This window comes from Callionymus lyra, chromosome 4 (genome assembly GCF_982586985.1).
Source record: "Callionymus lyra chromosome 4, fCalLyr1.hap1.1, whole genome shotgun sequence".
Taxonomy (NCBI): Eukaryota; Metazoa; Chordata; class Actinopteri; order Syngnathiformes; family Callionymidae; genus Callionymus; species Callionymus lyra.
In genome coordinates, this window is record NC_141821.1 from 6,516,688 (window position 1) to 6,588,776 (window position 72,089).

The following is a 72,089-nucleotide window of genomic DNA, read 5'->3' on the forward strand; positions in this document are numbered from 1 at the left end:
TGTAAAACGTAAAACGTGTAAAAAAGAAAACAACAGATTTACACCAGTGTTTGAATTCTAATTGATTCTTCAATTGATCACTTTACCCTCATTAAAATTGTTCATCGTTCTTCGTGTTGTATAGTTAAAATTGTATTATACACAATAATAAACTTGTATTTTGGTCATTTGAAACAATACATGCAGGTCTCGTACACGTATACTGAGAGTCGAGCTAAACTCGGAGCAGAGGATTTTAAGAACCATTAGGAGTTGGAAGCGAAGCGATGACAGTCGTCTGTCAGCGGGTGAGTGAAAGCTCACCAAAAACCCACATGACCTTTTCGCACAAAGACTGTTCGCCACTTAAACTGTGAAAGGGGTGAATAAATTGCAAAGGAAAGAAATGTATCTCAATGAAGATTATGAACTCGGTATCAATGGTTGCTGCTCAGACACCTGAGTCTTAATAACATGATTCCTTCAAAGGTATTCAGTGAAATCGCTGCACATTTGCATTTCAAAAGAGGAAAAATTGCTTTTACTTCTCTCACCAATTTCCCTCCGAAAAAAATAAAGGCAACCATTTCGTAGAGTGTGTGTTAAGAGTTTATATCCAAGTATGTCATAAGAGTGGGAGTTCCTGACCGTCACTTGATGTGTTTATCGCTTAAATGGGAGAACATTTAGAGACTTTTCACATGAGAGTTAAAAAATAACTAAAGAAAACATGATTCCTTCATTCAGAGAATTCATCCACGCCAACAACTGTGTGTTCAAAGCTCTCACTAGTGTGTGTGAGAGTCAAGGTGTGTCCGGGTCATTGTCAAGAATCATCACGTGTTTTTAAGGAAGTTGTGCACGTATGTGGGTCAGAGGCTTGGATCAGATTGTGGCAGAATCATGTGACTCAGAGATGAAAAGAGTTCATTTTTCAGGAAGTGTTTCAGTCGCAGAGACATGGAGAAGACGAGAGTTGATCTGTCGTCTTGTTGCATCGTCTGGATCTCCTGAAGCATCGTGTCTCTCTTCCCTGTGGACACAACTACTGTTAGGTCTGTGTTGAAGGTCACTGGCAGGACAAGAACATCTACGAGTGTCCTCAGTGCAGACGGAGCATCAGAGAGAGACCTGTCCTGCAGAAGAACATCATGTTAGCAGAGTTGGTGGAGGAGCTGAAGAAGACTGGAGCAGCTGAGGACCTCTGCTCTGCTGGACCTGAAGATGTGACCTGTGACGTGTGCACTGGAGGAAGATGAAAGCCCTCAAGTCCTGTCTGGTGTGTCTGGTCTCCTACTGTGACCTTCACCTCCACACTCATCTACAAGCTCCGGCTTTTAGGAGACACAAGCTGGTCCAGCCGTCAAAGAAGCTCCAGGAGATGATCTGCTCCGAACACCAGGAGGAGAAGAAGATGTCGTTCTGATCAGCAGCTCTTCTTTTCTCTCTGTGCTGTGGACCAACACAAAGATCATGACATCGTCTCGACCACAGCAGAGAGGAGGGAGAGAGAGAAAGACGTGGATCAGAGTCGAGGACGGATCCAGCAGAAGATCCAGAAGAGAGAGAAGGAAGTGAAGCTGCTCCAGCAGGAGCAGAAGAACATCAGGGTCTCTGCTGATAAAGCAGTGAAGACCAGTCAGGAGACCCTCGACCAGATGTAAATAAACGTTGCAGGCCTGAATCGTCGCTCGGGTGCGTTGAGACCAAAAACGATGAGGAGGCCGCTTCACTCAACAGAGCCAATAAATTAAAAAAAAGGTACCTGAGCGTCAGGTGGATCAACGCGGGTTCCGTGTCGAGGGGACCTGGAAGTGGTGAGTTAGCTTAGCCAGCTAACCGGCTTCAGATGCGGTTGGCGATCAGCTGTGAGACGTCAACAAGTAGTTGCGCGAGTTGCGCAACGCCTTCAAGCTCTTTAACTCCGCTCTGGAGTTGCACATCAGACGCTTGGTCTTTGACTGTCGGACAGAACAATCACCAGTGCTTGATTCGGTTGTTCACACATTCCGATCTCCGTTGTCCTCCATCAAGAAACTCGCTGTGTCACGCTGTAAAACGTTGTTTAAAAAGTCCCAGTCTCCCCCTATTCCCCACCCAGTGTCACTCAAAACGCGGGAACATGATGAGCACAGCTGTCAATCATTTCATCACCAGCTGTCAATCATGCCATCAACGAAAATAAATATTCAATGATAAGTTAAAGGGTTCATCATTTGAATATTATACATTTAAACCAAGCTCAACACAAAGCACATCACTCAGTGTAAACAGAGGGTTACATCTTGTTCATTTAAACAGTGGTAATGATCAGCCTTAAACTATACAAATAACTTGACTTGATGGCTTTCATTATCGTTGCCTTCAAGTCAATGTCCTCCGACTGATACTGTAAAAGAAAAAATAAAGTTGTTTTTCAAATAACATGAGTTCAGCAACACTTAGAATAAAACATGTAATGTCATGAACATAACTGTGTATTAAGTTTAATGTATTATAACCATGGACGTCTGTAGTGAGTGTAACTTTGGGGAACCGTTTGATTGTTTTTAGTTTAACATGACATAACTTATATTTATACATAAATACATAACTTATATCAAACTGACTTTTCTCACCTTGAACTCTTTACAGTGTTTGGTGAAGTGTTTCTTCTGTTAGTTTTAAAACTTCAGAGACACGTTTGCAGGTTTTTAAGGGAAAATATTTCACTCCACATTCAACCTCCTGGAATCTAAAGTATTTCCTAAACGTGACTGCGATTGACAGGTTTATCAATAATACGAGGTGTTTTGTTTTCACTTTAAGTAACAGAAGCCAAGATGTCAGAGGTCGAACGTGCATATACTGCCTTCGTCGATTCTGCCAAGAACACGTGTATTCGGTACTTACGCTACCAAAACAAGCTTGTATCGTTGTTGGGGGGTTTTTTTGTATCAAATTGTTAAAGAAGTATTAGTTTATTTGACAACACTAAAATAGTGAGTAAGAGAGAGAAAGCGAAGCTCATCAAAGTATTACTAAAAGAAAATAAATACAAACAAAATCTTCTCATAAATGCGCCTTATAGTCTGAAATATACAACACGTTAGAACAAGTCTGCCTTAAGTTCTTTCTCCACATGAGAAATTGTTCCTGAAAATAACAAACAAGTACAAAGTTGAAGTTTGGTTTTCAGGACGCTGCTAGGCTAGTAGCCTTAATCTTGCGCACTGACATAAACAAACTTAAAATACAGACTTATTTGAGTTTTTTTAGACCAATTCTTCTCATGTGGAGCTTCAATCCAAGAGGGACGTTACAGACGAGCAGTGTGGAGGTATTTGGAAGTTTTAAGTGTCTTTTCGGACGAAGATGAAGACGAAGACAAATGACCTCCAGTCGCTACATTAAAATGAACAAACATTTTTCTCTATAACTCTAAAAAAGAACAGATTACTCTGAAAATAATCCAAACAGTAGTTGACATGAGGGTGAGTAGAAAATGAGTGAAGTTTGGGTGAACTATCACTTCAAGCTCTCTCCAGGACTCACCATATAAATGTTTAAAACAAAATCCAAAAAGGAAATCCCACCAAAAAGCCATGATGGAGCTCAGCATCCGCCAGCCTCCATGAATGAAGGTGAAGTAGGTGCTAAAACAGACATAAATACATTGTCATGGAGTAATTAATCATCTTAATCATGTGGATGCAACAGTCGCCCCTTTGGTCTCCGTGAGCTGTTCATTAAAGTCACCCATGTAGGTAATAACTTCCTCCGTGCATTCACACCGGTCTTGAATTTGCATTTAGATCGCCACATGATCCCCAGAAAACTCCTCATAATGCCTGCTCATCCTAAAGCCGGCGAGATGTGGAGCTCCCTGCCAAGTGTATTAGCGTGACTTTGTTCGATGAGGTCCAGGTGACCAGTTGTTCTCGCTCACTTTGATGTTCAATTTTCCAGCGGCGAGGGAGAAGAAGAAAAGAAGACGGGATGGATGAGACGAGGCTCAACTGTGACTGCGTTCGTGGCGGCGATGAAATAAATAACATATGCATCATAAAGGGAGGTGAGCAGATGCTCGGTGGGAGCGGTCGATGGGGAAATCACCACTTTTAATTTCATCTCTGCCGGTTAAACGCCCATTCACTCGTTCACATGCTGCCGTTTTTACAGATGTAGCGGCTCGTCTCTGTAGGCCTGAATGTTAAATCAAGCATTTGACTCTTGCAAAATTGCTGCTCAAAAGCTTCATTATTGTAAAGTTAAATATAAAATCCCAATATTTTTGTTGTGATACATCGAGTTGTTTGTCTGAAAAACTTCTTAACATACACAGTCAAGGACTGGAGTTACACCTCTATTGCTGTTGAATGTAATGGCCCGATATTCAAGTCAGACATTTGTGGTCCTTCAGCAGATGTCACGGGGCCCGCAGTCTCTGTTCTCTGTTCTGTTTTTTAATTATAAAAGCTATTGAATGTCTTTAAAAAGCTTTACTTGAAAAGATTATGAGTCGAAAGGAAACCCCACACATTTAAGCTGCTAGTGAAATAATGGTAAATGTCTGTTTGCGAAGAAGTTTTTCTTTGTGTTAAACTGTTGAAGGAGCTTTTAGATAACACATGATATGGTGTCAGTTTTCCCTATTTGGCCTTGACGATTTTCTCTTCATCCAATGCCGTGCTTCACTAGATGTCACTCTCTGCTCTATAATTCATTGCTTTGAATAACTATTCTATTGAAAGCTCACACCGTTTTTAAACCGAGGGCGCCCCCTGCTGACCTCCTTACATACAACACTGCTTCATGAAGCTTCATCAGCACACAGAGATGAAGATGATGAAGATGATGCCAGGTTTCATTGAACTAGTAATTCAGATTCATAGAAGATTCATACAAGATGAAGCAGAGAGTGCTATCTAGTGGTCCTTTAAAATGAAGACACTGTATCATGATACCTCACCAGCTGTTTCATGAAGCTTCATCAGCACATAGAGAGGAAGATGATGCCAGGTTTCATTGAACTAGTAATTCAGACTCATAGAAGATAAAGCAGAGAGTGACATCTAGTGGTCCTTTAAAATGAAGACACTGTATCATGATACCTCACCAGCTGTTTCATGAAGCTTCATCAGCACATAGAGATGAGGATGATGCCAGGTTTCATTGAACTAGTAATTCAGATTCATAGATGATAAAGCAGAGAGTGCCATCTAGTGGTCCTTTAAAATGAAGACACTGTATCATGATGCCTCACCGGCTGTTTCTTGAAGCCACATCAACCCATTACGAATATTTGTAAAATAAATACAAACTCTGAGGTGTATGACCCGGTGAACCGGGAAGTAGAGAATTCCTAATAATGGAAACGAGCAGAATCTGAACCATAAACTCCACAAGTCTCGAGCCGACAGGTGAGACAAAGAAACGCTTCAGAAGAAACTATTGGAAACTGCAATATAGAGAGAAGAGAATATAGCAGAGAATGTGTGGGTGACTCTGAAAACTCATTTTCACGCCCTTTAAAGTCCAGCTTTTAAAACGTCTATTAAAATAATAATAATAATCTGGTCCGTACAGTCATGGCGATCCTCAGCGACACTTCATTTGCATAGGTTAATTTCAAACAGCACCTCAAATTAGGCCTGAAAGGATAATTACTTAATCTCACTACCAATCTTCCCTTTCCCCGCTCATGCACTGCTACTGTACTCTTTTTTTTCTTTTTGAACCGAGGTTATATGAATCACCCGACCATCTAGTTATTCCACAGTCTGTTTTCCAACATTAACCAATTCAGTCTTTTTTCCACTCGTATCGGTCGGCTGATTCTTTAATTTACTCCCACGCTTCTACTTGCAGCAACTTGCCTACACAAGCCGGATCGTTCTCTCAGTGCACCTGAAGCCACGGACCGCACACTGAAGGCTGACGTCGATCTAACGTAGCCTCGACGACATCCAACTGCGTCAGGAATACTTTCTAACCGTTAAGGTATCTGTAATCGATTTCTGACTATTATAACTTTTTCTTGCAGCGTAACACAATGACAGTAGACAATGTTACGATGACAACAAACATTACACTGGTTCATACAGTGGCGACCCTTCGCTGAATTACTCCCTGAATTAAGGCCTGAACAAAAAAAATAGGGACATCGTTTACTGTATTCTTCATGTGCTTAGTGTAGTAAGGGAACATCATTTATCATACGTGAAGGTTCTCATTCATCCAGGTCATGGTTGTCCACGAGGTTCAAACTGCTACTCCTAGAACTCTTGGAACTCTACAGTCCAGTGGACTGGATGTTGAACAGATGCCTGTCTCATCTCCAAGACGGGCATGTCCAGGTACAAGAGGATGTGTGGTCACTTTATATCACACGATTGAGAAACACATGCGGGGGTTCGAACCCACAATCTCTTGATCAATGTCGTCCAATCCGATCGAGCTACACGGTCGTAATTCACAACTTAAAGATGGATGCTTGAGTTTACCGTGAATAAAATGTTCTGTGATGCTTCGATGCATTCGGTGCTAGTTTTTTTTTAAATAGGAAAGTGTTTTTTTAGGCTGAAGGTGAACGTTGGCAGCAGAGGGAAGAAGAGGCTGTGATCTGTTTTCTGTTCATGTCCATAAAAAGGTTCTGAGTAGAGGGTAGCATAGTACAGGCGATGCTCTCTACGGTCCCATCAGTCTTTTCGGTCTCTCCTTCTCTTGCTTGTTGACTGACAAGAACAAGAAAAAGTTTGGGGGGTTTTTGTCCAATGACTGTCCAAGGAGCTGTGGGTCAGGCCATCTGGGTACATTTTTTATTTTATAGCTATAGAATTGTTAAAAAAAAATGTACATTTTTCGGTATACATTCCATTTATTGGACTTCATTGTGAGGTGTTGACTGTGTAGTAAAATATTTATTAAGTTAAAGATAAGACAAACCTGGGGCTGTATTTTTAAAGAAGTAGAAATTCCTAACCAGGGGGTCTAAACTAAGTGATTCCAGAAAACGTTCAGAGGACTCAAGGGAGCGAGGGAACGGACAGAAACTTCTATCTAAGTGAGGAGGTGTGGTTGAGCTCCGTTACTATGTATTGGTCATCATTTTCAAAGAGCTGTGATTGGTTGTTCCTAAGAGTGAGATACAAACTATAATGTGGCAAAGAAGAGCCTCTTAAATAAATCATAGCTTAGTGTTTACTCGTGAAACCTTCTTCACATAAATAACACATCTGTTTATCAAAAAATGATGATATTTTTTTCTCTTCAATCCAAGATGGACGTCACAGTCAAGCAGTACGGAGGTATTTGAATGTTTTTAAGTGTCTTTTGGCACAAAGATGAAGACGCAGACAACCAACCTACAGTCGCTATATTAAAATGAACAAACATTTTCATCTATAGCTCTAGAAAAAACAGATTACTCTGAAAATAATTCAAACTATAAGTCGACATGCCGGTGAGCAGATAATAGGTGAGTTTCAGGTGAACTATCTCTTTAAGAGATTTGTTTGCGTCACTTTTTCCTGCAGTCCACACAGCGTCCCGCACTGACCTTGGCGTCTACATTGAGATTAATTTGACGCGTTCATCGTTCAGGCTCTTAGATAACTGCACTTCAGCCCCTGGTAACCCGTTTACACTCGCAGCCTCAGAGGTGTTCAGTCTGACGCACTTCATGTGCAGTCCATTCATCAACGCCGTGACAACTGGATTTTTCATCATGCATTAGTTAAGATGCATTCATTTTTAAACCTTGTTTTTATTAACCGGCCAAAAGTTGAAGGGGAGGTAGATACGTCGTAATAACCAACTGTTTTTTTTCCCCTAGATTTAAGTCATTATCGAAATGAATAGAACAAAATACATTTTATAAATGGTATAATGTGTCCTCAGTGAAAAATCTAATCAGACTCTATGGTCAAATCCTTGTGACTTGTAAACGTGCATAGAAAAAGTCATCAAAACATCCGAAAACTTCTTCATCAACCGCATCAACGTCCAAAGACACAGCTGAACCATCCATCTTTTTAACCATCTATCCATCCATCCATCCATCAATTCATCCATTAATTCATCCATCCATTCATTCATTTATTTGTTCATTCATTCATTCATTCATTCATCCATCCATCCATTCATCCATCCATTAATCCATCCATCTATCCTACACCCCTATCCCTCTGGAGATCTACTTTGGGAAATTAGGTAAGTTAAGATAAGGGACAGAGATTTTGGATGTTATCAATAAAAACCAATAAGGGTAAAAATGAATTTGATGCTTAAGTTATTGACCAGCTGCGGGAGATCAGGGTTGAGCTTCAAAACTTCTTTTTTTTTTCCTTCAAGGTTTAGTTGTTTTTTGAAGATACAGCTGACCTGCACTAAAATGTACTTAGAATAATAATACACTGTTAAATATATCTGTAGTTGTTTTATTTTTATGTATAATTAGTACTGTCACAATTACAATGTAATTGTACCCCACAAATGTATATATACATGGGTTTTATAAACTGGTTGTGGGAAAACCCATAGTTTATTATGTTAGTTTCTGTAGCCTACATGTTAGTTGAGTTTATTGTATGCAGATAATCAACCAAATTACCTGTGTGTGTGTGTGTGTGTGTGTGTGTGTGTGTGTGTGTGTGTGTGTGTGTGTGTGTGTGTGTGTGTGTGTGTGTGTGTGTGTGTGTGTGTGTGTGGAGACACCAAAAACGTTCATATTTTTCATATTCCAACTTCAATCCATTCACTGTGTTCAGTGTTTCCTGAACAAAACTCAACTTGAAATCGCCGTCGTGTTTATGAAAACAAGGGTATGAAAGATGTTTGACACGAGCTTCTATAGGTCACAATAGACCTGCTGTGATGGCATCCGAAAGAAAGGAAGCTTCAGCCCGGAGACCTTCAACAGCCTCTCTGATATATGGCGCACACTGGGACGACCAGACACGGAGATACAATAGAGCATCCCACTCGCCGAGGATAACTATTGTGTTTTAACCCAGGGACATAAGTCAGCAGTTTAGTGGGCGAACACCATGATGAGCCACCTGCAGCTTCCACACAGCTGACACTATTATTACTGGGCAGATACACACTCCATCTCCTGCCACCCTCACACACACACACACACCATCTGTCCGGACGCACACAAACACACAAGGATGACAGCTCTTTGGCCGACCGTAGCTCCGCATGTCAAAGAGAATTTAATTAGTTTTACCCCAAAAAGTATTCTCAATTTTACCACTTTGAATGCGGGTATACAGGTCCAGACCTCCGGCTAGCGTCACATGCTAAGGTGCCACTTAGGTCCAGCGGGTGTCGCAGGGGGGTATGTTTCCAACCACCTTGCAATCAGAACTGTTTTGTTCAGAGCCTGAGCCCTGGTGGTCCGAGTGAAGCTCTTCATCAGGAGACAAGTTGGAACCCACATTTAGATGGTTTGACTTAAGGATGGATGGGAGGAAAGAAACAGCAAACGTCTTTTGTTTACAAAGACGGTGATTGTTGATTATTATAAATACACCAGTTTTACTTCCCTGAAAAAAATATTTTTTAAATTTAACATAACATCATTTTTTATTTTCCCCACAGTGGAAACATTTGAGAAGTCTGCTGTAAAAACGAATAATAACTGAAATATACATGCATCTTTAAACTAGTGATGTGCTCATGAAGCTTCAATAACAGTGTCATATTAGGTCAGTAGGTGGTGGCAGCGGTTTACGAATGATTATTTATTGAACAATTATTATTTATTATTATTATTGCCATTATTATTTATTATTTAACAAGGATGAGTATTCACAGTCAACTGCGGATTGACAGAAATCACTGCTGTTCAAAAGAGATAGCCACGATTAGCCACCGATTAGCTAAAAAAAAATTATATAAGACAACATACATAAATAACAAAATACACAGTGCAATATGTTGAGTTAACTTAATACTAAATAATAATACATCAATCATAAGTGAGCAATAACCAACTGTGGCGTACCTGTGGATAGACAGCGATAAGCAAGTTCAACGGAGCTATCACAATTAGCCTCCTTGGTCAACAAACCGAACAAAACAACACGCATAAATAACACAATACACAGTGCAATATGTTTCTCCATGTTAAATAACAACAGAGAGTTAACTTAATACTTAATAATATTACAACAAACGTAAGAGACTAATAACCAACTGTGGCGTACCTGTGGATAGACAGCGATAAGCAAGTTCAACGGAGCTAACACAATTAGCCACCGATTAGCTCAACAAACCGAATAAAACAACACACATAAATAACAAAATACACAGTGCAATATGTTTCTCCATGTTAAATAACAACAGAGAGTTAACTTAATACTAAATAATAATACATCAATCATAAGTGAGCAATAACCAACTGTGGCGTACCTGTGGATAGACAGCGATAAGCAAGTTCAACGGAGCTAACACAATTAGCCACCGATTAGCTCAACAAACCGAATAAAACAACACACAAAAATAACAAAATACACAGTGCAATATGTTTCTCCATGTTAAATAACAACAGAGACTTAACTTAATACTTAATAAAAATACATGAAACGTAAGAGAGCAATAACCAACTGTGGCGTACCTGCGGATAGAAAGCGATTAGCAAGTTCAACGGATCTAACACAATTAGCCACGGATTAGCTCAACAAACCGAATAAAACAACACGCATAAATAACAAAATACACAGTGCAATATGTTTCTCCATGTTAAATAACAACAGAGAGTTAACTTAATACTTAACAAAAATACATCAAACGTAAGAGAGCAATAACCAACTGTCGCGTACCTGCGGATAGACGCAATGCGTCATCAGTGAGCGCTGTCGCTTCTACGGGTAGACACACAGGACATGACTTCACTATGAAACTTTTTCATGACACAGTGGCTTCACTATTAAAACTGTTTCATGACACAGTGGCTTCACTATGAAACTGTTTCATGACACAGTGGCTACACTATGAAACTGTTTCATGACACAGTGGCTTCACTATGAAACTGTTTCATGACACAGTGGCTTCACTATGAAACTGTTTCATGACACAGTGACTTCACTATGAAACTGTTTCATGACACAGTGGCTTCACTATGAAACTATTTCATGACACAATGACTTCACTATGAAACTTTTTCATGACACAGTGGCTTCACTATTAAAACTGTTTCATGACACAGTGGCTTCACTATGAAACGGTTTCATGACACAGTGGCTTCACTATGAAACTGTTTCATGACACAGTGACTTCACTATGAAACTGTTTCATGACACAGTGGCTTCACTATGAAACTATTTCATGACACAATGACTTCACTATGAAACTTTTTCATGACACAGTGGCTTCACTATTAAAACTGTTTCATGAGGCCTCATTGACCCTTTCTTGGTAAATACTATCTATATATATTTCCCACCATGTTTAGTCATGCATTTAAATATATACGTTTTTATTTTCCTAGATTAAGTGATGTAGCTGAACTTGCTTGTACAATATACTTTTAATGTTTACAGAGTGACAATTTCATCCATGAGAAAACTCTGTCTCAATGTCTGTCAAACTCAAGGTCAACAATTATTCTAAAGAAGGTTTGGAACATTGAGTGAGTTTTCAAACTAAATCAGATCTTTTGACCAAATAAATTGATTTAAAATGTTAAAAAAAGGGTTAAGGGTTGACTTTATTAGAGTAGATTTATTTTTTTATCTTTAACATTCGTCCATATGTTCATCCATTAATTTATCCATCCATCCATCCATCCATCCATCCATCCATCCATCCATCCGTCCATCCGTCCGTCCGTCCATCCATCCATCCATCATCCATCCATCCAAACATCCAAACACCCAAACATCCATCCCTTCATCCATGCATCCATCCATCCATTCGTCCGTCCATCGATCAATTTATCCATCTATCCATCCATCCATTTCTCCATCCATCCATCAATTAATCCATCAATCCATCCATCCATCCATCCATTCATCTATCCATCCATCCATCCATCCATCCATCCATCCATCCATTCATCTATCCATCAATTTGCCCATCCATCCATCATCCATCCATCCATCCATCCATCCATCCATCCATTCATCTATCCATCAATTTGCCCATCCATCCATCATCCATCCATCATCCATCCATCCATCCATCCATCCATCCATCCATTTTAAAATGTGTCAGATTTATAGAACTATGGTAGTTTTATAACCTGATATCAATCATCACTTCAACAATCATTGCAATACTTCATATTTTCAAACAAAATGTTTTAAATGTGCAATAAAAGACTTGTTGACTGAAATACTGTAGTATCAATACTGTTACACAACACATGCTACTTAATGTTTTTAAGCTTTGGCCAAGTCCTTCATCACCATAATTAGTACTTCTGGGACTTGGCCGCCAGCTTGTTTGTACATGTTGGACATTTTAATACATTCTGCCGCGTCCTCCAGCCTGGAATAGAGCTCTTCACTGGAGCCGTCGATGTTTGTCGATGCTCGCAGAGTCTACAGTGGCATCTGTAAGTCTGGCGAGGTTTACTCACAGGATTAGCCCAAATAAGAAACAAGAAGGTTCTGGGATGTACGTGTTTACTCGGGCTCTGTCAATCAAGGAATAAAATCACCTCAGGTACCTCCCTTTTTTATTTTGAAACCCCAATCTCTACTAAATTTGACTTCCTTGCCAACTTCATCTTATACACTTATTTGTTCTTTTCTCTTTGTCCAATGAGTCCCGACTCTGTCCATTGTGGGAAAAAGTCAGTAGCGATCTGTTTGATATGTGTTAATTTACTGCTGAGATTTTTTACCTGTGGGGTGATTAAAGGTTTATCTTATCTTAACTGTGAGCTCCACAGCTGAGCCTTTACCTCAGCCAACGACGCCAAAAACAAACTGAAAAAAACCTCCATACAGCGAGTAACCTACTTAAATGATGCTTCGGAAGACCTCCCGGGAACTCACACCAAATCTGGTTGAGGTACTGGTACAGAAATCTAACTGTGTACTTGGGGAAATTGTCCGTAGGTATGAGTGTGTGTGTCGGGCTGTCTTTGTGTGTCCTGGGACAGACTGGCCTTCTGTTCAGGGTGTCCCAAGGAAGCCCCCCCCTTGTTTTCTAATCAGTATTGACATGAGTAGGATTCAAAAAAGGAAATTAAATGTACCATAAAAGATGTAGAAAATTGGATGGAAGGAAGTACGTGGTCGACCCCTGGAACAGTGATTGCTGTAAATAAGTTTTAAATAAGTGTCCAGGTTAATACATTGGCAGTCATGCTCATCATGCAGCACTCTGGATGGGGAGAGCATCATCTATACATTTATAAAGGTCAAAGTCAAGTGTAGCAACATGTCAAGTCCTTCAGGCCACCAGGGGGACTGAGCCTAAGACCTCATCTACATAAATTACTTGGATGACGGCGCACCTAAGCAGCCTTGTTAAAATTGTAAATGAATTGAGCGTTGGGAGAGTGGTGGCTGGAATAGAAGATGGGAGGCAAGGTGAGCAACAAAAAAAGATGTGGATCAAGTTGCTGGACTGAGATGCAGGTGTTGGTTGGTTAAGCCGATACACCCACGTGGATGCGTCCAGGGGAAAAGGGATCAGATCCTTCATTTGAGCGGAGCCACGCTACATCAAAGACATTCAAATGAAGTAGTCTTCTGTTGCAAATTAAGCTCCAGGGATGTGCGAGCGAGCGAGTGTGTGTTCACAGCTGTGTGTTTGTGTCGGAGACGTCTGAGAGAGAGAGAGAGAGCGAGAGAGAGAGAGCGGCAAAAAAGAGAAAGATGAAAAGTGGAGGCTGAAGGACAGGTATGTAGGTCTTGCCTTTTGTATCAGTGTTTGAAAGAGGCGTCTGTAGGAAGTTTAATCGCGGACATCTTCCCGATACTGTGTGAAAACAAGCGACGCTCCAGTCGACTCTTTTGTGCTTTTACCATCACCTTTAGGATATTCACCGTCTCCCTGTGAAAACACATTTACTTCTCTAGCATTTATTCGTTGTTTTCTAGCAACAACAAAAAAAAACAAATTCCGGAAAATTCAAAGAGCATATTTTTTATTTAGTGGCTCCTGCTGGTCGACCTGTTTTCCATAGTAAAGGCGAGAATTTCAGGAGTAACTTCTTTAACGTTTAACTGATTTAAAAAAAAGAAAAAGGAAACATAACAATTGTTATTATTTCTGGCTTTAATATTAACCTCTTGCTTACATTTTATTGTTCAGAAGAAGTTCAGTCGTTGAGGTGGAATAAAAAAAAAAAACATCTAACTTTCTCACTGAGTCAGAATTTTTTTCTTTGGGCTAAAAACTCTCGGAGGAACAAGTGATAACAAAGAGTGATGAAGAAGGACTCGACTTCTTATTGTTAGGTTCAAAAAGGACCTTAAGACGACATTTTGTTGATGATGTCACTTCCCGCATTTATATATACATCAATATACATGTACATAAATATATATATATTTAACCCTCGTCCATATAGTTGTAAGGACGTGGACTGGACATGTATTGTTTTATGAAGGAGCAGATATAGATTTTAAAAAAGCTGGAAAGATATTTCTCGTCATTATTAACGTGTAGAGAATGAAACCATCAATAATTGAAAGCGCTGGAAAGGTGGTTAGAGCTGCAAACCTTAGACAAGGTTAGGAGCAAACCTTGGTCTTTTCTGTGTGGACCTTCTACCTGCACATTACTTGCCTGAGGTTTCCCTGCTGCACTCCTGTTTCATCCCACGCTCTCCATCAACATATACACACTCTAGGTAATACATCATTATTGTATGTGATACTAATGAGAGAGTTTTTATTTTTTAACACATTATGAACATATTAACTACGTTGATTTGGCTTAATGAAACACTGTCTTTATTTTGAAAGGTCACTAGATGGCGCTCTAAGTTTAAAAATAATGCTTAAAGAGCACCTAATGTGCTGATTCAAGTGTCTCCTAAATTGTCCTAGGACCTCTATTATACTCATCAGTATGTATATTTTTGCACAAAACTCTCATTTTATAGAGATATTTACATTAGAAAATACGCTTAAGCCCAGCCCACTTAAAAAACGTTTCAGCTGAGACTAATGCTGTGTCTCAAATCGCATACTACTCTTAGTATACTAGAAGTTAGTATGCATCAGGATAGTGTACGTACTAACTAGTACGCAAATTCCCCACAGATAGTATGTCTCAAATCAAACTCTGCTGCTACGCGCTAACAGGAAATCACATGACAGCTTCTTCTTCTTCTACTTCTATTTAACAATGTTTCAAGCAGCTGTTTGAACACTATCACCGCCACCTGCTGGCAGCACGTTTTGCAAGTTTGGAAAAATAAATAAAGAAAAAATATGAGAATCGAAATATTTGCGAGATATTTAAGCTGGTATCAGCACCGAAGACGTGTCATCCTTCTACTGCTGCTGAAAATGCACCTGTAAGTACTGTATATATATATATATATATATATATGCATTTATATATGACGTAACTTCCGTTTAAAACGTCATTAAGATGGCGGCTGTTTAGGGTGGTTAGTGTCCATCGAACCATGCTCAGTTTTATGGGTGTGTTAGTACGCCAATTTAGTGTGCATGGCGCACTAAATTTCGCATACTAACAATTGAGATGCACTAACGCACTAAAAATACTACTTTTTAGTACGCTAGTATGCGATTTGAGACACAGCATAAATCTCGTCCGAGCAACCGCGCCCACTCTGCTCTGATTGGTCACAAAAACACGAGTTGCATTCAAGGACTCTCATAAATTTCAACTCATCCCTGAAACTACCGTTTTGTAAATCAAAAAATGAATAATAAAAATAAGGTTTGCTGCTTAATGTACACATTACAAAAACACCTAAAGGCAGAAGTAACTCTCACCTTGTTTACATAAATATTTATTTTATTACATAATTAATATGTAGGTACTTTACTGATTTAGTGCTTCTAGGGGAGGATACCTGCACCAGTGTGATGTCATAATGTTTATATAAACTGTAATCTCGTTTGGCGAGATTTCAGACAAGAACTTTATTAAGTAATAGCTTCAAAACGGAGCAACGTCACGATGAATGATCTACTGCATTTTGAAGAGGACGACTTTAACATTTACAACATGTGAATAAGTCAGGAGAGTTGGCTTTTCACATTAGGTGCCCTTTAAATAGTAGATCACAGGCAAATATTTTAAAACAGAGTGACATCTTGTGGTCTTTCAAAACAAAGACACTGTATCATGATACCTCATCAGCTGTTTCATGAAGCCTCATCAACACGTCACTAATTTACTCATATCGTCTTTGGATTGCTTATGTGTGAGTGCAGTGTTGTGTATCTTTTTGTCTTCACCCAACAGTAATACAATTTGCCAGGCTTCTCAAGTAAGGAACCAAAATTCACAGGTTGCAGGAGTCTATCCCAGCTACTTCGGGCGAGAGGCGGAGGATGCAGAGAGCAGAGAGACACACAACTATTCACACACAAAGTCACACTGACAGACAATAAAGATTTTTCAATCTACCTCTGTATGTTTTTAGACTGTGGCAGGAAACCGGAGTGCCAGGAGTAAACCCACGCAACTACAGAGAAGATACAAACTACACACAGAAATGCTGCAATTCTTCCTCAAACTGGAAGCGAACCTGCAGCACCACCGGTAGAAGGAAGGAAGGAGGTAAATTGTCGGGTCAGGCCAGCGATTGGAAAGTGATTGAAATGACTCAGAATTTACGAGTTGTTTTCTCGTCATTCCTTCATGCTTTCACTGCATTTTAAATGTAGCCATGACCGCCATGTCCCCCCCCAGAGGACCACTTCAAACTCCCCGTTGAGATTGGAGTTTGATTGAACAGTCGCACTGAGGCCGATAAAAACACATATAAAGATGAATGTTTATAGAAGAGGTCCAGGGCTGATGACTCACAAGATTAAAGGTCTTTTTTTTTTTCCGGCCCCTTCTTTCTTGCTGGACGTGAACATAGGAGGAGTCGCAGCCGTTTAACTTTTAGGTTGATGCAGAATCTTTACTTCTGTTTAGCCTATTCGGCAAGAAGGGCGTGATAAGTGCCTGAGCCCAGCAAATTTCATTATTAAGCACATTGTTAAATGGTCTGTTAGAATATACGTCATGAGATCCATAGGGAGCCTTAAGTAGCGGCTAATCCGCTCACATGCTCCAACATTTGCGCTGTCTGTGCATATTTAATTTGTCATTTAAAGCAAATCATCCGCTAAATAGGTCGGCGTCGAGGAGTCCTGCGCGGCCACTTGACAGACGTAAAACGCTTAAACGTGTTTGAGTTAAATATCTACTGCCAAAATTCAAACTCTACAATTTTTTGACTGCCACCAGTTTCTAATACGACCACAAAAGCGTGTGCGCTTTTCAGCAGGTGTGTCAACGTCACGAGGAAGTATTTACGTATTAAAACATATTCGTTGTATCTGCAGCAGGTAACACCGTTCCTGCCGCGGCTTAACGCTCGTCACTATCTTGTTTCGACAGAGACAATCACGGGATTTGCAGACACTGCCGGGACATTTACAGTACAAACACATATACACACAAATCCCCTCTAAAAATGAGCGACGGCAAGTTTGAGAGGAATTTTAAGTGCTCGATGAATCCACCTCTGCGGTTTGGACCTGCAGATAAATCAGTGATCAAACTAATCTCCTCGAAATTTACACAAAACCTTTTTTTTTTTTTCTCTTTTAAAGCAAGCATCTCCAGGCACGATTAGAATAGGATTTATTAGAGATTCACCGAGCTAGGAATTAATATTTAAGTCCCCTCGGAAGCAGCCTTGTGCCATTTCACAGCTGATAAATGTGCACGAGGTTTCTTCCCGACTTGCTGGTGGCGCAGCGGATCTTCCTCTGAGTCTTGTTAAGTCATGTGAATTTATTGTGGTTTTCAGGACTTTAATGAAAAACTCAATTTCTGAAAGCTACCATTAAAACAGAGCATCTTCTCGCCCTCATTAGCAGGCTGGAGTGATTCAGCGTCCTCCGAGAGCGTCTGACATTCATATCCATTCTTAATAAACTAACTGTTATGAGTTCTCAGGATAACATATTCAAGTCATAACTACCCAGTGGCAGCTCCAGGAACTCATTATGCGAGAGCGTGCTCCGGTCTCACCCTCATCTGTTGACAGGCCCGGACGAAATGGAGGCAAATGTGTCTTCATGAAATCCACATGTTTTGGTTTTTTGAAGATGCAACTGTAATAATGTATCAGTGCCATGCAATATGATGTTGAAGTTTTAGTGTCCGGTCACCAGGGATGTCATTGTGAATCATACAAGGGGCAAAAAATATAACATCAGTCGAGGTCGCCTCGAATGATGGCCGAATGACGCCAAACAAAATGTAAATGTATCGGTAGTTATAATGGGTTGGTGAAGCCTCATGACAAATCTGATGAGGTATCAGGTACATACATATATATACAGTTTGAAAATTTGTAGATCAAAGATTAAAGATTATAAAACAGAGGGGCTTTTATTTTGTACCGTCGTTTCCTGGGTTTCCTGTGTATCGCTGCTCTCTTGACAGTCGGTGAGTGCGACTGTCGACTATCAGGACATTTAGCTGCGCCGCGTAAAGAGTCTGCTCGTGGCCTGAGTCGATGTCAGCACGTTTACCCCGGACAATAAAGCTCTAAGCTCTTGGACCCTAACCTCCCGACTGTTTTTTTTCCTGTCAGCACTTTGTGTTTCCTTTGGTGAGTTCTGGGTTCAGTTTTTACCTTGTGTTTTGTAGTGGATTTTGCGCCTTGCAGACACCCTTGCCTCGTTTTCTTGGACTTCTGGTTTTTAATTGGACTTGTAAAGACTGAGATTTGGACTCTGTGAATGCCATCTTGTGGAGGTTTTGTGTATTACATCGTGTTTTATATGATTATTAAACTGTCTTTTGTGAACCTCCCACCTGGTGAATTATTATTCTCCTGGGTCGTCTTGTTAGCTAAACCGTTACAGAGAGTTTCATTTACTTTCGTTTTCAAATTGAAGACACTGTATCATGATACCTCATCAGCCGTTTCATGAAGCCTCATCAACACGACAACAATATCAAGTCAAAGCTATGTATTTTGGTTTGCACAGTGAGGGACAAGAGAGCCAACAGCCTTTCTCAAATCAGACCAACGGTCGAGCTAGAAGGCTTGGTTGCATTACCCTTTTTATTGCAAACATGAAAATAGTCAATCATCAAGCAATGAAACCCAGCCGTGCTGTCGGGTCTCCGATGTGCGGTGGGTTCTGTGCAGTACTGGCACCATCTCCAGGTGTAGAACCTCCTTTAAAAGTTGAGCAAGAAAACCAATGGGGTGGATGTATCAAGATGCCTCATCAGGTGTTTCACAACCTCATTAACCCATCACTAATGCTGTGTCTCAAATCGCATACTACTCTTAGTATACTAGAAGTTAGTATGCATCAGTTTAGTGTACGTACTAACTAGTACGCAAATTCTCCACAGATAGTATGTCTCAAATCAAACACTGCTGCTATACACTAACCGGAAATCACATGACAGCTTCTTCTTCTACTTCTATTTAATGATGTTTCAATCTGCTGTTTGAAAGCTATCGCCACCTGCTGGCAGCACGTTTTGCAAGTTTGGAAAAAGAAATAAAGAAAAAATATGAGAATCGAAATAATCGCGAGATATTTAAGCTGGTATCAGCAGCGAAGACGTGTCATCCTTCTACTGCAGCTGAAAATGCACCTGTAAGCATATATATATATATATATATATATATATATATATATATATATATATATATATATATATATATGCATTTATATATGACGTAACTTCCGTTTAAAACGTCACTAAGATGGGGGCTGTTTAGTGTGGTTAGTGTCCATCGAACCATGCTCAGTTTTGTGGGCGTGTTAGTACGCCAATTTAGTGTGCATGGCGCACTAAAAATACTAACTTTTAGTACGCTAGTATGCGATTTGAGACACAGCATAACTGTGAATACCATAGCTTTCCTACTGACCATTGGCAGTCAATAAAGAAAATCAAATTGCTGCTGTGTTGAACAAAAAGAAAAGTGTCTGATGGAGACATTCAGGATAGAATCTGAGAGCAACATATGCTCATCTACCAAATTTATGTGGCTTAAAAGTTATTACAATTTCTTTTCATTTTGGCAAGATTATAAAGCATACTGTAGATCTTTAAAAATAAGGTAGGTAGGTAGAACTGTATTGATCCCTAAGGACACTCTCACATGATCAACAGATCAATAACCGGAAGTAAGAGTCTGGGTTTGTTTTTGCCTAAATTTCCTCCATGTTTGTCCTTCTTTGTCAATATAACTGTGCTGTCTTCCTTCTGCTCCTATCAACACAACGACTATGAAGGCATTTGTAGTTCCACAGGTTTATTGTGAAGTGTACAACTAAAGAAAATACAAATAAATATAAGTAAACGTCACCCACAATGATAACCCAATTCTAGCGCACTAGTGAAGGAAATCAACTATGAACACAAACGATGAATAAAGTTGACACATACCCACGACGCTGTCTCTTAGGCGTTAAACAAAGATCGGGCTCCGTTACTCATCATCTTCCTTTAAGACGGACTGCACCTAAGGGTATTAACATGACATTAACTCTTATTTGAAGTCTTTGTATAATTGTTAATATCCAGAAAATCTTATCTTAAAAACTGACATTAACTGCAAAAAACACAAAAACTGTTTTCTTCAACCATTTTTTAAACTCAGGAAAATGATGTCACAACACACTCTGGAGCTTATAATCCATGTCTTTGTGTCTTCTCGTTTAAACTATTGTAACTGTTTATTTTTGTGTCTAAACAACAAGGATCTGTCTCGCCTGCAGTTGATACAAAACTCTGCAGCCAGAATTATGAGCTTCTCTAGTAGAAGAACTCACATTTAACATTAATATTAACATAAGAACTCTTTCCATCAGTGATCTCTGCAGGTCTGCTTTGAGACCACGGACTGGAGCATCTTCAGTGAGTCCCACAAGGAGGATATTGACGGACTAACTTCATGTGTCACGGACTACATAAACTTCTGTGTGGAGAGCATTGTACCAACCAGAACTGTACGATGCTTCTCCAACAACAAACCCTGGATTAATCCTGACATAAAGGCTCTCCTAAAGGAGAAGAAGAGAGTCTTTAGGTCAGGAAACAAAGAGGATCTGATGGCAGTCCAGAAGGAGCTGAGAAGAAAGATCAGGGAGGGAAAGGGGAGGTACAGGAGGAGGATGGAAGAGAGTCTGGCCAACAACAACACCAGAGATGTCTGGAGAGGCTTGAAATCCATATCCGGACATCAGACCAGGCTCTCTGTAGCAGCGGGGGATAAAAATTGGGCCGACAACTTAAACAGTTATTTTTCAAGGTTTGAGGTGTCGGCTCCCCCCCCTGCTCAACCATTCTCACCTCTACACTTACCTTCTCCTCTCCCCCGAGCTTGTATTGTTTCAGCCCCCCCGCTGACTCCACAGGGGACAATGCCCCCCCCACCCCAGCCTGTCCCTCACACCTCTCCAGGTGAGAAATCAGCTTAGGAGAACCAAGACAACAAAGGCCCCTGGACCAGACGGCATCGGTGGCAAAGTACTCAGGACGTGCTCTGACCAGTTAAGTGAAATTGTTGGACTTCTGTTCAACATGAGCTTGACCCTGGGAAGAGTTCCACTACTGTGGAAGACGTCCTGTGTGGTACCGGTGCCGAAGACTCAGCACCCTAAGGATCCCAGCTGCTACAGACCTGTGGCCTTGACATCCCACCTTATGAAGGCTCTGGAGCGGCTGGTCCTTAGTTACCTGAGTCCTCTGGTGCGCTCCTCCATGGATCCGTTGCAGTTTGCCTACCAACCTGACATCGGCGTGGAGGACGCCATCATCTTCCTTCTCCACCGAGCACTTTCTCACCTGGAGTCGCCTGGAAGCACTGTGAGGATCCTTTTCCTGGATCTAAGCAGTGCTTTCAATACCATCAGGTCAAACATCCTGAGGGACAAGCTGGAGCTGTCTGGAGCGGACACTCACCTCACGGACTGGATTGTGGACTACCTCACCAACCGTCCACAGTTCGTGAGGACCCGGGATGGTGTTTCGAGGACTGTACTGTGCAGTGTAGGGGTCCCCCAGGGAACAGTGTTAGCACCGTTCCTCTTTTCACTGTACACTGCAGACTTCCAACACCTGTCTCCCACCAGTCACCTGCAGAAGTTCTCGGACGACTCCGCCATCGTCGGCCTCATTAGGGACGGGGATGACGGGTCGTACCGGGGACTTGTCCAGGACTTTGTTGACTGGTGCCTGGAAAACCACCTTCAGATCAACTCCAGCAAAACTAAGGAGTTGATTGTGGATTTCCGGCGGTGTCCCTCCATCTCCCCCTCACCACTGAACATCCAGGGACAGGACATTGAGATTGTCACGACTTACAAGTTCCTGGGTGTTCACCTCAACAACCGCCTGGACTGGGTGGATAACACTGCTGCTCTTTATAAAAAAGGGCGGAGTAGAATCTACCTGCTCCGGAGGTTGAGGTCGTTTGGTGTCCGGGGGTCACTCCTGAAGTCATTCTATGACTCAGTAGTGGCCTCTGCCATCTTCAACGGTGTGGTCTGCTGGGGGAGCAGCATGACAGCAAAGGATAGGGCTAAACTGGACAGCCTTATTAAGAAGGCCGGTTACGTCCTAGGGCGCCCCCTGGATCCTGTGGAGGAAGTGACTGGAGGGAGGATGCGGAGCAAGCTGGGCTCCATGAGGAGGAACTTGTCTCACCCTCTCCAGCACACACTGAGGGCATTGAGGAGCTCCATCAGTGATAGGATGCTCCATCCCCGGTGTGTGAGGGAGAGGTACTGCAGGTCTTTCCTCCCTGCTGCCATCAGACTCCACAACAAGAACACACCAAGATAACTATTTAACTGCACCTCTTGTTATTTATGTAAATATGATTGTGTATATATTATATAGCGCAGATTTATCTTTTATTCCATTTAGATTTTCTTTCTCGTTTTTATTTCTGGGTGTTTTTATTTCTCTTGCTGTTGTTAAACCGAATTTCCCCTCGCGGGACTAATAAAGGTTTTCTGATTCTGATTCTGATTCTGATCTGATCCAGACTTACACCCCAGCTCGGGCTCTGAGGTCTGTGGATCAGAATCTACTGATGGTTCCTGAACACGGTTCAGGACCAGAGGAGAGAAATCCTTCCAGACTGTTGCTCCTAAGCTTTGGAACCATCTCTGTGTTTGATGATCTACTGACTCCTTCAAGAAACATCTGAATTACTGGGTCTCCTGTGTCTGTTTGATGTGTCTTGCTGTTTTAAGTTTATATGTTTAACTGTCTGTTGTTTGTAATTGTTAAAGCACTTTGGGACCCTGGTCTAAAAAGGCACTATAGAAATACCTATTACTTACTTACTTACTATTTCTCTGATCCTTAAAACTCTTCACTGGCTGCCGGTTTCTTTCAGGATCAATTAAAAAATTCCATTTACTTTCAGATCTATTCATGGTCAGACCTTTACTTAATTTAAAGGCTTAACTTACTTAACATGAATCTTGATTTCAAACCAAACATCCGGCGTGTCACTGACTCCGCTGTCCAGATGTTCGAATTCAATGAAGCGCCATTTTTGTTTTCCACATCACACCGTTGAATTATTGATGAATCCTCAGGTGACTTGGACGACTTAAATGGTCGAGTGCTAATCTGACTCGTGGTGACGCCCTTTTAAATAATAAGGACGATTGAAGTGGCTATTACAGTCAGTGTCACCTCATGTTAACGTTTACATTTGAGAACGTGGCGTGTGCATTTGTGCATCTTAAACTTAAGAGAGCAGCGGTGAGGCAGATTCGTTCGCCAACATTTCTTAATCAAACCCATATCCCTCCTGTTTAAATAAACATCAAACAAATACAGTAAATTATTATTATTGACGCCAATGAACATTCAATTTATCTAAGAAATAAATAATCATCCAAAGACTTTCTTCACATTTGATTTCCTCTGAATATTCTAGTTCACCTAATAACACAAACACAAACACAAACAACTGAAATAGTTTTGTTTTTTTACTTGGCACAAAAATGAGATTTTTATTCCAGCCATGTTGCCAGAGAGTCCATTAAAAAGAAGGGAAGCGGTCAAATAAAATGTATAAAAGAAAACTCAGAGGGTGCTTCGGCGAACTTTATTGATTCATTTTCCTTACATGCTTTTTTGATCTGTTTTGGCTGAAGTAGACAATGTTCTCCATTTTAAGGTTGATTTTTACCGCTGTCCACAGATTGACCATGACCTCTGACAAAAACATCACAGATTGAAGTAAACAAAAACATTCACTATGAGCCGGGGATTTATTAAGAGCCTACTTGAGGGCACTTTCTGCAAGTAAAAGAAAATCTGTTTTGGTTCCATAATGTCATGTGTGAAAGCCTATTTGCATAATAAAGAGCTGTGATGTGCTGGTGAAGCTTCATGAAACAGTGTCAATAAAAATACATATTTTTTGATTTCATTCCGTGTTGATCAACAAACACAGTTTCTCGAGCCTAACCCAGCTGGATAGGGTGAGAGGCGGGAGAGAACCTGAACTGTCACATGACAAACAAACACTAAGGATGTGGAGATTCGTAGATACTTGTAACCAAGTCATATTGTGAGAAAATCGTGTTTGAATCACATCATATCATATATCGTGAATAGGAGGAATTTTTATCACATCTTACTATAATAATGTAGTAATAATTAATAAGGTAATTTCAGTGTATCAAATTGTATCGTCCATGGATTTCAGCAGTGATGGGCTAATGAGGTCTCATAAAACAGTTTGGAGGTGAAGCCACTGTGTCATGAAACAGTGTGTTAATGTTTAAAGGCCTCTAGATGTCACTCTCTGCTTTAAAGACTTTTTCAGATCAGAAAGTGACGTCCTCAGCTTAAAATGACAAGATGTTTCAAGTGAATAGTTGTTCAAAGAAATAGATAATACATGGTGGCATCTACCTCTTAGAACAAAGATTCACGAAGCTTCATTAATCCATTACAATTCTAGGTAAAAATATGAATTATTATGCAGAGCCCGCTAGATGGCACTATTACTGAAACACTACATCATTTTTAAACCTGTAAGATTTCTAAAATACGATACTGCTTCACGAAGCTTTGTCAGCCCATCACTACAGATTCATATTACTAAGTATCCAATAAAACAATCGATTATAGACTAGAGAGTTCAATCTGATGGGCTTTTAAATAATGACACTGTTTCTTGGACGAAGCTTCATGAAACAGTGTCATGCTGTTCAGAGGTCAGTAGGTGGCGCCATCAGTTTATAAGTGATGGAATGAATCTTTGAACAGTTGTTCAAAGCAAAGGAAACCTGCAGAGACGCCATGTAGTGGACTCTGAAAAATAATGACACTGTTTCATGAAGCTTCATCAACACATCAGTACTAATGAAGTTTGTAGTACGTGGAAGTGATTTGCTGATAAAGCTTCATGAAACAGTGTTCCAGAATAACTGAAAGAATAACTAAAATATCTAAAAGAAATCGTTCATAGAGCAGTGAGCTCCACGTACTGGGTTCTGAAAATATAGACACTGTTTCATTAAGCTTCATCAACACATCACTACTAATGAATTTTGTATTACTTGGAAGTGTTGCAGAAAAACTAAAAGAATAACTGAAATATCTAAAATAAATAGATCAAAGAGCAATGATTTCCACATACTGGATTCAACAAAAATATCGACACTGTTTCATGAAGCTTCAACAACACATCACTAGTTAAAGGTGTCTAACAATAAAGCTGGTTTAGAGAAAACTCTGACTCTAAAGACATTTTTAAGATGTTTAAGTGGACATTTTTGCTAAACTACTTACATATACTTGGTTGAATAAGTGTCTGGTATTAAAACTTTTTTTAAATTGTTTTGCATGTTTGATAAGAAAAAAAAACTTCACAGTTAGCGAGTCAGCAAGTTACTGCTTCAAATGGGTTTGTGCTAATATTTGAGCAGGTCTGATCAAGGTATGAAGAATGTTGTGAAGTAAAAAATGATGGTAGAATTTATGCCAAACCGTCCTAAAAGTGTGTGCACACGAGCGACCTTGACTTCACCAAGGTAACGAGGCAGAACAGAAGGTCCAGTGAGTCCAACGAGGGGCAAACACTATTCAGTGCTGCCTTCAAAACTGATGAATCTGGAAACATCCCGGGCTAGCTGGGAGTGAGTTGGTTTGTTCTACCATGCTACAAAGGAACTATATATTATGATTTATTTAGGCATTTATTATTTTTAACATTGGGTTAATTTCCTATCAAGTGTTTTAATTTGTTTTACATCACTCTTGTCTTCAATTAAAGATCCTCCTTTAAAATGACCTGTAAATATAGAAACCAGGTCAAGAGCCGTCTTTCTTTGCAAGTAAAAATATAAGTTATAAGAAGAAAATTGGCCACTGAAAAACTTACAGAAAATAGCTGAAAGTGCATTTTTTGTTTATCGGTCGAAAAAAGAGCCTAAAATAGATGTTGAAGGCAAAAGCTATTGGTCTTTTTATTTTCCCAAAAGTGCTTTTTTTTATTCTGAAATGTCTGTACTGATTTAGTTTGAATTCAATTATTACATTTTCTTTTTAAACTACCATTAGTTGCAACTATCTTAAATATTTCCTTTGCTTTGGAATTTCTTCTGGTATTGTCTCTTATACCAGCGTTTTCATAATGAATTAAAAAACATATAATAACAATAATAATCTAAATATTTAATTTCGAATGTATTTTTATCAAATAGAATATCAAACTCTGTCTATAAGAAAAAAATATTTATATTTCAATGACTTAAAAGAAACAACACGCTTTCAATGTATACATGATTAAATATTCAAAGCATAAAAAACATTCTAATTAAAAAAAAAAAAAATTATTAGACATTTCAAATTCAACTGTTCAATATTGTGATGTCACTTATATACTTCTATATAAAGAAGTTCTTAAACCAGATGAAATATAGTTGCTTTACATTTAAACTTCTGAATAAGGCTCTTTGATAAAAGCTCTATGTGATACGTGAAGCGTCCGTTACTGTCCACTCCTGGTGTCACGGTGACAAACTTCAGATCCATCGGAAGGTCTTTTATTATATCACACGTTGTTGTTGTTGTTGCCTGCAGCCGGCAAATGGGTCTCCACTGCGCTTTTGCTTCTCGCGTGTCCAATTTGACAAAAAAAACAAAAAAAAAACACCAATCAAACTCCTGCCCTCTCTTCTGAAGGTCACCAACACTCTAATGGTGGACCCCCATTCACACACCGAGGGGGGGGGGAACATATTTCCTGTATAGACTCTCAGAGGACGCACCCGTTCTTGCTTATGACTCACACCATCCACCCACACCTGATACATATATTTGTTTCACTTCAGTGCGTTCATCCAAAAACTACCATATGGGATTTGAGTGAGAGGAGTGAATGCACATGTACAGAAAAACATCTTTATTTTAGCTCTTTGTGTTTGTATATATATATAAAGAGCACTGTTTCATGAAGCTTGATCAACACATCACTAGGTGATATATATCCAGGTCAGCCTAGTACATGAATGATAATCTATCAGATTGCATCGTCACACCTTCGCTGGATCACAATGGATAAAAGTTCAGCTAAATAGAGTTTCTGTCTGTTAAGTCTCGCCTTTTTTTTCACCTGAAGTATTATAGGAGGAAAGAAAGTTACGCCGTGAGAGTTTGCGTCGCTGGTTTTTGCTCCATTGACGTTTTGAATGACGGTGGTTTCAGCACCAAGGTCAGCTCACGCCAGAGTCCAATTTAGGTTTACAGTAAAATAAACGTGTCGATGTCTTTAAAATGTTCTTTGCCGTCTGCAAAGCCGGGGCTTGAGAGAGCAGTTTGAGGGGCCTCAGAAGACAGGGGTGCAGCCAGATCCCCCTCTGGATAAATGATGAAATTATTATGTTATTATATTGACCAGATTTGCAAATAATAATAAGTGGAATAATAAAATGAACATCCTTCATCTCAAGCCTCACGTCATTTTTTAAAACCCAGCCCTGACTTTCCCGCCAGTGTTTTTCCAGTCTGTCTCTAGCGCCCGGCGTTGGACAGGCAACCTCTCAAGGGCTTCTCCACCTCTCGCACCTTGACAGCCGGGATGGGCTCCAGCAACACTCATTAAGGACTAAGCGCCGGTAAGTTTTCACCAGACACTTTTCTCTCCTCACAACGTGTCTCTTCAAACAGACTTCTGGACAATATCTTTTATTTCTCCTCCTCAGAATAATGACAAACTGTTGGATTGAACTCTCACCGCTGACCGTCACTCCTGCGGGAAGTTTTATGATTCAATTAAGGCGGAAAAGAAAGAGACACTTCCTCTGGCGGCTGAGCCACTCCTGCACCTCAGGCAAGGAAAATAAGATTTTACTTTTTACATTAACTTCACTTTTTTTTTTTTTCTTTGATGCCACATCTGTAACATCAGCAGATTAGACCTCACAAGCTTCACCCGTAGCACTTCCCTGGTGTTGGTCCTTTTTCTTTTCCTTCTCCCTCATCCCTCCATCCATCTTGTTTGTTATGTTTGTGTTCCTCCACACTTTCCTTTCTCTTTTGCAATAAGAACAATAGGTTATGGAACACATTTTCCTGCGGCATTACTCACAGGCACCAGCCGCCACATGCCATTAGGCTGAGCCGTGGCTGGGGTAAAAAAACAAAACACGACCCCAGTGCTTATAGAACCACGTGACTGCCATCTAGTGGCCGAGCTCTGGTAAAGGAAGTCACATAAATGGAATGGATTAGAAATAAAAAGAAACTAAAAATGGACCAATTTATTTGAAATTTTGAGATTTTTCATCCAAAAGTCGATCTGGTTCTTCCCTGTTTTTACATTCTTTATATATTTTTTTTAATATTATGTCCATTCTATCCAAAAAACTCACTAACATGGAAAAGATTCCTCATATACTTGGTGAATAAAAAAGCTTCTACTTACATCCTCAAAGGTGTTTTTTACATATTACTATTTGACGACGTCGTTACAAGCTGTTATTTATGGCTTTTTCCAAAATCCAGTATCTATAAACACACATTTCCTCTCACTGAACACAAGCCAATAAAGCTTTAATAGTGAACTGAGCGATCCTTGTCGCACTCGCCTGCACCGCAGTGAGTTCATCTTTCCAACTATATGTTTGACTGATTTGAATCCATCGAGTGATTTCTCTCCAAATCTGTTCGATCTAATCACACTGATCTCTAACAAGGTTGATGACTGATGTTCTGATTCATGGTAGCAAAGTGTCATAAATCGATCATTAAGATTGATTTTTTGGTCTTCCAAGAGTCGTACAATGAATGGACCAGAACTTTTTAAAAACGTCCAATCTAGACCCACTTTATTAATCCTCAAAAATATTTAAAAACACACACAACACTGCCTCTAAACGCCAAATAGCAACAGTATTTTATAATGAGTTTCAGAGAAGTCCTGTGTTGATGAAGCCTTGTGAAACATCTGATGAGGTATCATGATACAGTGTCTTTAATTTAAAAGGCCGATAGTTGTCGCTCTATGACTTATATTAATTATATTATAATATTCCTAGTTAAGTTTTCAAATTTATAGTGACAGATCTGTTGCTTTAAAAGGCTACTCTATTGAAACCTCACATCATTTTTAGACCAATGGCACCACCAACTGAACTCTTTGAATATCACAATGTTTCATGAAGCTTCATGAAGCCTTATTTTTCAGTCACTCTCTGCTCTATGATCTATTGCTTTGAAAAACTATTGTATTAAAACTCCACATCACTTCTCAACTGAAGGCTCCACCTACTGCCTTCTATAAATATGACACTGTTTCATGAAGCTTCATGAAGCATTATATTCAGTGTCCAATAGATGTCACTTTCTGATCTATGATCTATTGCTTTGAAAAAATCTATTCTATTAAAACTTCACATCACTTCTCAACTGAAGGCTCCACCTACTGACCTCTATAAATATGACACTGTTTCATGAAGCTTCATGTACAATTATATTCAGTGTCCACTAGATGTCACTCTCTGCTCTATGATCTATTACTTTAAAAAACTATTCTATTAAAACTTCACATCACTTCTCAACTGAAGGCACCACCTACTGACCTCTATAAATATGACACTGTTTCATGAAGCTTTATGAATAATTATATTCAGTGTCCACTAGATGTCACTCTCTGCTCTATAATCTATTGCTTCGAAAAACTATTGTATTAAAACTTCACATCACTTCTCAAATGAAGGCTCCACCTACTGACCTCTATAATTATGACACTGTTTCATGAAGCTTCATGAAGCCTTATTTTTCAGTCACTCTCTGCTCTATGATTTATTGCTTTGAAAAACTATTGTATTAAAACTTCAAATCACGTCTTAACCGAAGGCTCCACCTACTGACCTCTATAAATATGACACTGTTTCATGAAGCTTCATGTAGAACTATATTCAGTGTCCACTAGATGTCACTCTTTGATCTAAAATCTATTGCTTTGAAAAAACGATTCTATTAAAACTTCACATCACTTCTCAACCGAAGGTGCCACCTACTGATCTCTATAAACATGACACTGTTTCGTGAAGCTTCATGAAGCATTAAATTCAGTGTCCAATAGATGTCACTCTCTGATCTATGATCTATTGCTTTGAAAAAACGATTCTATTAAAACTTCGCATCACTTCTTAACCAAAGGCGCCACCTACTGAACTCTATAAACATGACACTGTTTCATGAAGCTTCATGAAGGCTTATTTTTCAGTCACTCTCTGATCTATGATCTATTGCTATGAAAAAAACATTCCATTAAAACCTCACATCACTTCTCAACCGAAGGCGCCACCTACTGACTTCTATAAACTCGACACTGTTTCGTGAAGCGTCGTCCCTCGTGCAGCGGGTGCATGTGTGGAAGGGTTGAATGTTATCAAACGTGGTAAAAAGCGAGAAGCAGCAGGAGGCCTGTAGACATGGGTGAGCCTGCTGTATCTTCATGTTCGACTCCCATATCTCTTCCCCTGCCTGCTCCTTCTCCCTCTATCTCTTGCTCTCCCTCGTCTCATCTCCCCTCTTGCTCCTGCTGTCTCCTCTGATAAATCTCTCACCCACTGATTCTCGCCTCCTCCGTCTCCCCCGTCCTTCTCCCTTCTCTTCCGCCCTCCTATCTGCCGCCTCATCTCCATCCCTCCTCTCCCTCCGGCTTCATGGGCTCCTCTCCTTTTCTTTCCCCCTTTTCTCTTCCATATTTGACATCCTCACCACTTCTCTCACTTCCTCCGCCTCGCTCCCCCTCTCTCACTCAGCTCCCGCCTGCAGGACTTTTCCGTAGATTAAGTTCAGCAGCCGCGACAGTTTTGCTGATTCAGCCGTATTCTTTTAAATGACCCAAATCCTCTCTGTGGTGAAACCTCATAGACACAGTGATTGCATTTCTTTCCCTCCTCCTCAACTGTCTTCTCCTTCTCATGCACACTTGTTATTGATCTGCTTCTGTTTCCAAGGCTCTTCCCTGCCGTCTATATTATCAATTTTGCTGGCAAGTTTTTGTTCTGCGTCGTATTCTCTTCGTCTCTGCTGATCGCAGGAAAACAAGGATGGAAGGTTCTAAATCTAAGCTTGTAGATCCATGTGTGTTTTTATTACTTCTTTCACATCAAGAGACTTGATCAAATATTTAGCTTCAAGTTAATTTCCTGCACTACGGTGACGGATTTGGTACTTAAAGTTAGAATTTGACATTTTATATATACAAGACCATTGTGTTTAGTCAAGATTTTAGGTTTTACATTTTCTTCAATGTTGTGTTTTTGTTTGTTGTATTTAATCAATATTATGTTTTGTTTCTAATCAAGATTGTATTTTTGTTTCCTGTATTTTATCAAGATTATATTTTTTGTATTTTTCTAAAATTCTATTGTGTATATTATCAGGATTGTATTTTTACTTTTGTCTTGTTTATTTAGTGTATTTTATTTATAAATATATATATTTATTATATTTTTTAAAGGTTTGTATTTTTTGTTTCTAGGATTTCGTCAATATTGTATTTTTGTACCTTGTATTTTATCAAGATTGTTTCTTTTTTTCTTGTATTTAATCAATATATGTTTTGTCTTTCGTCAAGATTCTAATTTCATATTTTTATTTTATCAATATTGTATTTTTGTTTCTTGTATTTTATCAAGATTGGATTTTTTTTTTCTTGTATTTAATCAATATATAGGTTTTATATTTCATCAAGTTTGTATTTTTGTTTCTTGCATTTAATCAACATATGTTTTGTATTTCATTGAGATTGTATTTTTGTATTTTGTGTTTTATCAAGATTGTATTTTTGTTGTTTTTCATCAAGTTTGTATTTTTGTTTCTAGTATTTCATCTAGATTGTGTTTTTGTTTCTAGTACTTTATCAAGACTCATTTTTGTTTCTTGTTTTTTATAAAGATTGTGTTTTTCTTTCTTGTGTTTTATCAAGATTTTATTTTTTTATATTATTTTCAGTTCAGTTTAATTTTTCCAGAGCAACATGCTGCTCATCAACCGATGGTCTGTGGCTTCATGTGGCTCCAATAATAATAATAATCACAATAATAATAGTTTTATTTCAGTCGACTTTGTGTTGTGTGTGTGGATCAGAGTGTGCGTCCGAACACGTCAACAATAGAGCGACTCCAGGTTTCCTCCTCTGCTGCTGCAGTGCTTAGTATTCCAGCGGCTGCTCCCCCAGAGAATCTCACTCATTGGTTTCATTTTCTTCTAAATTCAAGTGGAAATGTTTTTCGCACACCCTGTGGTTCCATTATGCTATTCAAGATCTAACAACACAACAACAAGTCAGCGGACCTTGTCCCACAAAAATGCCGCCAGAGCTCCTGCAGCCTGCGAGAGTGAGCGACTAATAAGAGCTGACGGCATCCAGGAGAGTGAAACACTACCTTTCCATTCCGTGACAGAGCAGGATTAATGTGCGAGAGAAAAGTCCTAGAAGCGTTCGCTCGCCCTGTTCACGTGAATCGTACCTTTAACTGACGGTGATTACATTCTTGAGCTTCGTCTTTTCAACCGTAGTTAGACGTGAGCTTTTATTGACGTCTGGTTCTAGAAACACTTGCTCCAGGTTAGTGATGGACTTATGAGTAGAAATGTGTCAATGAGGCGTCATGAAGCAGTTTCATAGGGAAGTCACTGTGTCATGAAACAGTTTCATAGTGAAGCCACTGTGTCATGAAACAGTTTCAAAGTGAAGTTACTGTGTCATGAAACAGTTTTATAGTGAAGCCACTGTGTCTTGAAACCGTTTCATAGTGAAGCCACTGTGTCATGAAACAGTTTTATAGTGAAGCCACTGTGTCTTGAAACCGTTTCATAGTGAAGCCACTGTGTCATGAAACAGTTTCATAGTGAAGTCAACTGCAGACCAAAAGAAGTAAGTAAGTAAGTAATATTTGTAGAACGCTTTTCTAGACCAGGGTCACAAAAATAATAAGGAGTCTCAGAGAATCAAGGAAAAGCACAAATAATGTCTTAAGATGTTTCCTGAAGGAGTCAGTAGATCATCAAACACAGAGATGGTTCCAAAGCTTAGGAGCAACAGTCTGGAAGGATTTCTCTCCTCTGGTCCGGAAGTGTGTTCAGGAACCATCAGTAGATTCTGATCCACAGACCTCAGAGCCCGAGCTGGGGTGTAAGTCTGGATCAGATCACTGATGGAAGGTCTGACCATGAATAGATCTGAAAGTAAGAACCAGAATTTTAAAGTAGATCCTGAAAGAAACTGTCAGCCAGTAAAGAGTTTTAAGGATCGGAGAAATGTGAGTTCTTCTACTAGAGCAGCTCAGAATTCTCGCTGCAATCTCATCCTTCCAGGTTGATATTATTGGGGGGATTTTTTTTTAAATGTATTTTTGTTTCTTATATTTCATCAAGATTGTATTTTTGTTTTTTGTTTTATTTTATCAAGATTGTATTTTTGTAACTTGTATTTTATCAAGATTATATTCTATTCTATAATAATTTAAGGTAATTTATTAATTTTTATTTTGTTTCTATTCAGGATGATGTTTTTCGTTTCTTGTCTTTTATCAAGATTGTATTTTTGCTCTGTGTTATTTTTTGTCGCAGTGTTCGAAGTGAGTCATTTATCGTCTCTTCCTTCCAGGTTGATATTGTTGTGAGAAGTTTTCTTGTATTTGTATATGAGTCCTTGAAAGATCTCTGTCTTTCGAACGAGTAGAATTGTATTAACTTATATGTCTTTGACATATTTCTTTGTCCTAACCAATCAATAGAGTTTAATACAACTCAAGGTTCACTAGTTCTTCCTGTTTGTATTCATAGAAACATATGGACCTCATTTATGTGGACACTCTTGTTTAGAATGAGTCACGTCGCAGATTTTCCTTTTTCAACATCTTAGATCAAGCATGAAACCTCCAGGCTCTCGATGTATCTCATTGTTTGCTTAATTGAAATCAACACGAGCGCCTCTGGCCCACATCAGGCTTCAGTAGGAGCATCAATTAAAAAATGGAATATGATTCAGGGTTAAGCGACAACAAGCGCTCGGTGTGATGACAATTCTCCAGTGAATGGAAAATGTCATCGTTCATAACGAAGGAAACGAAACAACACAACCCACTCCAAAATGAGTTTAATACCAAAGAGGATTTTACTACCAACACCAATGACTTCATCTTCCATAGAACACATCCGTGATTCCCAGCTGCCTGACCCAAGGACATTTAGAATCATGTCCTTGAAGTGACGTGGAATTCTTCACTGGTGTCACAACACGATCTGGAGCTTATAATCCAGCGTTGGTGTCGTTTAGACGATTGCAACAGTTTCTTTTGGTGTCTAAACAAGAAGGATTTGTCTCGCCTGCAGTTCATACAAAACTCTTCAGCGAGAATTCTGACCCGCTCTAGTAGAAGAACTCACATTTCTCCGATCTTTAAAACTCTTTACTGGCTGCCAGTTTCTTTCAGGATCCATTTTAAAATTCTGTTTCTTACTTTCAGATATTCATGGTCAGACCTTCCATCACTGATCCGATCCAGACTTACACCTCAGCTCGGGCTCTGAGGTCTGTGGATCAGAATCTACTGATGGTTCCTGAACACGGTTCTGGACCAGAGGAAATCTTTCCAGGCTGTTGCTCCTAAGCTTTGGAACCATCTCCTTGTTGCTGCTGTGTTTGTCTTAGTTGTCTTGACCTTTTAAAATATATGTTTTATTGGGTATTGTTTTAATTGTTAAAATGCTTTTTGATCCTGGTCTGGAAAGATCTTTACAAATATTTACTTACGTACTTACTCTTGTTCATTCAATTGTTTGGACCTTTTCATCAACCTCTTCCTCTTCCAGATGAAATTTAAGACTAAATTCTTAATTCTCTCGTTCAGCTTCACACACTACAGGATCCTCTTGGGTCCAGATCGAGGGATCAGAATTCGGTGGTTCCAAAACCTTGGAAGGTTGTGCTCGCTTCCACTCTCTTTGTTGTTTCTCATGTCACGACTAAGGCGGAACAGCGAGAGGGAGCTGTGGTACCGGAGGGAAACTTGAAACTAGGATAACTACTCTCTCCGTTAGCCCAAAACTTCCTAGGGAATTCTACTATTTCTCTCTTTGCTGTGAAGAAAAGAAATATTCAACAATCCAACATGGAATTCTTTCTTGGGCTTGATGTTGGGATTTTAACAAAAAAAAGTTTTCTATGGTGAGAAACACATGGACGAAGACTAGAATGAATGCAAGCATTAGCGAGGTTAGCTCTATGAGACCAATGGAATGGAGTGATACCATAAAGAGGAAGACAACAATATGACAGTAACAAACACAGGTGTGGACTCACACATAAGGAAAACCACTAGAATGATAAAACTATAACTTAAGTTTGATGTATCTTCACATGGAAGTGTGTTTGTACGACAGGTTTGTATTCAAAAAAACTCATTTCATCGTCCAATCATCATTCAACCTGCCAGAATGAACACATGTCCAAGATGCAGCTTTGAAACGATAGTTCAGGAAGAGACGGTATCAAATATGGACGTCAATGTGAGTTCATTACAACTTAAGCTAATGTTAAGTAAACTTAAGTTAGATTCACAAACATTTTGAATGAGAATTCAAGTTAAATGAGCCAGTGATTTTCTGGTATCTGTGTTTATATATGTTTTATGTGTGTGTGTTCGTACTTGTTGGTGTGTATGGGTGTGTTTTCATTTGTGTGTGTCCGCATTTGTGTTTGTGTGTTTGAGTGTTTATTTGTGCGTGTGTGTCTTTGTCTGCGTATGTGTGTGTTTTTTTGTGTGTTTTTATTTTTCTGTGTGTTTGTTTGTCTATGTGGGCATTTGTTTGTGTTTGTTTGTTTGTCTACGTGACAGTTGATCACCAGATCCTGCTGAGAAGACTGAGGGATGAAGTGGGACTGTCTGGGTCTGTGTTACCGTGGTTCTGGCCAATCAAATGAGGTCTGAATCGGCAGATCTGTTGTGTGGAGTCCCTCAAGGTTCTGTTCTGGGTCCTTTATTGTTTTTGCTGTATTTGATTCCCCTCGGTAAAATCATTCAGAGATTTCCTGATCTTTCTTACAACATCTTTGCTGATGACATCCAGCTCTACTGCTCTTTTGATCCAACTGAGCCCCAGAGGCTGAACAGCTTAGTCAATTTGTTTGCTATAAATCAAACAATGGCTGAAAACTACTGATGGTTCCTGAACACGCTTCAGGACCAGAGGAGAGAAATCCTTCCAGACTGTTGCTCCTAAGCTTCTGTGTTTGATGATCTACTGACTCCTTGAAGAAACATCTTAAGACATTTTTATTCCTGCAGTCTTTTCCTTGATTCTCGAGACTCTTGTGTTTGTCTCGGTGTTGTCTTGATCTTTTAAAGTGTGTATTTTAGTGAGTTTTGTTTTGATTGTTTAAGCTCTTTGTGACCCTGGTCTAGAAAAAAGCTCTACAAATATGACTTACTTACTTGTGTGCGTGTGTGTGTGCGTGCGTGTGTGTGTGTGTGTGTCTGCTTTTGCGTTTCTACGTTTGTGTTTCTGTGTGTATATAGATATCCAGGCTAAAATAAAGGGCCTTTATTCAAAACACTTTTACAGACTTACTTTTACATGATGTCGATGTTGTCTTCGAACTCTTCACCATATTCATCAATTTAACTTTAAATAATTAACTGGTTTTTTTCCTCAAAATATGCTACTTAATTCTTAACTAAATGGTCTTTTTTTAACCGCATGACACTGAAGGTCTGAAAAGTGTTTTATAAACACAACTATTATTATCATCGACTCTGATGAAAACCTCAAATGTACGCTGTTTCAAACGTGTACTCGTTTCAGAGAGTCAGGCACCATCATCATCGTCCATGTATCATAAATGATCTATATTTACTCGCCTCCCTCCAACTATCTGCGCCACTCAAGCAGCCCAGCGTGGGGCTCTCGCTCCCCCTCGCCGGTCCTCTTGATGCCCGACTGCTCTCTGATGTTGGAGACTCGTGCTACTTGGCTGCTCGCAGCAGGCTTCGCTGGCAGAAAAACAATAGTTTTACAAAATCTGACCACAGCACACATTCACATGGGAGAACATTTGCAGCAGTCTGTCGATGAAAAGCGAATACAGACCCACGGGCGTGCGGGAGTGCGAGAGGCTTTCTGGGCCTCGACGCCGGCAACACAGATTGCGAGGAATGAAACGAACGTAGCACAAAGTCTTCAAAACCTTCCACTGACTTTCCATTGTTTTAAGGGAAGCGGAACAGCTTGAGAGAAGAGAAACGTTTTCTCTCTCATCTCACGACACGATTCTTTCATGTGCGCTAAAGTGTCTAGACAAGAGGAGCAAAGTTTATTTTCCTGTCGAGCTGTGAGACAAAAATTGCACTTTTAAATCAGTTGGGGTCAGACTGTGTAAAACATCGTTTTCGTTGTGGATTAAAATCATGATTATTGGTGGGCTCAGGATTCATTTTATGAGTTCACTTTGTCGACTCCCTGATTCCGACTTCTTCCTATTCTTCAGATTTTGGATTCCTAGCAGACCCGATCCTCTCATCTATCCATCTGTGTTTGTTCTGCCTCCGCTCTGCAGTCCACAGTACCAGGGGACTGGAGCTCTTCTGGGCGAGAGGGCGGAGGACATTTGTAATAATCAAAGGTTTTACTTCCAAATCCTGGTCAAAATGGAGAAAAGCATCAACCAATAAGATCAGTGAAATGAATAAGAATATATTTGTTGACGCCATTTGGAAGAAAGTTTTTGTCACGTTAGGAATGAATGAACTTCAATAACTTAAACAAAGAATATAAATCAGATCTGGTCCAAAGACCTGATCTGTCTTTCTGAGCTGTTAGTTCACTGTTATATCACCACAGTGAATAACACAAATATTTCAGAGCAGAGAGTGACATCTAGTGGCCTTTTAATATTAAGACACTGTTTCATGACACAGTGGCTTCATCTCCAAACTGTTTCATGAGACCTCAACAGCCCATCAGTATTTTTTTCTAATCAGCGCTCCCTTTGTTTTTTCAGTCTCCTCGTGTTTTTTTCTCTCCGCCCGACATTGGACAGTGATATGGACACTTGAGGATTTAAAAAAAATAAATTATTCAACTATTGTGATTAAACATTTTTGGACCCTTTTCATTTCCGTCTGTTGTTTGGGTTGTTTGCATCTGCTCTGGGTTCCAGCTCTAGTCGAGACCTCAAGTAAAAAGTGACATGATAAATAAAAATAAATCAATAAAAAATAATCACGAGTCAAGTTATTTGAATAGGTGTACAGTAATATTTCATCTCTCTATATAAAACAAGAATACAGCGGAGACCGTTAATGGTCCCTGTGTAGCCTCCAGCACAACATTACTTCCCCCCTTTGATCTCAAGAGATAGAAAAATATTTGACAGTGGAAAATTAAAAAGAAAAGAGGGGAGAGGAGAAGAAGACAGACTGTGAGCATGAAAGAATGGTAGAAGCCCCTGGCTGTGGTAAAAATCCAATCATGCAAGCATTCACAAAGATTTTGAAGTTTTTTGTTTTTTTTATCAATTTGTTTAGCAGATGGTGAAAGCGCAATCAAGAGAGAGTGAAAAGGGAAAAGACAGGTGTTCCAAATGGAAGTTGATTATTTTATGGTTTTCTCTTTTTTGAAATGCAGAAATTAAATCTCCTTGAAGCTGGACTGGATGAAGCGAGTCTGTCTTAGTCTTTAAGTCTCTCAAATGAACCTTATTTTGTACGGTGAGAATAATAAAAACTCGGAGTTTTCATTTCAACGATGCTTCTAAACAGCGAGATAGACATTTTTTTTGTGATTAGAGTTTGGTTCTTTGTCTTTTTATGACAAATATATGAGATTTCCAAGCGTGGACGCCTACACATGGACTGCACATGTGCACGGAACATCATCTGGAGTTAAGAATCAATGCTTATCTGGTAATAGAACAGCTTCCAGTGGGAGACGAAGCACATTCCAGAGCAGAGAGATACAGTGATCTTGACTTTAAATCGTTGCTGTAGCTCACGGACAAAAGTCGACTTTTGTATTGTTTGCAAATTAAAAATGAAAACGGTTTCGCTGAAATAAGCGTCGCCTCACTTGTCCAGTCTCTACTTTTATACGACACATCTTCCCTCATGACAATATTCTTTTAGTCTAATTATAATTGTGAAAATTCAGATTAACTTTTTTTATCTGGTTAGAAATCAGACTTAAAGCATTTACTTAGAAATCAGATCTGGTTTAAAGTCACATGTTTTACTCGTTCGAGTGAGAAGAAAAAAACAGTTCACCGTTATATCTTCGTTACATTTTGACAAGCGGTTAATTATCTTAATCCAAAGGTAACAATGAGTTACTAAGCCGTTAAAGATCGGTTCCTGGCACAAAGTCACCTTTACTCGCACACGAACATTGGTGAAAACATACAATCAGTCAAACAATAATATAATAATTATGTGGTAAGTCTCCATTAACGGAAGCTATTCATTGCCAGAGAAAGTCCAAAGGTATTCACTCAACAGGATACAACATAAAAAACCTCAAAGCAGACGAAATTATTACTAATATAAGATGCTTGTTTGAGGTTTCTTTAAAGAACGTGACTGGATATACTTCACGTCTATAACAAAACACTTACTCCGACCATGATTGAGACACCAGACAACAAAAAATTATGTTTTTTTTATTGCCACTATACACGTTTAGGTGAAGATTAAAAGATATTCATGATGAAAATAAAACATAAGAAAACAATGATGTGCTTTTGTGTTTTGTGGAGGTCAGTACATGTGAGAGTCTTCAGTCATCACAAACTTCACTCTTTAGTCCCTTGCCTTTTTGTGGATACACCTGTGGCACCTTCCTGAGGGCAGCGGAGTGAAAGTGAGTCAATTGTTCTTAATGATGTTCTGGGCTCTGCCGAGGCAGCAGGAAGTGTAACTGTCCGCCGGGGACGGGGCGAGGGCAGCCGGCGATCCTCTGAGCTGCCTTAACAACTCTCTGGGGAATCTCTTGGTCGCTCATAATGCAGCTGCCATACTTTGAAGCAGTGTGTCAGCAGAAGGACCAGCACCAGCTTCCTGCCCACGTTGTATTTCCTGATCTTCCAAAAGTGTTGCCTTTGACCCGACTTCCTGATGAGCTGATCAATGAGTCTGGTTCTGTTTGAGGTTTCTGCCTTCTGAAAGTTTTTCCTCGCCACTGTCAAACCGTGATTAACTAATAGTTGAATTCAAATTGAATCACTGAGTTGATCCACAGTAGGTGTGGACCCTCTCCACGCTCACCATTGATGTAAAGTGGGGCTAGGTTGGAGCTGAGCCCCCCCCGAGACCACAAACTCCTAGGCTTTGTGTTGTTTGGAGCTAGATCCGGAGCAAGATTGATTATATGGTTGCTGTTGTGGTCTGGACGATGGTCATGGGTGTTGAGATAGACCATGAGGGAGTCCAGGAAACATCTGCGTGGTGAGCTGGTTTAGAGTGACCCTAGACCGTGGCCAAGTCTTGAATCAGTTGTGCAGGTAGATGTTTATCCAGGTGTGAGAGAGGGAAGGTCAATAGTACTATGGCTACGATAATGTCGGGAAAAGTTGTCAGTATCATTTTCAAGTTGGCCACGTTAGTTGCCTGCAATCATATGGAGACCATCAAGAAGGTGCATCAAGAAAATGTATCCTAAATTAAACGGTTAAAAATCCCACTAGAAAAGAGATAAAGAAAAGAACCCTGACAGGATATGGATTGAAAATGTATTTCCATCCGTAGAATGACCAAAAGAGTAATTTAGCATGTTGTGAAAAACAAGAGTCCGTGCACGTGTGGACTCGTCTCTTTCACAGACGTGTCTCCGGTCGATTCATATCGAGTGACTTCTGCAACCGGCGCTTTAGCAAGAAAAAAATGAAAGAGCTCCCACGGTCTGAGATTGACATTCCCTCGGCCCGTTTCCCCACAAGCTTCCTTCCCGGTGCTTCTGGAGCTCCTGTCGATGGAGAAAAAAACATTTTTGATGACTAGGGATGGACTGATACAAGATTTAAATGGTTCCTCTAAATATGTAAATCAATGGTTCTTGCTGCTGCTGTTTAAATCCCTCATAATAAATAGGATCAATAAAAACACTTATTTCTCAGGATGAAAACCTTGAAGATCATTTTTATAGGAAATGCTAAGAAGTGAAGAAAACCAACCAACAAAAGGCAGGTTTAGATTCAACTGTTTTACCTTTAACATGTTATACTGTGACTGTTGTGAGGGGTTGTCAAGAGAAAAGAAAGAAGCTACAAAATCTTTTCTTTAAGCTAAATAAGCGACATTAAAAAAAAAAGAATAATAAAAGAATTGACGAAAGAAATACTCATAAATCCTGTTGAGGTGTTCAAATGAATAACGAAAAAACTTTATTATAGGAAAATGTTGTCACAACATGATCTGGATCTTATAATCCATGCGTTTGTGTCTTCTCGTTTGGACTATTGTAAAAGTTTGTTTTCATGTCTTAAGAAGGATCTGTCTCGCCTGCAGTTGATACAAATCTCTGCAGCCAGAATTCTGAGCCGCTCTAGTAGAAGAACTCACATTTCTCCTTCAAACTCTTCACTGGCTTCCAGTTTCTTTCAGGATCCATTTAAAAATTCTGGTTCTTACTTTCAGATCTATTCATGGTCAGACCTTCCATCAGTGATCTGATCCAGACTTACACCCCAGCTCGGGCTCTGAGGTCTGTGGATCAGAATCTACTGATGGTTCCACGCAAACAGTTCAGGAGAAATCCTTCCAGACTGTTGCTCATAAGCTTTGGAAACCATCTTCCTCTGTGTTTGATGATCTACTGACTTCCTTCAAGAAACATCTCAAGACACTTTTATTTGTACTTTTCCCCCCATTCTCTTAGACTCCTGTGTTTGTCTCGGTGTTATCTTGACCTTTAAAGTATATATTTTAGTGAGTATTGTTTTGATTGTTTAAGCGCTTTGTGATCCTGGTCTAGAAAAGCGCCCTATAAATATTTCTTACTTACAAAAATGAAAATGGAATTTCTAGTTATAAGCCTTCAAGAAGTCAATTGTTCTGGATCTCAACCCTTGAATACACTGAGATTAAACAAACACAAATCAAGTTTACATCAACAAACATGTTCCTGTTCAAAGTTAATCCTCTTAAAAACCTTGTTTTTTTGGTTTCATTCTCTTTTGTCAAAACTCCAATTAGTGCAGCGTGTTCCGGAAATGAGTTCACGTCCACCTGTATTCCGGGCTGTCAGTTGTTTTTCTCTTTAGTATATTTAGCTGCAGGTAACCATAGCAACGGCGAGCAACATCATGGTATGTGCCATTTAAGAAACTGTAATGAGGCTCAGACTCAGCTTTTGCAGCAGATGTGACAGATTCATCAAATCCTTGTTAATCTGGTGGTGATTGAATAACTTTATATTGTTTATTAAATACCTTTTCTTTTCTTTTTTTAAGTATAGTTCTATTGTTTATAAATATCTTTATATTGTTTTTTAAGTATAGTTCTGTTGTTAATAAATATTTGTATATTGTTTTTAAATATCTTTATATTGTTTATAAAATATCTTTATATATTTTGTTAAATATATTTATATTGTTAATTTAACATTTATAATGTTTATTAGATATTGTTATATTGTTTATAAATATATTTTAATTGTTTATAAAGTATATTTTTATTGTTAATAAAATATATTTGTATTGTTTATTTAATATATTTATATACTTTATTGAATGTATTTATATTGTTTATAAATATTTTCATATCGTTTATAAATATCTCTCTATTGTTTATTAAATACCTTTATATCGTTTTTTTAATTATCTTTATATTGTTTATAAAATATGTTTATATTATTTATAAATATATTTATATTGTTTATAAAATATATTTGTATTTTTAATAAAATATATTTATATTGTTTATTTAATATAGTTATACTATTTATTAAATATCTTTATATTGTGATGTGTTTATCAACGTCATCCTTTTAAATTCAGTGTTAAAATGTTGAGGTGTGCGTGTGCGTGTGCGTGTGTGTGTGTGTGTGTTTATTTCATCGTGTGATTGGCTGAAAGTTGGATCAAGTGCCCTCAGTCTGTATTTTCTGATGACTAGAATTTCAAATTAAGTTTAAAAGAACAAACGTATGTGTCTACAGAAGCGGAGAGCTATGGTCAATGATACACATGCACACACATACACACTCATTCCCTCTGTCCCTCCTTATTCATCGTAACCAAACTCACTAAGTTCATCTTTCCCTCCACAGTTAGCATAGCCAGCTAGGGGTGCACAACTGTGCTGTGTCTCAAATCGCATACTAATCTTAGTATGCTAGAAGTTAGTATGCATCAGTTTAGTATGCATACTAACTAGTACGCAAATTCTCCACAGATAGTATGTCTCAAATCAAACCCTGAAGCCACACACTAACCGGAAATCACATGACAGCTTCTTCTTCTACTTCTATTTAACGATGTTTCAAGCAGCTGTTTGAACGCTATCGCCGACACCTGCTGGCAGCACGTATTGCAACTTTGGAAAAAGAAATAAAGAAAAAATATGAGAATCTAAATAATCGCGAGATATTTAAGCTGGTATCAGCAGCGAAGACGTGTTTATCCTCCTACTGCTGCGGAAAATACACATTTAAGTATATGTATATATATGCATTTATATATGACGTAACTTCCGTTTAAAACGTCACTAAAATGGCGGCTGTTTAGTGTGGTTAGTGTCCATCGAACCATTCTAGTTTTGTGGGCGTGTTAGTACGCCAATTTAGTATGCATGGCGCACCAAATTTCGCATACTAAGAATTGAGACACACTAACGTACTAAAAATACTAACTTTTAGTACGTTAGTATGCGATTTGAGACACAGCACTGGACTGGTTAGTGTTCATGCAAACATTCACACACACACACCTGGACTGGTTAGTGTTCATGCAAACATTCACACACACACAGAGCTTACCTGGTGGCATGACGCCACAGAAGTCACAACTGGCAAGACAGGGCGGAGCTAATCAGGGGCTTAAGTGGAAACCTGGTCGTGGGTTTGAGGTCATGTGACCAGGCGGCATATTGTTTATTTATCGCTTTATTTTGACCGGTAAATGATTTCCTAATTGGTTTTGGAACATGTTTTTATTTAGTTTATGAATGATAATTAATCATCATGAAAGCCCAATGTTACCATTTATTGTTAAATCATTTATGATTGGGGGATTATTTCAACCACACCCCTGGGAGGGGCTTGAAAGCAGCATGTCGGCTGCAGAAGAGGTCACTCTTTCTCCTGCACAGTGGAGCAACAAGGATCTAAACCACATTTAATGAGGAGAACGTTACAAACCTGTTGGTGAACCCTACCTACGGAAGAACTGGGATCAGGTTATGTTTTTTTGTCGTATTGTAAATATTTTTGGATTTTCTTTGGTTTCCTCTCACTATATAATATATAGTGAGAGGAAACCAAAGAAAATGGTATATATAAATATATATATCGACAGCATTGGAATGGAAAAATAAATGCACAGTTGACTTGCCATATGTGAGAATTTGTGATCGTTTTTCGAACGGGACGATCCACGCCACAATATTTAACCTTTAAGTAATTAAATAATTGTGTACATTATATGAAAACACATGTTTATGCTTTAATAAAATTAGTTGAACGAGGTCCAACTTTTGACATGTTTATTATTATCATTGCATTAAGATACTTTAATTAAGAAAGAACCCTTTTAAATTTAAAAAATGTTTCAAAAACAAATTAAATATGATATAAAAACATAATATAATAATGTAATTCATTAGTAATACATGTTCAATTATATTATTCAAGCAGTATTTCTTTGTCAAAAGTATTTACACACACGAAGAGTAATGCAAGCCTTGCACTGCCGTCGTGGATGAAATCCATCAAGTCGATCAATAAAAGCTCAAACACATCGGTTTCATAATAGCGTCTGAAAATAAACAATGCAAAAGTCCATTAAGGTGGAAACAGTGAGTGACGATGCGAGCAGGCACTTGTTTGATGAAGCTTGAAAATGGAGCGTTCACATGAAACACCAAACCAAATTAAGCTAAATGGTGAGTTCACTGCGGTGGGAAACGAACTACCTGTTCGGAAAAAGGTTTGCTTTGGTTACATTCTCCTCCATCTCCTCACCCCGGAGAACAAAGTGTCATCAACTCCAAATGATGTCATGAATCATCTTTTCAAGTTTCTCAGAATAATGTTGACGAACAGTTTGTACTGATCATTTAAAAGTGCAGTAAATTATTGTCAATAACTAAGCAGTACAATTAAATATGTATTACTATTAGAAATGATTTGTGTTCATTCAGCAAGTGAGTGAAGCTTCATGAAAGTGTTTAACGACACCGTGACTTCACTATGAAACTGTTTCATGACACAGTGACTTCACTATGAAACTGTTTCATGACAGTGGCTTCACTATGAAACTGTTTCACGACACAGTGGCTTCACTATGAAACTGTTTCACGACACAGTGACTTCACTATGAAACTGTTTAACGACACAGTGTCTTCACTATGAAACTGTTTCACGACACAGTGACTTCACTATGAAACTGTTTCACGACACAGTGACTTCACTATGAAATTGTTTCACGACACAGTGACTTCACTATGAAATTGTTTCACGACACAGTGACTTCACTATGAAATTGTTTCACGACACAGTGACTTCACTATGAAATTGTTTCACGACACAGTGACTTCACTATGAAATTGTTTCACGACACAGTGACTTCACTATGAAATTGTTTCACGACACAGTGACTTCACTATGAAACTGTTTCACGACACCGTGACTTCACTATGAAACCGTTTCATGACACAGTGACTTCACTATGAAACCGTTTCATGACACAGTGACTTCACTATGAAACTGTTTCATGACACCGTGACTTCACTATGAAACTGTTTCATGACACAGTGACTTCACTATGAAACTGTTTCATGACAGTGGCTTCACTATGAAACTGTTTCACGACACAGTGGCTTCACTATGAAACTGTTTCACGACACAGTGACTTCACTATGAAACTGTTTAACGACACAGTGTCTTCACTATGAAACTGTTTCACGACACAGTGACTTCACTATGAAACTGTTTCACGACACAGTGACTTCACTATGAAATTGTTTCACGACACAGTGACTTCACTATGAAATTGTTTCACGACACAGTGACTTCACTATGAAATTGTTTCACGACACAGTGACTTCACTATGAAATTGTTTCACGACACAGTGACTTCACTATGAAATTGTTTCACGACACAGTGACTTCACTATGAAATTGTTTCACGACACAGTGACTTCACTATGAAACTGTTTCACGACACCGTGACTTCACTATGAAACCGTTTCATGACACAGTGACTTCACTATGAAACCGTTTCATGACACAGTGACTTCACTATGAAACTGTTTCATGACACCGTGACTTCACTATGAAACTGTTTCATGACACAGTGACTTCACTATGAAACTGTTTCATGACAGTGGCTTCACTATGAAACTGTTTCACGACACAGTGGCTTCACTATGAAACTGTTTCACGACACAGTGACTTCACTATGAAACTGTTTAACGACACAGTGTCTTCACTATGAAACTGTTTCACGACACAGTGACTTCACTATGAAACTGTTTCACGACACAGTGACTTCACTATGAAATTGTTTCACGACACAGTGACTTCACTATGAAATTGTTTCACGACACAGTGACTTCACTATGAAATTGTTTCACGACACAGTGACTTCACTATGAAATTGTTTCACGACACAGTGACTTCACTATGAAATTGTTTCACGACACAGTGACTTCACTATGAAATTGTTTCACGACACAGTGACTTCACTATGAAACTGTTTCACGACACCGTGACTTCACTATGAAACCGTTTCATGACACAGTGACTTCACTATGAAACCGTTTCATGACACAGTGACTTCACTATGAAACTGTTTCATGACACCGTGACTTCACTATGAAACTGTTTCACGACACAGTGACTTCACTATGAAACTGTTTCATGACACAGTGACTTCACTATGAAACTGTTTCATGACACAGTGACTTTACTATGAAACTGTTTCACGACACAGTGACTTCACTATGAAACTGTTTCACGACACAGTGACTTCACTATGAAACTGTTTCACGACACAGTGACTTCACTATGAAACTGTTTCACGACACAGTGACTTCACTATGAAACTGTTTCACGACACAGTGACTTCACTATGAAACTGTTTCACGACACAGTGACTTCACTATGAAACTGTTTCACGACACAGTGACTTCACTATGAAACTGTTTCACGACACAGTGACTTCACTATGAAACTGTTTCACGACACAGTGACTTCATTATGAAACTGTTTCACGACACAGTGACTTCACTATGAAACTGTTTCACGACACAGTGACTTCACTATGAAACTGTTTCATGACACAGTGACTTCACTTTGAAACTGTTTCATGACACAGTGACTTCACTATGAAACTGTTTCACGACACAGTGACTTCACTATGAAACTGTTTCACGACACAGTGACTTCACTATGAAACTGTTTCACGACACAGTGACTTCACTATGAAACTGTTTCACGACACAGTGACTTCACTATGAAACTGTTTCACGACACAGTGACTTCACTATGAAACTGTTTCACGACACAGTGACTTCACTATGAAACTGTTTCATGACAGTGACTTCACTATGAAACTGTTTCATGACACAGTGGCTTCACTATGAAACTCTTTCATGACACAGTGGCTTCACTGTGAAACTGTTTCATGACACAGTGACTTCACTATGAAACTGTTTCATGACACAGTGACTTCACTATGAAACTGTTTCACGACACAGTGACTTCACTATGAAACTGTTTCACGACACAGTGACTTCACTATGAAACTGTTTCACGACACAGTGACTTCACTATGAAACTGTTTAACGACACAGTGACTTCACTATGAAACTGTTTAACGACACTGACTTCACTATGAAACCGTTTCATGACACAGTGACATCACTATGAAACCGTTTCATGACACAGTGGCTTCACTATGAAACTGTTTCATGACACAGTGACTTCACTATGAAACTGTTTCATGACACAGTGACTTCACTATGAAACTCTTTCATGACACAGTGGCTTCACTATAAAACTGTTTCATGACACAGTGGCTTCACTATAAAACTGTTTCATGACACAGTGGCTTCACTATGAAACTGTTTCACGACACAGTGACTTCACTATGAAACTGTTTCACGACACAGTGACTTCACTATGAAACTGTTTCACGACACAGTGACTTCACTATGAAACTGTTTCACGACACAGTGACTTCACTATGAAACTGTTTCATGACACAGTGACTTCACTTTGAAACTGTTTCATGACACAGTGACTTCACTATGAAACTGTTTCATGACAGTGACTTCACTATGAAACTGTTTCACGACACAGTGACTTCACTATGAAACTGTTTCACGACACAGTGACTTCACTATGAAACTGTTTCACGACACAGTGACTTCACTATGAAACTGTTTCACGACACAGTGACTTCACTATGAAACTGTTTCACGACACAGTGACTTCACTATGAAACTGTTTCACGACACAGCGACTTCACTATGAAACTGTTTCACGACACAGTGACTTCACTATGAAACTGTTTCACGACACAGTGACTTCACTATGAAACTGTTTCACGACACAGTGACTTCACTATGAAACTGTTTCATGACAGTGACTTCACTATGAAACTGTTTCATGACACAGTGGCTTCACTATGAAACTCTTTCATGACACAGTGGCTTCACTATGAAACTGTTTCATGACACAGTGACTTCACTATGAAACTGTTTCATGACACAGTGACTTCACTATGAAACTGTTTCACGACACAGTGACTTCACTATGAAACTGTTTCACGACACAGTGACTTCACTATGAAACTGTTTCACGACACAGTGACTTCACTATGAAACTGTTTAACGACACAGGGACTTCACTATGAAACTGTTTAACGACATTGACTTCACTATGAAACCGTTTCATGACACAGTGACATCACTATGAAACCGTTTCATGACACAGTGGCTTCACTATGAAACTGTTTCATGACACAGTGACTTCACTATGAAACTGTTTCATGACACAGTGACTTCACTATGAAACTCTTTCATGACACAGTGGCTTCACTATAAAACTCTTTCATGACACAGTGGCTTCACTATAAAACTGTTTCATGACACAGTGGCTTCACTATAAAACTGTTTCATGACACAGTGGCTTCACTATGAAACTGTTTCATGACACAGTGGCTTCACTATGAAACTGTTTCATGACACAGTGGCTTCACTATGAAACTGTTTCATGACAGTGACTTCACTATGAAACTGTTTCATGACACATTGACTTCACTATGAAACTGTTTCACGACACATTGACTTCATTATGAAACTGTGTCATGACACAGTGACTTCACTATGAAAATTTAATTACCAAAACTTTTTCATCCTCACAAAAGCAGTTTATAAACTGCTAAACACAACATTGAACAGAAGTAGACAACAACGGCTAAAATAATATTTTATGATTCGAACAAACAGTTGATTATAAAACAATTCAAATTATCTTTAAAGCAAAAGTTAAAAGTGTAAATACAGATTTCGCAGAGTTCAAGCGTAGATTTGAGTTAAGAGATGGATCTAACGTTGTGGTAAAAAGTTTTCAATTTAAAGGTAAAAATATCAGGATATTAAAAATATTATGTGCATTTATATTTTAGAGTTATATTTATAATTGAATTATGTGAAATATATAACGTCATGTATATGTTTGTTTATATATATTATAGCGTAGCTTAAGTTGTCAACCAGGCGGGCATTAATTAGCTTAGCTTTAGCCTTTTTTTACTCAAAATACGATTCTTGTTTTCCGTGTCTGTTGCTCTGAAAAAAGTATTATGATAATCGAACCGTATTTTAGACGCATCATTAGATAAATGTATGAATTCCTATAAACACGTGAAAAAATATGAGAAGAACTTTTGAATGTTTACCAAAAGAAGGAAACTCGTCATGTCTAGACGCCTGGTCTGAGAAAAACATACATTTCCAGTTTGTTATTTCCAGGGTGTCTGAAGAATGTGCTGCAACAATCTCACAGGGGAGGCTGAAGCATTCTGAGACTGGCAGGAATTCTCTTCGTGAATTCCTCAGCCAGGTAACCAGCCGACTGAAAACCCAGTGCAAGTGAAGACTCAGCTGATAATTTACTGATAAAAACTGGGATTTAAACTTCATTTATATGAGCAAAAAAAAACTTTCCTTTTCTATGATTATAGATGCACTTGTGCACCAACTCTTTTCCAACTTAGCCGTCTAGTTGTGTTGCTTAGCAACCAAACAATGGTGCCAATGAGATCTGCAACAAACTGTTTCAATGGTGCATTATCTGGGTAAAGAGGGTTGGATCTGCTAAAAATGTGAAACCAAACTAACAAATACACAAAAAACATTTAACGTATATTAATGATGTATAGGCTTTTTTTTACATGTCATTGCACAAATATTGTTTGTTGTTTGAAGTAGTTTATTCAAGTGTTACTTCATTAAAAGAGACTTGACATGATGCTAAAAACTACTGATGCTAACGAGGTATCATGATACAGTAACTTCATTTTGAAAGGCCACTAGGTGGCGCTCTTCTTTGAAAATTATGTCAGTTTCCATTGAATTAGTAGATGAGATACAACAAAAAGTATGATACGAAAAGTATCATGAAGACAAATATATCATACATGAAGACACTGTATTATGACACCTCGTCGACTGTTTCATGAAGCCTCATCAACACATCACTACCAAGTCATCATGAATTTGTGTGTTCAATACACACTACTAGAGTTGTGTTTATGAGGCCTCATGAAACAGTTTCATAGTGAAGCCATTGTGTCCTGAAACAGTTTCCTAGTGAAGTCACTGTGTCATGAGACAGTTTCATAGTGACGCCACTGTGTCCTGAAACAGTTTCATAGTGAAGTCTCTGTGTCATGAGACAGTTTCATAGTGAAGTCACTGTGTCATGAGACAGTTTCATAGTGAAGTCACTGTGTCCTGAAACAGTTTCATAGTGAAGCCACTGTGTCATGAAACAGTTTCATAGTGAAGTCACTGTGTCATGAGACAGTTTCATAGTGAAGTCACTGTGTCATGAGACAGTTTCATAGTGAAGTCACTGTGTCCTGAAACAGTTTCATAGTGAAGCCACTGTGTCATGAAACAGTTTCATAGTGAAGCCACTGTGTCATGAGACAGTTTCATAGTGAAGTCACTGTGTCATGAGACAGTTTCATAGTGAAGTCACTGTGTCCTGAAACAGTTTCATAGTGACGCCACTGTGTCCTGAAACAGTTTCATAGTGAAGCCACTGTGTCATGAAACAGTTTCATAGTGAAGTCACTGTGTCATGAGACAGTTTCATAGTGAAGTCACTGTGTCCTGAAACAGTTTCATAGTGAAGCCACTGTGTCATGAAACAATGTCTTCGTCGATGTCGACAAGTCTACCTAAGTCTAACTTAGTCTAACTTTGAAAATGTTGCCAAGTTTCATTCAGAGAGGGACATCTAGTGGCCTTTTAAAATTAAGACGCAGTTTCATGACACAGTGGCTTGACCTCCAAACTGTTTCATGAGACCTCATCGACGCATCTCTATATACTTCCCTTGAATCAACGAAGAAAATACATCATTAAGTCTTAAGTACGAATGTTTTTGTGCATATCTTAATAGAAGTAATTCAAGTAAAGTTCCACTAATGATGCTGGTTTCAACTCGGATAACTGCACCTCGTACTCTTGAGTTCACCAAATGAATGAATCATATTTATCCGACTCCACTTCTCTTCCATATTCCGACGGCAGAAAGCCGATAAGTGAGTCCACCGGCTCATCTCCCGGGTTTATTTACATCACACTCTGTTACCTCTGACAGCAACAGTTGTGGGTAAACATTGTCGGCTCTTCCACCATTTCTGCGCTTATAATTATACGTTTCAATTCTTGGACAGAAGTAACAACTCAGCACTCCTGGCTTCTCAGGAAACTGCCGTCTTTGTCAGAGGAAACATGAAAGTGAAGATGAGTATGGACACCAGTTCAAACTTTTCATATTGAATATTATATTCTAAAGTTTCCTAAGAGGCCACATTTTATACAGTGAATCCTGTCAGAAGCCATAAAGAAAAAATAAGGGAGTCAAAATGAAGAATACAATGGGGAAAAAACTATTGAAATCAGCTAAATATGTGTATCACTACTATTTGGTGGCGATGGGTTAATGAAGCTTCATAAAAACAGTGTCCTAAAGGTGGCGCCATTAGTAGAATTACTGTTTAAATGAAGCTTCATGAAGCCCATCAATACCACTGTATGTCAGTAGGACTATTGTGAGCTTTTATTTTAAAGGTTTTTAAAAAGAAAAAGAAATACACATGAGAAAGCACCCCCTAGTTGGCTCTGAAAAAGGTAACTGCTTCATGAAGCTTCATCAACGTGTCACTAGTATTTAGCTAATATAAAGCTTCATTTAGCCACCGATAGATGACGGGGTTTAAGGATTAACTTGACTTTCAAATGGGTTAACGAAGCTTTATGAGGAACATTTAATTGTATTTGCGTTTCTTTTTAATCAATTTTTTTTAAATGTTTCTTTAATATTTTTCATACAAAAAGGAAGTAAAATGGAAGTAAAAATGTTAATTGTTTTATCCTAAACATCCTAACTTCAACTATTTGAGCGTAATAATGTTGTTATTTTAATTGTTTACACAAAACTATATTTCTTCATTAGTCAACGAATAAAGGCTTTATGGTTATGTTGAGTCTCCAACAAAGATAATTTCCTGAAATCATTTGAAGGGAGAAATATGACATCAAAGTGCTGCCAGGTTGCGGGTTCAGTGCCCTGGTAAAAGGGCACGTTGGCGCCGGTCTAAAGGTTGACTGGATCAACTCCAGAATCTTTCTGGGCTGAAACAGTGCGAGAACTTCTGACCCTCGTGGCTCCTGCCAATTCACATCAAAACATAGCGGGAGGATCATTTTTAAAGGTTCAGAAACTTTTCATCTGAAAGTTCAACTTAATATTTTCCCTGTCAGGGTCTCGGCGAGAGTAAATAAACGAGTGCACCTCGATAACATCACGTTCATCTAGACTCTGTATTAAGAAAATTCCAAAGTCACCTTTATTTGATATATTTCCAACACAAATAGACATTTTATTCAATTATTTTAGTCGACTAAAAATCATCTGACTTGCATTCATGAATGAAGGCACATCCAAAGTGTGGCAAATTCTTAAATACAGATTGATTATTTTTGTCTGTACAAATTCATTAATGTGTGTTGAACTGGTCGAGGATATCGTAGATTTTATGTTGTCCTTCTGAATAAATTGACTCTTGGAATGATTTTACTTTCCTCTCGTTTCCCTGTATTTAATGCTGCCCTCAAAGTTCATATCGACCTGGCCAAATATACAACTTTAATATTTTTAATTTTTCTACAATGATTATCCGATAGCTAAATACACTGAACCCTCATCCTGGTGTGTATCAAAAGATTAATTAAACTTTTTAAAAATTCCATGCACTGGATCAAACAGTGGTAATTATGAATAACGTTAAAAACTCAAGGTGCTTTAAAGGTAGGTTCGATCCTTCTATTCTATTGTACCATCGCAAACTAATTAATAAAAAAACTAATAAATAATTTCCTTTTAATGACATATGTCATAGTGATGGACTGATGAAGCTTCCTAAAGCCTGCTTTAATCTGTCCGTGCTTTAATCTATTGCCTTTAACAACTATTCTATTGAAACCTCACATAATTTTAAAACTCAGAGCGCCACCTACTGACCTCTGAAAAATAAGACACTGTTTCATGAAGCTTCGTGATGCAGTGTCTTTATATTCATGGTCCATAAGATGTCACTTTCTGCTCTATAACCTGATGTTAGAATAACTATTCTACTAAAACCTCACATCCTGTTTGAACTGAGAGCGCCACCTACTGACCTACCTTAAATAATTTGATGCTGTTTCATGAAGCTTCATGATGCAGTGTTATTATTTTCAGAGTCCAAAGGATGTCACTTTCTGCTCTATAACGTACTGTTTGAACAACTATTCAACTAAAACATCACATCATTTTTAAAACTGAGAGCGCCACCTACTGACCTCTGAAAAATAAGACACTGTTTCATGATGCAGTGTCTTTATATTCATGGTCCATTAGATGTCCTTTTTTTGCTATAAAACCTGATGTTAGAATAACTATTCTACTAAAACCTCACATCCTGTTTGAACTAAGAGCGCCACCTACTGACCTTAAACATGTGATGCTTTTTCATGAAGCTTCATGATGCAGTGTCTTTATATATTTATAGTCCACTAGATGTCACTTTCTGCTATATAACCTGATTTTAGAATAACTATTCTAATAAAACCTCACATCCTATTTGAACTGAGAGCGCCACCTACTGACCTTACAAATGTGATGCTGTTTCATGAAGCTTCATGATGCAGTGTCTTTATATATTTATAGTCCACTAGATGTCACTTTCTGCTATATAACCTGATTTTAGAATAACTATTCTAATAAAATCTCACATCCTATTTGAACTGAGAGCGCCACCTACTGACCTTACAAATATGATGCTGTTTCATGAAGCTTCATGATGCAGTGTCTTTATATATTTATAGTCCACTAGAGGTCATCTCTGCTCTATAATCTACTATTGGAACAACTATTCTATTGAAACGTTACATTATTTTTAAACTGAGTGCATCACCAACTGACATCTTAAAAAATAAGACACTGTTTCATGAAGCTTCATGATGGAGTATCTTTATATTCATGGTCCATAAGATGTCAGTTTCTGCTCTATAATCTACAGTTTGACTATTAAACTAAAACTTCACATCATTTTTAAACTGAGAGCGCCACCTACTTACCTTAAACATTTGATGCTGTTTCATGAAGCTTCGTGATACAATGTCATTACTTTTGTAATCCACTAGATGTCACTTTCTGTTCATGTTGGAACAACCAACCTGCTGGAAGCTCACATGTTTGAGCTTGATTGCTAAAACAAATCCAGAGAGAGAGGAAGGACAGAAGACGGTGTTGAATCAGGTCAAGGACCATCGAGGAACATAAAGGTATCACTTCACACATGCATTTCCTTTCTGGCTCAGTTTCACATGATGGTCATTGCTTTGAGCCTGAAAACCAGAAGGAGGAAAAAAACGATGTTCTGAGTACTTTATTCTCAAAAAGCAATGATACAAACGCGGCAGCAATCAATGTACACAGTCTGTTTTCAGAGTGTTTTCTCTTCTTATTATCAAGCGGCGTCCAAACACTTGCAGGTACAAATATGCCTGATTGAAAGCATTTGCAATGTGACCTTGAGCTTGACAGAGTCAATATGAAACCAGCAGTTTTTCTCTCTTGGTGAGTCTCACAAGTGAAGCCCAGAGGAATATATCACACACCACTGTCAAACCCATCACACACACACACACACACACACACACACACACACACACACGCGTGGAGAACAAACGGCGCACAAACTAAGCTAATTTCATGGCAGAGCAGAGGCCCATCTGCGTGGTGCAGGCGTCGGCTGCTGTGCTGGATAGAAAAAGGTGCGGCGCCGATACACTCACATTGTGCTTCATTGAAGAAAGGATTGATTATGTTCACTTGGATTGGTGTGTAACTTCTTGCTCGAGTGGGTGTAGTCGTCTGATGGGGCCGCCAGACACTTTATGAGCAGGATCGTACTGCAGGAGGTTCCATCACAAGTTCACCGCCTTAGTAAGAGGTCTTCATGGATCAATGTTGCGGCGAAAAACATCCTAAATATAGTTTAATCTGATTAAAAAAACAGTGATGGAAGTCAGCATTATTAACGTTCGAATAGTCATCAGGACTGGGACCTACAACAACGGGACTAATACACGACCAGACGTGATGAAACTGGTTAAAGGGAGGAAAAGATTCGACCTAGTTTGTGTCTAAACTGACATTATATGCTGAGGTCTGTGTGTCTTGTCCTACTTTCTACGGAATTCTTGTTCTGGTCACAAGCTTAAGTGTTTACTTAAGATTATTCTCCCTCATTTAATTCTAGTTTGAACATTTTTAATACTTAATGTTTGTATTTAAATAATTAATAATTAATAGACTTTACTTCCTGTTTTGTACTTTCCTCCCACACACCGATGCTAGGATCGTTACAGCCGATCGTCTCATTAAACCCTGGTACGAACTGTTCTCTGCTGGAATACTTTGGCTTTTACTGGTTCCCTGGATTTGTGTTTAAATCTGCTTTGACCACAATGTTTTTTTCCTTCTATCTATCTGTCCATTTTTGGATGCTTCCTTCGTGAATATCTTTTGTTTACTTCCTGAAAATGTTTTTAATTGACTTTATGCTGTGTTTTGTACACATGTATCTTGTCCATTTTCCTTCATCCTCTTGTCTTGTTGGTCCCTTGTTTTAACAATCATAACAAGTTTAACTACAAAACGACAAAAAAAACAAAAGAAAACCTGGTGCTTGAGTTAGCCACTTTGTTAGCAGCTTTTTGTAACATTTTGATATATTTATGTTATACATTTTTCTATTTTCTGTAATAATCTGCTTATTTTTTAAAAATTAAGACTGAGTTGAACCCTCTAGCTATTATTTCAACTAGTAATGGGCTGATGAGGTCTCATGAACCAGTCTCAGTGATGCCACTGTGTCATGAAACAGTGTCTTATTTTTTTGGGCCACTAGATGTCAGTCTCTTCTTTAAAATATTTGGCTCTGATCTACTAAGTCAATGAAACTTGGCATCATTTTCAAAGTTAGACTGACATCTAGTGGCCTTTTAAAGGTAAGACACTGTTTCATGACACAGTGGCTTCACTATGAAACTGTTTCATGACACAGTGGCTTCACTATGAAACTGTTTCATGACACAGTGGCTTCACTATGAAACTTTACTTTTGTTTCACTTTACATCTTTATAACATTGCTGTTCAAACACCAGGGGGAGCCAGAAACACCATTTTAGATCTTAAACTTAACTTTTATTATTTAACTTCTGTGTCTCCTCATGTTTTACCCTTAATGAAATGAGTTTTTTCTCTCCTCATTGTATTTGCTCTCATTAGCGTCTCAAAAAGATCCATACGAATGGACAATTTTTTCATTTTTTAAATATTATTTTAAACAAAAACCAACAGAACTAGCTAACTCCACAAACTTTTCCTTTGTTCGGCATGATTGTGTCGTTCTTCAGAGTTTAGAGTCTAGAGTGAAAAGTTTTCGCACGTCATGCCGCTTTATTTTGTGTTGGAATTTCAGCTTCTCCTAGAGGAGTGCAAGGGTACTACATTGTTTTCCCTCATTTACTGCAGATTTTCCTTAAAATAACTTGGTTTCAAAGCAGCATTAACATTTAGGGTCAAGATTCTTCAGATAGCAGAAAATTATGCTGTTGTCTCGATGTCGACTTAAAAAGGAAAATCTTTCCACATGGGCAAATATTCAAATAACAAAAATTCTTACCAAGGATTCATTTTTTCTTTGAAGTACATTTGAAGGAAATAAAAGAGGGTTTTGCTGAAAAGACGATTACTTTTTCGAGTCAGAACGTCCTGAAGTCTGTCTGCCCACTCACTCCTCTATTCTCGGAAAACTCAAAAAAAAAATCCATCAAAGACTTCAGTTTGTATTCTTTCTTCTTTGTGTTTACTTTTGCACTCAAACTTACTTTCTTTTCCCCACAAAAGTTCTCCACAAGTCATTATCAGATTCTGTTTATTGCTCAAAAAAAAATGTTCAGTGTCATTTTAAGTATGAGACCTAAAGTCAAAGAAGTGTCGTCGTTTTTGAATCTTGAATTTGAAGGATAAAGTGAATTGTTTGGTTAATAATTTTTTGGGGAACAAAATTATCCATCCTGTCATTTTATTTCTTCAAAATACGTTAACTTTTGAGCATGAACGCTGGCGTTTTTAAGATCAAATGTTGATTCTCGTTCCTGGAATTGAAGGTTAAACAACTTCTTGTGATTTTGCATGAACTTTGCAAAAGTTGCTGGTACAATTTCCCGGATATGCCGGAGCATCAACTGAACCTCACATCTTAGCTCAAGGTGGTTTGAATTCCCAGCAACAGGAAGTTTAAATTCACAGCAACGGGTTATAAACGGAAAACTTTAGAAAAATCATAATGTCGGCTTGTGACCCAGGGGTGTGAAAGTCATGTACAAATAATAATAATTATCATTAATTACTGTGTTTCCACTTATTTGACTCTCAGTGGTCCAGCTGTGAAGGATTGAGTACGGACTCCATACCTTTCCTGTCCTCTGAATAGAAGATAAAACATGACAATTAACAGTAATAATCCAGATTTGGACTTTATTTATATACACTTTCTCTGGGGTTTTTCGCAACTTCGCAACATTTCGGTTCCTGTATTTTCATAGTCACACAACTTTATTTCCCTAAAAATTAAACCGATATGTGGGTTACACAATAATATGAAGACAAAAATATCTTATGTGTTTCAAAAATAAAGCAATGAGACAATAACATTCTTTTTTTAAGTAAATGATTATAAAAAAACTGATGGGAATTTGATTCTCCCTGTTTAAGAAAGTTTGTTAAATATTAAAATGTGTTTTCTGTGCGACGATGAGTGCTGAGAGACACTGCTTCAACCCTTTTGTTCCCTCTGACCCCAAGGTCCGAAAACAAATGTGTCTGTGGTATCCCTTGTGTTCTCAATGGGTCAAGGTGAACACGTTTGTTTTCGGACCTTCGGGTCACCTTGACCCTGAGGTAACACGAGGGTTAAGAGCGGTAAAGGCAGCCATGTTTAAAATGAAGATACATCTATTAAACAAGTTTTGAATGAAGTGAAAAATAATCATGTTTTTTTAACATAAGACACAGTTTACAGGTCACTTAAAAGGGCATCTAATGTGAAAACCCAACTCTCCTGAAAAGTTCTCTCCCGTCTGAAATCTCGCCAAACGAGATCACAGTTTAAATAAACATTCTGACATCACACTGGTGCAGGTGTCCTACGCTAGAAGCCCTAAATCAGTTAAGTACCTACACGTTTATCGTGAAACAAAATAAATATTTATGTAAACATGGTGAGAGTTACTTCTGCCTTTAGGTGTTTTTGTAATGTGTACATTAAGCAGCAAACCTTATTTTTATTATTAGTTTTTAATGTACAAAACGGGAGTTTTAGGGGTGAGTTTGAAATTTACGAGAGTCCTTGAATGTAACTTGTGTTTTGTGACCAGTCAGTGCAGAGTGGGCGTAGTTAAAGCGTATTTTCTAATGTAAATATCTTTATTAAATGACAGTTTTGTGCAAAAAGAAACATACTGATGAGTATAATAGAGGTCCTAGAACAATTTAATAGACACTTGAATCTGCACATTAGGTGCCCTTTAAGTTACTCGCCATATTCTATGAAGTATATTTTGATTTGATTTTTATTGTTGTAAAACTACAAATAGACATAGAAAGGGGTCTTTTTATTTCACTTTAAATGCAACATATCGAGTAATTTCTGGAACGTTTTCCTGAAGAATCTAAAACTAATCATTAGCATTAGCATTAGCATTAAACATACTGTTTATCAATCACCTTCTTTGATCCCTTTATTAATCCACAGACGGTGGGATGCTCACCTCAGCGTGTTTCAATGAACATCCTCGACTCTGAGAAAAATAATCAATTCCATGAACGTAGAGCTCAACGTTTACAATGTATCGTGTCTTCTGCTACGAGCGCGGAATCCTCCGATGTGTTGTTAAATATATTTTTTTAAGCGTGATCTTCTCTCTCTCTCCGGCGTCACGGCGCTCCCAACTTTCTCACTCATCGTTGGCCCAACGACCCATTTTCCTCACAGGCATCATTAAAGTTTCACATAATCTTAATAAATCGTGAGACATAATAGAGGGATGAGGAGTCTGAGTGGAGAAATGGAGCATTAAACTACACAAGCGTCTGCAGAGAATACTCGCGCTGAAGAGAAGCCTCGTCTACAGGCTCCGCATAGTCAATGGAGGAATAGATTTCTATCGCTGACTTTATCCTTATTTTGCCGTCTGCTTTTGTGCCATTTTGATTGAAGGTAGCATAGATTCGGGGCTGCAGAGTAAAAAAAAAAAAAAACACTGCCGATACTTCTTCTCACTGCTTTTGGGAAGAAAGATGAGTTTTAATCAACATCCTGGCAGCCGCGGCGAGGCCGTCTTTTCCTCTTCCTTAAGTGCTTTTATCCATTCGTCAACATATTCTTTCCTGCTCGCTGAAATCTTCTCACAAAGTTACACACGGGAGGTAAAAGAAAAGAATAACATCCTGCCAGGACACATCTATCCAATTCTGCCAGTTTAAAAAAAGAAAAGAAAAGTGGGCTGAAGATACAAAGAGGGCGTCCAGTGAAGGAAAAATGTATTTTGGAGAGTAAAAGAAAATTTCTACTTTTACTACTGGTTTGGTTTTCAGATATAAAACATTAGCTCTCTGGCAGAATATGAGAGCGTCAAACCGACAAATGTCTTCCATTTAAAAAAAAAAAGAGGGAAAGAAATGTTTGCTGGCAGTTCGACAAAGCAAAACTGAAATAACTTGAAAGAATTGTTTTATTATATAAAGAAACATCCACATATATACATATATATGTGTATATATATGTATATGTGTATATGTATATGTGTATATATATATGTATGTGTATACATGTATGTATGTATGTATGTATATATAGATATATAGATATGTGTATATATATATAGATATGTGTATATATATATGTGTATATATATATAGATATGTATGTGTATATATATATATATATATGTATATATATATATATATGTCACAGTACAGATCAAAATCCAGTAGGATCTGGAATCCTACTAGTGGAGATTGGAATTCTAAGCTGTACTAGTACAGTAGTAGTTGCAAAATACTACTGAATTGGGATCTAAATATTGGAATTCCAGTCTGTCCTAGGATGAATGGTAATTCTACCAGGACAATCTCCAATTCTAATAGGAGAAATTTGATTACATCTAAGGCTATTCTAGGTGAATGACTTCATATTTTAGATAATCCTTCTATCAATACACATTGTAACCATGGGGACAGCCGTCTGGTCCGGGTCATAGACCTTATTCATTTGGACCATTGTGGATTGTCCCATGATAGATCGGAATCAACATTTGTCATAGGACAATTGGCAATTAAAATACCGTCAATCGCGATCTGTCCTAGGATGAACTCAAATTTATTTCCATGGGATGGTGTTGAGATGCAGAGGAAACAACAGTATTCTTACAAACCATGATTTTATTCAGAATTTACACATAGAGACTAAAACTCTATAGCTAAGCTTCAAAATCTCTAACAATACAATTAAGAATGATCATTTTTCTAACACTTCAATTTACAGATTGGAATTCCGATCTGTACTAGTAAGTAAGTAAGTGATTTGTATTTATATAGCGCTTTTCCAGATCAGGGTCACAAAGCGCTTAAACAATCAAAACAATACTCAATTACTACTTAACTAGTAGGATTACAGATCCTACTGGATCCTTCCAATCTGTTCTGTGACATATGTCTATATGGTATATATTATATTGCCTTTCGGTCACAGCACCTAGTCTGGTTCTGGCTGAGCTTTCTGCCTGTTAAAATGAGGTTTTACTCACCTCCGTCAGTCATTGTAATTGTATGAAACCTGACTTGTTAGTGTTATCTAAACTGTAAAGTGTCTTGATAAATTCACACTTAAAGATAAAAATAAATTGAATTCAAAAAAATAAAAAACACATTTTGATTTCTTCGAATAAATGATTCACAGATTATCTTCGATGAATCCACTTTTTGGTTGGACGGCTTCTTATTTCTTTAGTTAATTTTAGAGCGAGAAAACAGTTGGGTTTGACATGAAAGTATCTTTTTCAACATGATACTTGTGCGAGCACAACAGTGAGCATCATTGCTTTTTTGACACGGATATTTGTTTCCTGTCAATACCCCACAGTTCTCGCTGATGGATTTTCAAATACCTGTGTTGCTGCCAAACAAAAGGAAGCCGTGGTCCTGGAATGGGATAAAGAAATGTCTCATATATTCTCTGACGTGGTTGAAATCTTTAAATGCAGGGATGAGCTACAGAGCAGGACGTCCAAGACGTAACTCGGTTAGATCTGGGAGACAAACTCAATCACACAAGAGGTCAAAATCTTTGAGAATTCTTGGTCATGGGCCAATTTTAAATGTATTTAACTTTTAAAAGGGAGTGTAAAACCCGTTCCTTTCAACCTCATACTAGTTTTTAAGTCATTATGTCAACCTTAGCATTAATCTACTTTTATCTTGAGCCAACCATCTAATGGTCAACACAAAATGACTTGTCAGGTCGAGCTAGACCCGTTTGATTGAGTGAAGTATTTGTCTTATCCTTCTCCATCCTAACTTCTTCACGAGTGTCTTGAAGGTCAACTATTGTGATACTCCAACACTCCTGACTCACATGTTTCAAACGTTCAAAGTCTTCTCCTCTTAGTTACTACTTTAGATTAAAATCTGGGCGAACAAGAGGTTACGGGAGTCCATTAAGACGTAATAATGGCTTCACCTCCCTTCAAGCCAGCTGTAATAACGCTCCGCTTTGTTTATACAACGAGTCCCTTGGAGGTGGAGACTTCCAGGATTGATGACTCACAATACAAAATCACACATTGTGATGATACAATAGAGTCCAACATCACTTTAAGACTTAAATGAACAGATTAGTCTTTGTTTGAAAGTGATGCCTGGTTTAGAGGTCAAAATAAAGACACCGTATCATGATACCTCATCAGGTGTTTCATGAAGCCTCATCAACACATCACTCATGTCAATGTTGATGTTTTGAGGGGCAACAATTAAAAGTGAAAGAGTGAGTCACGTATCAAATAAAGCTCAATATAATTAAGTTATTTAAGTATTTTATTTATTTAAAAATCTAAAACAATGCACTTTTTTTCAAAATATGTTTTAAAATGTACTTAAATATATTTGAGGGTCAATAAATACACACAAAAATGACAAAAGCCGTGGAAAAAAGTCCATAAAACATTAACCCGATTGTGATATTTATAGACTAGTAATGACTAATAGAAATCTATGCAAAATAAAACAGTTTGTTTCTACATGACATTTGACCTCTTGAAGATTAATAATATGTGTTTAAACTCGGGATTATGTGAACATCCATAACAATAACATCTTCAATGATGTCTGCGAAATACACGCCCGGTTCTCTGGGGCCGGAGGAAGAAGTTGAGCCCACCAAAGTAAATTCCTGATGTCATGTGTGAGCCGGGAGCCATAAATCCGAGGAGGCAGGCGAGGGCGAGAAAGCGAGGAGCCAGGAGTTAATTTGTGGCCTAAATATGGGGCATTTTTCCTGGACGCTCGTAAACTAACATGCCGGTCTGGCACACTGATCCAGGCACTGGCGAGTTTGTGCTCCTTTGCAAGCTGAACACTTGACATGGTCTTCAATCATCGCCCGGAAAAAGGACTATCATTTACCCCTCGTGACCCCGTGGGAGTCTGGAGGAAGGAAGATGTGAAGGAGGGATCACACGGAATATTGTGACTTTTTTCTCGCTCACCTTAGCTTTGTTTTTTCTCAGAGTATGAGAGCATGAAGGATGTGAAGCTCACTGACGGGTTCTTCTCAAGTCTCTCATGTTCACCACAGTGTTTCAGGTCAAGTTCTGGCAACACCGGGTCGACCCGACACGACCAAAACATAAGTTACACTTGGCAGAAGTGCATTTTTTTTTCTGTTTAGCCCATTTTTTCAGCAAAAATTGGGATTTCTGATGAAAAATCTGGCTTATGAAGAAGAAAATAGTAATGCTGCATGTAACAAATAATCAACACTGAGACAATGGAGACGGCAGCGTAAAGAACTTATTCAAACAAAAGAATATGGAATCGAAGCAGATCATTCGAACTTGAATTGTTTTTTCCTTATCCTGATGTTTTACTGCTGTTTTACCACAAGCAGTTTCCAGAAAAAAACTAATTATTTAATAATCATAAAAAATATTTACTATAACTGTGGCTTATAAACTATATCCGATAAATGTATAAAATATTAATGGTTTGATGACGCTTCATGAAACAGTAGATGAAGTATCCTGATATCTGGTGGTCTTTCAAAATGAAGACACTGTATCATGATACCTCATCAGCTGTTTCACAAAGCCTCATCAACACATTGTTAGTATAAAATATGTTATTTTTTTTTAATTTACACGGTGATCTATAGGATGTTGCGGTAAACAGAAAAAAAAATCTGTATGAAAACAGCATGAAGGCCACGTGTTTCTGTGCACCTGGAGCTAGATTAGTTTAGTTATATTACATTACATTACATTAGATTACATTCAATTTACTTAATTAATCCCTCTGGAGAAAAAAACTTAAATTTCCAGTTCACAGCAGACAATTGAAGGTACAGCAAGTTTCCTAAAAACAAGAACAAAGTGCAAATAAAAGGAGAAAAGTGCAAAGAGATATGTTCTTTGTCTTTATCTTCAGACTTAGATTGTGTAATTGTGTTCTTTCTCTTTATTTCTCTTCTTCTTATTTTATTTTGATTTATTTTTGATTTTTTATAAAAAAAATGCTGTATGTTTTGGCTATTGGAAAAAAAATTAAAAAAAATCAATACAAATAAAATAGATCAATAAAGTTTTACCTTACCTTAAATACAAGGAGCATAGATCAAAGGAAATAACGCAAACAACCTAAAACATTGACATTATTCCTTCATGCTGCTCCTGACTCAAATATTAGGCCAATGCTTGATTCAGCGTCACTCAGGTGTCGCTCTCTGCTTTATTATATGAGGCTCTGATCTACGGATTCAATGAAACCTTGCATCATTTTTAACTGAGAGTGCCATCTAGTGGTCTTCCAAAATGAAGACACAGAATCCTGATACCTCATCAACTGTTTCATGAAGCCTCATCAACCCAGCACTAGGGGTCTGTGATTAAAGTAAACCAAAGTGATTCATGGTTCTATAGAAACAATATTTGTTTATGTTTTTCAACTGCAGAGACTCTGGAGACTTGAGTAATGTGACGCGTCCATGGCAGGTATAATATATATTATCCAAACGTTGCTGAAGGTCCAAGGACGTTGAGGGAAAAGCGAGCGAGAGCCAAAAGATCCCCCGACATGTGGCACTAATGAATGCAGGCTGGACCCGGGATGGAGCTGCTGTTTGTACTAGAAATGCAAACATCCTTCACGGATGTTCTTCTCCGGCGCGGACACACGCCTGGCTTTGGTCAGCGATATTACCATGAAGTCACATGATGTGGATTTATAGTCATGTGCCACTCTGAAGCCCATCCCTTCACGGATCAATGCATTAAACTCTCATCTTTGAATACCAAACAGGGCTCGGCCCCCACAGCAACATTCTGCTTAACAGATTGCCCCTGCACCCCCCTCGACTCTCCCCCGAGAAGCAAAGAGTTGCTATTTAATAGAAGCCACAGCCGTCGTCTCCTGCTTCGGCATGCTGCAGCTCGCTCAGGAGGCGCCCCCGCATGCAAAATTTATGACTGCAGCGCAACATGGAAGCGAGAAGATTCCGTCTGAGCGAGCAGATATAGGTTTTCAAATCCCACAGTCCTCCACCCCGAGACGCTCCTCGGCTGTGCCGCGGCGGCAGGAAGACGTTGTGGAAACGGGAGGAAGAAGATTAAAGTGTTCCCGCCTAGCATCTAGCGTCTATTTTCATCCGGCTCTTCAGAGTGTTCGACTTTTCTGTCTTATTACAGTTGGAAGCGACAGACTCCCGAGAACAAGCGGCCGTGTCACTTCCTCTTATTTACCCCTGAGACTCCCGGAACCTGGTGAAGGTGGATCTTTTGTGTTCACTACGAAAACAGCGTCTCCTCCAGGATCAGCTCAGAGAGGAATATTAAAATGTTCCCGGCTGCTAATATTTGAGTAATATTCCAACCATAATTGAGAATAATTGGTCGAACACGATCAGAGATGCAGCGCTTACAGCGCTGTTGTGAAGTAGATCCAGAGTTTTTACCCCTTTTTTTGCTACAGTTTGTTTTTTATTCTAAATCTGTGTCAAATAAAACTTATAACTTATATTAACTCTTCCAATACTTAAAAATCAAACACCGTCTTATGAAAATACATCATCGGAACAAATGTTCAACCATTTTTTAATAAACATGTTATAAAGTATTCAAATAATATTTTTGAATAACTAAATTCAATACTTTCTATATTGAAAGGTTGTTTTGGTTTTGTCTTAAATAATATATTTATTTAATTCTAGCAAACACTCTTGGTGAAACATCATCAGTGTATCCTGGGTCCATAGGGTGTTTCGGGTCTCACAACAGACCCCACTGCCCATGTGACCCAGCCAGGGTTGATCAGACCTCGGCTTGTGTCTAAGTAGCTTGTGTAGTCCACGGATCCCCCCGCTTGATCCAAAGCCATCTTAACGCCTTTTCAGCTGGTTTGCTGATGTCTCTGAGGGCGTTCCTGTTCTGCAGTCCCTTCACTCCCAACATCTTGAGTGCCCTGATGAGAGACTGGCCCAAAAACCCTCTGCATCAGACCTCGATTGGGTTGCATCGAGACCTCCATACCCTGCTTCAGCATTCACCTGCCAGCTCCTCATACTTGGCCCTCTTCCTCTCGAAGGCCTCCTCCATCCGGTCTTCCCAGAGGACAGTAAGCTCTTGCCTCGTTGTTTCAGACACCAGGACTATGTCTGGCCTGAGTGTGGTCACCCAGATGTTCTCTGGGAACTTAAGGCCTTCTCCCTGGGTCAACCTTCAGCTGCCAGACCAGAGCTGTTGCCAGCAGCCCCCCTGCTTTACTCCGGCGCTGCTGTTGCTTCTCCACCGCTCTAACAAAGGCGATGGACTGCCTTGTTGGTTGTTGGTGTTTTCTGGTGGATCGATCCCTGTTCTGATGACCTCTGCAATGACCTGCAGCACTTGGACATGGCGCCAGTGGTAACGCCCGTGTCCAGCAGCTCAAGATGTGCTCCAGCGATCCAGCCTTCTTGCAGTCTTGGCTTAACCCCAGCGGAAGAGATTGGACGGGCTTTGGAGTACATCATACACCGACTGTGTGAGGAACTTCATCCGGTGTGGCTCAGATCCCCATAGCTCTGTTCACGAGATGTTCCGGTCAGTTGTCTCTTCCCATCGGATCCATGCGCCCTGCTGCCAAGTCCCTACTGTCCAACTGCAGCGGGCTTCCTCCACCCCTGCTCGGACCTCCTCCTGGATCCGAGTTGCCTTTTCTTTCCCTGGGACTTGTTGTAGTGAGGTCTTAGATTGCTCCTGCCCATCCGGATGCAACTGCTCCCACCAGCTTCTTGTGTCACAATCGTGCCTCATAGCCTTCCACTTCCTGCCGGTTCTCACTTCTACGCCTGCTGAGGAGACCCTGTTGTTGCTTGAGTCCCTACACAGCAGCACCTCTCCAGCTCAGGTAACCATAAACGACTCCGTCAGATTACTGAAGGGCATTTTTGGCTTGTTGTTCCTCCCCTACAAGGCAGCGCTGCTGAGGAAATTAATTAATTAATTTATTCCCAAAAATAATTAAAGTCATAAACATATAACATTTGAAATTTGAAATGTTTCAATTAGATATTGAATATACTTTCATTCTGTTTTGACTTTTTAATTCATGTTTTAAATAAAGTAATGTGTCCATTTAAACAAGACTTTATGTGAAAAATGCAGGTTGATGAAAACAAAACTTGAGAGAAAATGAATGAATTATTATATGTTATAAAGTAGAAGCAACAACAAACCTCCGTTGTTTCAATACATTTCATTCATACACGTACAAAAGTTTATCATTTCATTACAATGTTAGACCCATTTTCTTTTCACCTCCGTCTTGCGTCTTCACTTCCCGAGACACTTTTGCTCATTACTCTGCTTTCTAAAATGTCATTGGCTCCTTCTTTCATTACCATTTTCGGGCGGACGAGACGACGTGGGTGGATGAGCAGGTAATGGCCGTCCAGAGTTTGTGTTTATATAAGTTCTGCAAACATTTCCTCATAATGTGTTTTTCAAGGGCAAGAATATACAGTGCAGGATGTAAAGGGAAATGTGTGGCTTTTTTTAAACTATTCATTTGAGAAGCTGAATTCAAATAAAAGGTAATTACCAGGGTTTAGAGCCATTAACTTTTTGCACACACATTGAACCATATAGAGTTATACAGTGAGAAGAAGACGATGGTTTCATTTTCTTTTAAAAGTTCATTTGACGGTTTGAAAAGGAAATAGTTGCTGCAACTTGGCATCAAAGATTCTACGCTGAGACAATGGAGACGGCAGCGTAAGGAATTTAATCAAGCAGATTGAAAGGATGATGTTATTTCCATTCTACATTTGCCATCCCTTGCACTTTTTATTTTAACTTTGTTCTTGTTTTTATAAAATTTTTGTCGGCTGTGAACTGAAAAAACAATTTTCTGAAGGAGATCTCCAGAGGGATTATAAAGTGTATCTGTCTGTCTGTCTGTCTGTCTGTCTGTCTGTCTGTCTGTCTGTCTGTTTGTCCGTCTAAAAAAAACCTCTAAACTTAGGAAAATGATGACACAACACGATCTGGATCTTATAATCGATGTGTTTGTATCTTCTGGTTCAGACTATAGTAACAGTTAATTTTGCAGTTAATACAAAAACTCTGCAGCCAGAATTCTGACCTGGGGGTTCTTGACCAAGTAGAAGAACTCCCATTTCTCCGATCGATAAAACTCTTCACTGGCTGCCAGTTTCTTTCAGGATCATTTAAAAATTCTGGTTCTTACTTTCAGATCTATTCATGGTCAGACCTTCCATCAGTGATCTGATCCAGACTTACACCCCAGCTCGGGCTCTGAGGTCTGTGGATCAGAATCTACTGATGGTTCCTGAACACGGTTTAGGACCAGAGGACTCTACTGACTCCTTAAAAAAAAATAGTCACTTTTTTTGTGCTTTTCCCTGATTTTCTGAGACTCCTGTGTTTGTCTCATGTTGTCTTGATCTTTTAAAGTTTGTATTTTAACTGTGTATTGTTTTTGATTGTTAAAGCGCTTTGTGAACCTGGTCTGGAAATATCTTTACAAATAACCTTCACTTACTTACATAATTTTTTGAAATGTCGTTGATACAGCTTATATTCAGTGGTACTCTGCGAATGTTGGAGTTTTACAATGATTTCAACGTTTTACCTATTTTGATGAATAATTGTTTCATCAAATGTTTAAAGCATGTTTGAGTTAAATTGATTTTTTAATTAATACAAACTCTTATCGTGGAGGTATGTGTGTGTTGTGTATTTCCTTCTTTATTGTGGTTCTTGTTTTCTGAAACCTCCAAAAGTTGTGCAAATAAGGGTTCTTGTTTAGTGTTTTTCTTGTGGTTGTGTTACTACTTTTTCACTTTGTGTGTCACGGCTCTTTTGTCAACTCCTGGGAGCAGCTCTTGTTCCCCGAGACTCTCTAGACGTAGATGTTGATGTCAAGACTGAACCCAGAGTCCATTGAAAACACTGCCAGTCACTTTATATGCCTTCTCAAGTGCTTTTTACACCATCCAAACTTTGTGCCGGATGGAAAAGGATCGTCTGGACTGAGATCTGGGGGGAAGAAACTGACAGACAATAGTAACTGAAGACCTTCACCAGCCTGTCAAGCGCTGTGGTCTGTAGACAACTGCATAAACTGAGTGATCGATTTACCAAACATTCCTGGCAATTTGCTGTTAAATCGTGAGGTTTTAAATCTTCTGGGACTCCTCTTTGTCTGGGATGTCTACGACTATTCTGTCCCTGCTGTGTTTATCAAGGCTCTTGCCGAAAACAATATCAAAACCTTTATTATTACATCAGGGTCAAGGTGACCCGAAGGCCCCGAAAACAAATATGTTTGTAGTATCCCTTTTGTTGTTTTGGTTAAAGGTCAAGGACCTCGCCGGCTTCCAAAAATACATATGCAGTTGTGGAGGTTGGTTCATCTTGACCCAGAGACAACACAAGGGATACCACAAACACATTTTTTTTCAGGCCTTCGGGTCACCTTGACTCTGAGATAACATGGGTTAAGAAACTTTTGTTGCCTTTGTGAGAAAAATAGAAAATCCATTGAGCCACAACAACATTGTGCTGTTCTATCCTTGTGTGTAGACGAAGAAACTACGGAAGTCCTCTGCTATTTTCAAAGGCATAAAACAGTGTACGCACTTGAACTGATCTTCATCCTTGTCCAGTTCATGTATTTTGAGATCAAAACTTTCCTGTGGCTTGAATTCTGCCATCCTGATCCAACTTCTGACGCCATGTAATGCATAGTTATATAGTGGCTGTTTTGTTTGCACCTCAGTAGCTACACATTGGTCGACAACAACGAAACACTTTGTCTTCATCTTCGTCCAAAAAGACACTTAAAAACATCCAAATCCCTCCATACTGCTCGTCTGTAACTTCCGTATTGGATTGAAGCCCTGACGCGAGGAATTGTCAGGAAGGAAACTTAAATAAGTCCAGTGTAGACAGTAGACCATATGCGCTCTGGAAGCATCCTGTTTGTATCGCTTGGTCTTAAAACTTAAATTAGTTGTGGTTAGAGATGGTCATTGGGTCGAAACAGACAACAGACTGGAATCTGCCCGTTTATGTAACTACAGTTCATCACTTGGGGGACATTTGAGTGGATGAGACTTCATGAAAGAGTTGATGATGTATCACGATACAGTGTCTTCATTTTGAAAGACCACTAGATGTCATTCTCTGCTCTAAAACCTTAGGATCTGATCTACTAATTCAACGAGACCTGGGCATTATTTTCAAACATGGAGAGACATCTAGTGTTCTTTCAAAGACACTGTATCATGATACCTCATCAGCTGTTTCATGAAGCCTCATCACCTGGTATCCATCTACGGGTCCTGCTAGCACGTGATTCATCAAGTCATTATATGTTCAGATATATTCTCAATTGTCCAGATAGCTTCACCCAGCACTGAGAACATAATGGCTTTTTAAAAATGATGTGGCAACAAATCACAGCCAGACGTCCTGGGGAAGAGGTCAAAATCAATCAGCCGCCCAGTGGCCTTTGACATTCAATAAACGTCAGCGGGTATTTATACGCGTCCAGTAACGGCAGAACCACATAACTGCAGATGA